The sequence below is a fragment of the Lissotriton helveticus genome, chromosome 6 (genome assembly GCF_964261635.1).
Source record: "Lissotriton helveticus chromosome 6, aLisHel1.1, whole genome shotgun sequence".
In the NCBI taxonomy this organism is placed as follows: Eukaryota; Metazoa; Chordata; class Amphibia; order Caudata; family Salamandridae; genus Lissotriton; species Lissotriton helveticus.
The window spans coordinates 1,512,650,480-1,512,722,568 of record NC_136067.1 but is presented as its reverse complement, the minus strand read 5'-3'; positions in this window follow the sequence as shown (position 1 = coordinate 1,512,722,568).

The following is a 72,089-nucleotide window of genomic DNA, read 5'->3' as shown; positions in this document are numbered from 1 at the left end:
CTAACCCATGCACTCAGTGAGACACATTTAATCACTCACTCATACATTCAGTCATGCACCTACTAAATCCTTCGTCGAGACACTTATACATCTACTCATTCTTCAATATGTAAAACATATTTAAACTTTACAAAAACACACAGTCACTGGATGATGTCATCAGTGATCTCATCAGTGATGTCATTTGAGATGTCATCAGTGATGTCATCAGTGATGTCACTGACCATGTCATGAATGATGTAATATGTGACATCATCAGCAGTGGATTGCGGGTGCGCGATATATAGTTAGTGCAACTAACTATATATGGAATTTCAATGGTTTTGTGTGATTAAAATAAGGTTTTTTAAATGCTAATTCCTAACTATATATTGTGTATAACCTATGGTTTTTTCAGTGAATATATATATATATATATACGAAACAAACAACCACCTCCCACAGAAGCTCTATGGAAGAAGGCACGGACTCGAGGTGGTTCCAGATTCAGCATCTTTTTATTTATTCAGGTCGCCCTCAATCCCAAGCACAAGGAGAGACTCGTTTCAGCCTTCAAGAGGCCTTTGTCAATCTATATATATATATATGAAACAGAATTGGCAGATTCTAAGATCAGATGGGATAATAGGCAAAGAACTAGCTTGCTATCTGAAAATCATGTATCGAAAGAACCGCTCACTGAGGGATCTCCTGGTGCACAGTCATTTTGATTCAGTCCCACATACACCAAGACTAGGGAATCTGACGGGATTTTATCCCTGTCAAAACTGTAAGGCGTGCAAAGCAAGCACCAAACAAATTAATTACCAAGTCCCTGGGAAATCTCTAATTAGAAAAATTACTACATTTCTAACATGTACAACCCCATTCTGTGTTTACTGTCTTGTCTGCCCATGCAAATTGCAATACATAGGCAGCACAATTCACCCAGTGAAGAGGAGAATTTTAGAGCATGCAAGGGCAATACAGCACAATGATGCAAACTACCCAGTAGCAAGGCATTTTGCAAAAGAACACAGAAGTGACTGGAAAGAGGTGGTGATAGAGAAATCCAGCTGCGCCGCCTGGAGTCAAGATACATTATTGACCTAAATACCAGAACTCCCTTTGGGTTGAACACAGAAGAAGAATTAGCCATACACTTAGGCAAGTGAGTCCCAATTTCCAATGATATCTCTGATAAATTGCAATTCTTGCAAAACCGAATCCACAAATTAAGAATATATATCTATTATATCTAATATGATTGCTTTGTAAAAATATTTTTATTAATTAACCATCTAGCAAATGATGTATGGTGAAAAATGCTTTAAAAAATGAATGACCATTTTCTTACAAATTGAATAATGCATATGGAAATAATTTTGTCTTGGAAGCAATGGTTCTTCTCCAAAATTTACAAAACAAAAGCAAAAATTGTTGATTATCATGAAATATTGGAATGATTAGGCTAAATCGCCAAATTGGAATATTAAGTTTGATTCAACGCCCATCCAGGGCTATATCTTTTTGTTTTATACGTTTAGTTATAAGTCACTTGGGGAAAGTGCATGTAAAATTACACACTCCAAGATGGCCGTATTGTATGCATTAAATGAAGTCCATCGTTGATGCTAATTACAGGAAATGACGAGATTAAGTCAACAAAACCTTTATTTAAACAAATTAATTTTTGTGTTGTTGGTAACAGCTGAAGGAAGGCGCAAAGCCGAAACGCGTCTTGTTGCTAATCCTTGAATAAATAAATTTGAATCATAAACCTTGCCCACGGAGTGCGGTCCGTTCCCTTTGTTATGAGGGGGAAAGTGAGCGGTGATATATATATACTCACACACCTACTGTGAAGCCCAGACAGACACTCACACCCACTGTGACACCCAGATAGACACTCTTACATCCACTCTGACATCCATACAGACACTCCCACACTCACTCACAGACACAGACAGTCTTACACCCACTGTGATGCCTATACAGATACGCTCACACCTACTCATAAACACACTCTCATACCCACTCATATCCACAGATACTTTCACACCCATTCTGATACCCATACAGATATTCTCAAACCCACTCTTACACACATACAGACACTCTCACTCCTACTCTGATGACCATACAAACACTCTCATACCCACTCTAACACCCATATAGACACCCTCACACCCACTGTGATAGCAAAACACACTGTCACACCCAATTACACACCTATAAAGACACTCTCACACCCACTGTGATACACAGACAGACACACACAGGCAGTCTGACATACACTCATGCATACAGATAGTCAGACTCCCACTCACATACTGATAGAGACAGTCAGACATCCCTTCACAGATCCACTCAATTTCTCACACCCACTCATAGATTCAGATGCACCCCTACACACTTATTCAAATACCCATGTATTCACTTGCACACCTAGGGCATCATTTGTAGCCATGGGAAATGGGACTGCCCGCAATACATGCGGCGGTCCCGCACATACAATTAGGATGCGCCCGCCACACTGGTGGGTGCATACCAAATTTTTAACATTGTGGCGGGCGCTACTGAAAGCACCGCCCGCCGCAATAACAAAAATGCAAGTTGTGCATTTGAATGAACAATGTGACAGGCACTGCGCGGTGCCTGCCACATTGTACATGCAAATGCAGGGGTGTACCATAGGTACTCCCCATGTGCACCCCCCACCCGCCAGAATACCTGGGGGCCCGCTACGGGCATGTAGTGGATGAACGCTTTTAGTTTGTGGATCGGCAATGGATCTGCATGAGATTTAAGAAATTGGATTCAAAATAAAACAAAACTGTCTTTAGTGTAAGGGTTGCCTTTGAAAAGAGTCTTTTTGTATATGATGTGTTGTTGATAACAACACATAATACAGGATGCAGTCTTTGAAGTTATTGAGGAACATTCTGTTGCCTTTCTCCGTCAATTATATATATATATATATACCCTCCATGCCAAAGCGTAAATTGTTGTAATAGATGGAGTCTATGTTGTAGTCTCTTAGGAATGCAGAAACCATTTTATTGGCAAGTTTCCTGGCTTTGTCTATTTGAGGACAGAATTAGTTTGACCACTTCCATTGATGTCTTTGTCACATGTTAGAGAACAACAAGGCTGTGTGAGCGAAAATTGCCATTATTTGACCAAAGGTGTCCTTCATTAGGTTCCCAAGTCTACCCCAATAAGTGTGTCTAGGCCATTGCCACACAGTGCACCTTCATGAGGTCTGGATGTTGGTAATCCGCAATGCTTTCTACCATAGGCAGCAATTGATGCCTATGCCAAGTGACCCTCTCTGTCCCGCCCATGTAACATTTTTTACATTTCTTTCTTTATTTTTTATTTTTTTAACAAAAAGTGAACATGGTAGTAAAAACGGTAAGGATGGGGAAATGCAAACAAGCAACTGGCTTCAGTCTTCAAAAAACATAATGTTGTTCGTGGAAGAAAAAATAAAAAACTAACAGTGATGCTTCTTCAATGTTTCCAAGAATGCACCCACAGAAGACATTTTTACAGCAACAAGCAGTTGGCATTTTGCATAATGAATAAGCATGTAACACAATTATTCACAGGCATCTGGTATTGTAAGGACAGCATCAGATGATGGTTTTCCCGAGGCTGATGTAGGAGTTGACTCTCCTGCTGTACCTGCTTTCTCCAGGTTCATCCAGTTGTAGACCCTTTCATTAATTGTTTTAAGTGCCTTCACATGGAACTTGTCCCATGTGAATACTTCTTTTCAGTGCCTCTGTATAGCTGCGTGCGGCAAATATTGCACTCACATATTGATGTTACCTTCTTTTCCCCAGAAGGTATTATAAAGGATTTCCACATGTCACTGTGTTCCTCATCGTGAACAGGTTGTGGATGCCCATATGGATGAACAATGTAGCTTCAGCCATTCTGTAAAAGCAGGGCACCACTTCTTCTCAATTCTCTCTCGAGACTTCACTGGAGAAGTAACTGCTGTGGTTTTCCATGTGCATGGGTGAGGTCCAAATTTATCTAATCAAAAGACAAGGTTTTGGTGTGTTTTTGTGTGAATTTGCAAATCTGGTCTGCAAATTAACAGATTTGCGAAACTAATAAAATGGGTAACTTTATTGAAAAACAGATATAAGGTGATTTATATATATTTACTTGTAAATATGTTCACACTGATGTCATTAATGACAATGTAGGGGTTTCCATGTTTTGAGTAATGTATCATATTTTCTGCAAATCCATGGAATCAGACTCACAGATGTCTTCTGATCATGTGATCGGGGTTAAAAATTATAGAGTAGTTGTCCATCTATGTTTACGGATCCACGGGGGTACAGAGGGACACAGAAAAGATAATAAAAAATATAATTTGTTTAGTTAACCTTCATATACTTTACATTAAGTACATATATAATTTTCATATTTTTAAAGGTATATAATATATATAAAAAAATATTTAGTATAGAATTAAAACAAATTAAAAATCTAAATAAATTATAACAACTTCATATTAAACTTAAACTCTACAAAATTAATTAAAAAATAAAAACATTAGAGAGACATAGTATTGTAGAAATAAAAATTGGAAAATCCTTTGAAATTCACTGAAAAAGCCAATGGTTACAGGGACGTTATGGTTAGGCTCAGATTTCACTTGTACACTAGAGGTAACATACTCCTGAGGCGGAAGCCGGTAGCACGCTCATTTTAAAAATTGTATAGGAAATAAAAGATTGTTTGTTTTTACCTTGCCACTTCCCCCTGAGCACTCTCCCCCTCTTACTCATTTCTTCATTACTCCCGCGCAGCCGATCTTAACGCTGCTGCGGTTTGGAGACCCTCTTTGCCGCCATTCGGCCGAAGTCCACAGGCCACGCCCACGGCCGTGAGGCCACGCCCCCTCAAACCTCTACATAAAGCACGCTAACGCAGGAGCCCGCACTAGAGGTAACATACTCCTGAGGCGGAAGCCGGGAGCACGCTCATTTTAAAAATTGTATCGGAAATAAAAGATGGTTTGTTTTTACCTTGCCACTTCCCCCTGAGCACTCTCCCCCTCTTACTCATTTCTTCATTACTCCCGCGCAGCCGATCTTAACGCTGCTGCGGTTTGGAGACCCTCTTTGCCGCCATTCGGCCGAAGTCCACAGGCCACGCCCACGGCCGTGAGGCCACGCCCCCTCAAACCTCTACATAAAGCACGCTAACGCAGGAGCCCGCACTAGAGGTAACATACTCCTGAGGCGGAAGCCGGGAGCACGCTCATTTTAAAAATTGTATCGGAAATAAAAGATGGTTTGTTTTTACCTTGCCACTTCCCCCTGAGCACTCTCCCCCTCTCACTCATTTCTTCATTATTCCCGCGCAGCCGATCTTAACGCTGCCGCTGGTTGGAGACCCTCTTTGCTGCCATTCGGCCGAAGCCCACAGGCCGCGCCCATGGCCATGAGGCCACGCCCCCTCGAACCTCTACATAAAACATGTGCCTCCACCGGATGCGCAGCGGACGCGCCGGCAGCGCACCGAAGGCGCGCCAAAGGCAAGCCCGTCTGCGCCCGTCCGCGGCCGACAGTGGCCAGGGGCCACCCACCTTGGTTCCCATCCTAGGACTCAATATAGCAATACTGCCCTCCTCAAACTTAAACCCCCCATGGAGGCTTATTGCCATCATCACTACCACCCCTTGGACCTTCCCATCTCCTGCCAACACTGTGACACTAGGCTCAACCTTGCCCGATTCAAACCGGAACAGCAAAGCTTCACCCTACTCCTTCTTAACTGCAGATCCCTGCCTAAGCATACCGCAGAAATCTTTCTATTAATTGACGAGCGGAATCCGGACGCCGTCTTACTAACCGAGACCTGGTTAACCCCAGAATGCGATCCAGACGTAATTCAAGCACTCCCCCTCGGTTACCAGATTGCACGCAGGGACCGCACTCGGGGAAAAGGAGGAGGTCTTGCAGTCATCCACAAGTCCCTATATCAGTGTCACTGCACGCCGGACCCCATCCTAGACTGTGAAAGCATGTATTTCTGCCTCAAATTCACCCCCAACGACAGCCTAACAGGGATACTCGTGTATCGCCCCCAGGCCCTCTGAACCACTTCCACTCTTCTCTACCTTCGCAAGGGGCCGAATCTGCCATGTCCTCTTCCAACTTTACGGTACTTGGCGATTTTAACATGCACTTTGACAACTGCACTGACAGCACCGTTACTGAGCTAGTCTCCAGCCTAGCCGCTAACCAACTAGAGCAACTAATCAGGTCCCCGACTCACAACAAAGGTCATCTGCTCGTCGTCTTTAGCAACTGTCCCAACCTCTCGGTTGGCACCATCACACACCTTCCCTGGACTGATCACTCCCTTATTCCTCCCACCCACAAAGTTACTCTCCCTACTCCTACGCCACGAAAAATGAGAAACTGGGCAAAACTCCCTCCAGAGCAGTGGGGGAACATACTAACTGCCACGAAACCCTCGCTCTCCCAGGACCCCCTACTCGACAGCGGGAAATTTAACAAATGGATCAAGGATTCTCTCGATTCTATTCTCCCCTGCAGGAAAACCATGTTAAAAAGATCACGAAAGACTGCCCCTTGGTACTCAGAAGAGCTTAGGGAACAAAAGCGTCAGTGCAGAAGGTTTGAAAGGAAATGGCGCTTGGAATATACCACCACTGATAAAATCAGATATAGGGAAGCCATAAGGGCGTACAAACTTGGAATTACTACAGCCCAATCCACCTACTACAAAGAAAAAATCATGTCCGCTAGATCCAAGCCCAAAGAAATTTATCAAATTGTCAAAACTCTTTCTAAAATCTCCCCCCCTGCAGCCCCAACCGATAACCCCACGGCTCGCTGCAACGACATGGCCGACTTTTTCTATAAAAAAATCAATAAAATATACTCTTCCTTCTTGACTTCCGCCCCCGAGCCCAGCATCAGTGAGCCCCAGCCTTCAACAGCCACAGAACTCCCCAGCCCAGTAACCATGAGCAACCTCCCGCCATTAGACCTAGAGTCACTTCAATCCCTCGTGCAACAGATAAAATCAGGCTCTTCCTCTGATCCTGCACCCTCTCGCACGATGACCATGGCTAGTCAAGTCATTCTCCCCACTCTCATGGAGCTATTGAATAGCTCCTTGCAAAGGGGAGTTGTACCTCCCTCCTGGAAACGTGCGATGGTGAAAGCACTTTTAAAAAAAAACAACCTCAATCCAAATGACCCTAACAACTACCGTCCCATTTCCTTGCTACCCTGGGCAAGCAAGATACTGGAGAAACATGTCAATCTCCACCTCACAAAATTCCTGCAGAGATTAGCCCTTTCTGCAGAATGATTCACCCGAAGATCAGTCTAAGGGTCTGGAAAAGTGAGAGACTGAGCTGACTGTCCACATGGTGGCACTGCGAGATTTTTACTGGGTGTCTGCACAAAGAGCTCCTATAAAGATTCTTGGTACAATCAAATACTAAAAATATCTTTATCGGCGTATGAGGACTAAAAAAAAAGAAAACCTTTTATTGAACTCCACCCAAACAGGTTTTCGCCCAAAACATGACACAGAAATGGCTCTTCTGGCCCTAATGGAAGAATGCAGGAGGATCTTGGATCGAGGGGGATCAGTGGAAGTGGTCCTCCTCGATCTTAGCGCCGCGTTTGACACAGCGTGTCATAAAACTCTGTTATAACGACTGTCCGATCTGGGAGTCTCCGGAGATGCTCTTGCCTGGCTAGGATCGTTCCTGAGCGGAAGAACCTTCCAGGTCTTCGACGGTGACTCCTGTTCCACCAGTAGACCACTGAGGTGTGGGGTACCGCAGGGCTCTTCCTTAAGCCCCACGCTGTTGAATGTGTACATGAGACCGCTGGCTGGGGTCGTCCGTAAATATGGCATCAAGATCATCTCGTATGCAGACAATACACAGCTCGTGGTCTCCCTGGCACAGAAGAACAGCGGGCACCCGCAAGTCAACCTGGCTGCCTGTATGGAAGAGGTTAGTAGATGGATGACGGCATCCTCTTTAAAACTGAATGGTGAAAAAACCGAGATCATGCTTCTCGGTCCTCCCTCCCCTACCACCATCGACCAGTTGTGGCCCTCCAGTTTAGGCCCACCTCCATCTCCGAAGGAGAACATCAAAAGCCTAGGAGTCTGGCTTGACAAATCTCTTACCCTCAATACCCAGGCAACAAAAACATCAGCAACCTGCTTCGGGCTTATCCGGATGCTAAGAAAAATACTACCAATCCTGCCCCTTGAGGCCAAACAGATCGTCATCCAGGGCCTCATCCAGTTCCGGCTTGACTTTAACAACGCCCTCTACCTGGGAGCCCCAGAATACGTATTGCAAAAGCTTCAGCGGACCCAGAACTTTGCAGCTCGTACCCTACTCCAGATTCCTCGCAGAGAATCAGCCAAAGCAGGGATTCGATCACTCCACTGGCTCCCTGTTAGGGAAAGAATAAAATTCAAGGCCCTCTGTATTTCCCATCAAGCCTTTCATAGAGCCGGCCCCGAGATCAACCACTCCCTTCTTACTCCCTATTGCCCCGGCAAACAACTGCGATCAACGAATGCATGCCTTGCCACAGTTCCCCGAGTCAAAAGGTCCAGGGCCGGAGGCAGGTCCTTCACGCTCAACGCCGCCAAACTCTGGAACTCCCTCCCCCCCTCACTAAGATCCAACCGGACCCTCGTGTCCTTCCGCAAAGAGCTAAAAACTTTCCTCTTTAAGAACTAATCTCCCCCTCCTCCCTCAGAGTACTACGCCCTCTTTCTCAGCGCTTGCACGCCCTCGGGCAACAGTTGCGCGTTTGATAAATCCCCTTTTCATTTCATTTCATTTCACAAAACCAGTGAAGTTCAGCCCTTATAGTTACCTGATCTAACTATAACTTATGCCTCCGCAAAGTACTGCTTATGACCTTACATATTACATTACTCATGACATGATGACATCTCAAATGACATCACTGATAACATCATCCAGTGATTGTGAGTCCACAGAACCACTCATACAACCACCCACATACCCACACAACTACTCACACACCCACACACATCACTTTAAAACATTCACACACCCATACAACCACTCACAAATCCACACAAGTACTCATACACAATGCCACACATTCATACAACCGCTCACACAGCCACTCACTCACACATCCATACAGCTAGTAACAGAGCTACTCAGGCACCCAAACAACCACTCACACACCAAATCACTCATCCACACAATCATTTGCATACCCATTCACACATCCATACACACAGTCACATGCTCACACACTCACCTTACAGTCGATCACACAGAAAATTAGAGTGTACTACAGCCACTTACAAACCCACTCCTTAACCCATACCCCCACTCAAACAGCCACTAACTCCCCCATACACACACTGACATACCCGGTCACTCACCGATAGAGCCATTCGCACTGCCACTCAGTCACTCATACAGCTACTCACACACCAACTCAACCACCCATAGAGGCACTCACATAGCCACTGAGTCACCGATTCAGCCTGTGACACAGACACTTACCCACCCATACAGCTACTCACACACCCATTCACCTGACTATGCAGGCATTCACACAGATATTCACCCACCCATACAGTCACTCACATACCAACTTAGTTACTCATACAGCGACTAACTCACCCATACAAACACTTACACACCCAGTCACCTGCCCACAGCGCCACTCTCAGTCACTCAGTCACCCATACAGCCACTCACACAGCCACCTACACACCCATACAGACACTTACAGAGTCAGTCAGTCACTCTTACAACCACTGGCACACCCAATCACTCATTTATTTAACAACTCAAACAGTCACTCACTCACCCATTGCAAGTACTCACACCCCCACTCATTCACCTAAATATCCACTCACACATCACTCACATATCCATATATCCACTCTCACAGCCACTCAGATGACATATATTAGAAATACTATCACTCGTACACTTACTGGATATGAGGTGAATGCAGTACGATTTCTGATGACATTTTAATGTTTAGTGAAGTGGCCTAGTGTTTTTGATGCTTTCTATCAGAATGCACCATTTACAAAAGCTGGTGCAAAAACCTGTAGAAATTAAACACCAGTTTGAAACTTTGCAAAAGATTCTAAAGTTCATGGAAAATAGAAAACACATTTTGTGATGTGAATTTAGAAAATGTTACAATTATATGAACGTTGAAAAAATAATTTAGTAGTAGGGTATTTTTAACATTAGCTATTTTCATGTAATAATGTTTGGTCAAGGTTCTATATATATTCTCAATTTGAACTGATTTAATTACATCATATTTGATGTTGATTTAGAGCTCATCTCATTTAAAAGTGTAACGCTAATTTAAAGGCTCTTTCGAAAATCCTTTTTCTGTAGTGCTGAGTGACCTTTCCCCTGACTTTATGCAATGCCCCATTAACAACTAGTGAAATGTTGCTTATTTGTTCTGTACATGTACCAGTCTTGACACTCCTGAACGTTTCTTCGATGTTCACTATGAAATATTCCTGTGGGAACAGGACTTTAGCTATTTGCTACAGATGCTTACTTTGTAACACCTTACACTGATGTTAGGTCTATGTGGACTTCCAAATCTCTTATTTCCTAAGACCAGCATGGGAAACCATCTCATTGTTGCAAGTGTCCTAGGTGACATTATGTGAATCTGAACATACAATGGTCTTCCAATAGAGATTTTATGTTACATCAATTGAAATTGCTGGAGACTTTATAACAGAAGCACCACCAAAAGAGGGGCACTGCCATTCTTTTTCTTTTCTCCATGTGAAAATATGCTATGCTGACTGTTTTTTGAGAACTTTCTTTTACTTTTGGGGACTGACTTACTGGTGCTACGGTCAGCAGCTGATGAACTGAAACCTTTGCCGAACCATTTCCATTTTTTCTTTTCCTTTATTTCTTTGTTCTCTGCTAATGAACTCTCCCTTGACGGACTTCTGCCTCAATAGTGGTGGGAACTTTATGATACTAATTCTGACAATAACCATCCAGTTCAGCCTGCCTAAATGTTTAGCACTTTTATAAAAGCTGTGGAATTCTTAACAGAAAAGCTTAAAAGAATACTTATTGGCATGTTTTTGGATCTTTAATACAATAACTAAATTAATCTAATACCTGTCTAAGTCTATTATTGGGTCTTGTTGTTCTTCCATTTAAACTGCACCGTTTACTGAAGACTTAGGGGTCCATTAGGATGGCGGACGGATAGCCACCACCATGCAGGCGGTGGCGATCCGTCTGCCATCCATGCCCGTCCGCCACCTTTCTTCCCCCGGCCATATTACGATGGCAGGGGGGACCGTGGCGGAGGGAAAGACCGTCCGCTGCTTTTCCGCCGCGGTCGGCTTACGACCGCGGGGGAAGAGGCCTGATATGGTGGCGAAGTCTATCAGACACTGCCAGCCATATTAGGATGGCCTGTGAGGAATGCCTTTAAGGCATTCGGTCTTTGCTTTGGGGGCCCGTTCCGGGCCCCCAGGTTGAAGGGGGGTGGGGGTGCACATGGGGGGTACCTATGGCACCCCCGGCATTTCAACGTACACCATGACAGGCACCGCGCGGTGCCTGTCATGTTGTGCAAAGAAATGTACAACGTGCATTTTTTGCATTGCGGCTGGCGGTGCTTTAATCACCGTCCGCCGCAATGTACAATGTAAAAAATGAAGGATGCACCCGCCACTGTGGCGGATCCATCATAATTGGGGGCACGGTTCCTCCGCCCTTGTGGTGGACGGTACCGGCCCCCGACAGGATGGAGGACGAACTTTGTCCGTCTGCCATCCTAATGGACCTCTTAATTTGCTGTAGAGGAAAAAAGCGAACTCTGTCAGAACATCAGGTGTTAGCTTCTTTAGTTTTGCGTTGCAGTTGCAGAGCTTTTGGTCTGTTTAATTCTAACTCGACTTAAGTTCTTGAGGAGGTTGGGTCTTCCCGTCGTCATTCTTTATTTCTACAGTATGGTTTTAAGAGTAGTCTAAATTTGGTCTTACATTTGTGAGGTGACTCTCAATTTATGATCCTCACTGGCCAGCTAATGAGGTGTTTGACCACCGTAATTTCTAACTTACCTATTGGCAGAGAAATATTCATCAGAGAATCGTTGCCTCTGTAGTAAATGGAAATGCTGCATTTTCCCTGAGCGCAAAAGACCCAGTACAGTTGGAGTAGTAAAGATGGTAAGCGTATAATAATAAAAGTTTACCTTGCTTCCGCTGCAACAAATCTTGGTAGCAGAGCTCTGGTTATGTCTAGTGAAGGGAGATGTTAGGTTGCCAAAAAAAGGCCTTAGTCCAAAGAGTCCACAATTTTTGTGTTGGCAAAAGAGAAGGACTGATGGAGTACAGATGGAGTATTGCTCTGGATAAAGACGAAGAGTAGCAGCAATGGAGTGTGAGTATTAATAGGGATGCACCCTGCTATTGCTTAAGATTGCGGTTTTTAAAATAGCTGTGTGTTCTCGAGCAGAGTGAAGTGGTTAGAGTCTACAAGGTGAAATCCCATGTATGATATTGGCACTTTTGTGCAAAGTTGAAGTTCTAAAAAGGTCCATTGTGGGCAAAGATCTCAAGATATTTACCTACGGTTGTCTCAGTGTAGCAGACACTGAGTAAGTTGGCTGCTGTTTTGTCATGAGATGTAGTCGAAAAGACCTTGGTAAGGGTGCTCTTATGACTGGTATGGTTGATTTCAGGAGACAATGCACAACCTGAAGTCTGGGTCTTTATGGGTAAAGATATTGGGCTACTTAAAGGTGTCAACCCAGTCCAAATTACAATTAAACGGAATGCAGAATTCCCAAGAAATCCACAATATATTTTGTCTCCTGACATTATTGCTGGAATTACTCTTGTGATTGACTCATTGATTGAGCAAGGAATTCTGTAGGAAATAAGAGGAAGGTCATATAGCTTTCCTATTGTGGGCTTGCAGAAGCTGAATGGCAAGTATTGCATTGTGCAGGATTTGCACCAGATTAATGCCAATGTTCTTCCATGTTGACCTGTGGTACCGAATCCAGCTGGTATTTTATTACAGATTCCATGTGAGGCCAAATGGTTTTCAGTCATTGACTTGTGCCATGCCTTCTTCTCATTGTATGAGGATATCCAGTTGTTATTTACTTTCCATTTTGGCAGTTGATGAAGAGTCCCAAAGGGGTATACAGAAAGCCCCTATATATTTAATCAGATACTTAAAAAGAATCTCAAATCTCTGAACATGCCAAATAATTCATTGTTAGCCCAGTACATTGTTGACTTATTGGTGACGTCTACTATGAAGGATACTTGCAAAATTGACACTATTGCTTTTTTGAACCACCTGGCAGAGAATGGCATAAAGTATCCATGACCAAGTTACAGTTTTGCAAAACTGAAGTCTTGTTCTTTGGACATTGAATTGAAAAAGGAGCAAGGAAAGTGTCATCCGAAAGAATCGTAGCGATTCTTAATGTGAATCCTCCAGCTACCCAAAAGAAAGTCCTCATGTTCTTTGAAATGGTGGGTTATTGAGGACAGAGGGTTCCACATGTTTCCTTAACAGCAAAACCTCTTCAGAGGTTCACACACAAAAACATGCCAGTTCCGGTACGCTGGGATGACAGTTGCATGACTGCCTTCACTGAGCTGCAAGAATGCCTTTGCAGGGCATCAGCTTTGAGAATGCCTGAATATAACTAGTGCTTTGTGTTTATTTTGCAGTAAGAGTAAAGGGTGTGCTTTTTCAGTGTTGACACAAATGCAAGGAAGCAACACTAGGTCTATTGGTTACTTTTTGATGACACTTGACCCAGTTGTGGCTGCCTTGTCTGGATGTTTTAAATCAGGTGCATCTTTATGTGTGAGTCTTGAGCAATGTGAAAGTATTGTAATGGGTCATCGGCTGACAGTATTTGTGCCCCATTCAGTGGAGATACTGTTGACTTGTATGCGAACATAGTATCTGACCAATAGTTATGTGAATAAATATGAGCAAATCGTGTTAGGTGCGGAGAACGTGAATCTTAAGAGATGTACAGTGTTGAACCTGGCTAATTTGATGCCATTGACTGAAACAAGAATGTGGTTGAGGAAGTTGAGAATGATTGTTTGGATGTGACTAAATTGTGTATGAAACTACGTCCTGATATTTGTGATGAGGTATTACCTGAATGTGTGCGTATGTTGTTTGTTGATGGTTCATGTTTGAGAGACAATGAAGGAAATCTGAAGGCTGCTTATGTGATGTGTGCAGCTGGAGGTGTTGGGGAAGTTTCATGGTTGCAAGGAGTGTTTTCTGCACACGTTGCAGAGCTTATAGCTCTGGCACAAGAATGTACCACTTCAGAGCAGCTCTGAGTTACAATTTAAACAGATATCAGTGTGGCTTTGGAGTCGGACATGACTTTGGGCAATTGCAATCACAACGTAGAATCATGGCATCCTCTGGTTGTCCCATTAGGAATGGAGAATGCGTGATGAGACATTTGCAGTTACTACAATTGCCTGCCCAAATTGCTGTTGTGAAATGTGTCTCTAATCAGCAAGGTAATGAGACTATGTAACAGCTGGCAACCGTTATTCTAAAGAAATGACAAGGTATTGTGCTTTGAATGCACATACATTTAAAGACGAAATACTAAAAGACACATCCAACGTCACAGGTTTGTAATTTGATGTTGTCAGCTTTAGATACCTAGGAGGAGGTGAGGAAACTGCAGGATGAGGCGACAGAAGCAGAACAGCAGGGTTGGGTGTGAGCAGGTTACACTAAGTGGGAAGATGATGTGTGGGTTTACATTGATGGCAGACCAGTGCTGCTCGATAGCTTATTCTCACAAAGGGTATGGCACTACCATGGTCCTGAGTATGTTGGGAAAGATGCAATGATGCACCTTTTCCAACAGGTGTGGTGCAATCTCAGATGTAGAGTAATTGCAGAGATGCTATGCCATTGTTGTGCAATATGTCAGCACCAAACCCAGGTTGTCATGAGTTACATTGGTAAATCTGCAGGACCTTTCAACTGGATGCAAATGGACTTCATAGAGTAGCCCCTTTTTAAATGACCAAGATATGTTTTTCTCATTATGTATATTTTTAAAATGATTTGAAGCTTATCCTACTCATATGAGTGACAGTTTAACTGTGGCAAAATTACTGATGAGGGTGTTGATTCTGAGCTTTGGATTTCCAACCTCTCTTGAGTCAGACTGCGGAACTCATTTAACCAATGAAGCCCTAAAAATGTTGTGTGCAGTATTACAGATTGAGCAGAAGCTCCATTGCGGTTACCGACCAGATGCTTCTGTGGGGGTGTTGCATATTAATGGCACATTGAAATCCGGATTGATGAAAGTGTGTACTTCTATATCTTTGAAATGGCCAGATGCACTGCATCTTGTGTTGGTGAGTTTAAGAAGTACTCCAAATAGGAGGACAGGATTGTCACCTCATGAGGTTATCATGAGGGTATCATGAGGACCCCACAATCAATAGGGGGTCTCATCAGGACCTATCAATAAGGAACACCTGTAAATGAAAAAGTAATAAACTGCGTAAGCTAAAAGGAGAAGGAGAGGAGCTTAAAAAGTTGTGGTGTAATTAACCCTGGGCTGTAAAATCCGCTCCGCTTGCAGAATTTGCTGAATTTTGGCAATTCCGCGTCCCGCAGAGAACACAGAATTACTGGAAATTCCCCGATCCGCGGCGTAGCTGAATTATTTCCTTGCTCGCGCTTTAAAAATGTGTTTTCGCACATGCGGTAGCGACTAAACAGGATCCCTGCGTTCGCCGATGAGTTTTCCTATCTGTTCGCGCGGGCCACGAGATTTTGGTAGCCGGCCGCATGATCCCACAAGAGTTTGTGATTGCGAACACGTCATTCACCGCACCACCAGACACCGCGAGAGTGTGCGATTGCAAAAACGTCATTTAGACACGCCATCGGACATCCGGCGAATCTTTGGTGAAGCTCGTGAATCCGAACACGCTAAATTTAACAATCTGGAGAAAAATATTATCTCGAGCAGCATAAATCCTACTCTAAAACGATGATTTGGATAAAAAACTCCTCAGATTCATATTTAGCTGTACTTGTTTGTGCAAGGAGTACTTTTTTTTTGGGAGATGAAGGAAGTGCCACAGATTTTCCAAGTTCCTGTACCTGTCCAGCAGGCTCCTCCCAGTGCTCTCCATCTCCTGTTCATTTTTCATTTGGATGTGGAGCTGGAAGGATCACTCTTTGTGTTTGCTCTCTGCTGCATCATATATCATTTGAGTTGAGGGCTTTTGGATTTGAGATTTGAAAGTAAGTTGGTGTTGTTGTTTGTTTGATTGGGGCATTGCAGTTGCTGCAACTACAATTTTGGTACTTTTCATAATTTTTATAAAATGTATTGTGGGTAGCCAGTAGGCCCAGAGCTAGTTATGGGTGCATAGTGAAACAACTGTTCCTTTAGTGTGTGTTAAATTTATTTTAGACATCATTTAGGGCATGGATGGCATTGGAATGAATTGCTAAATGTGCATTTTTTGGGTTATTTCAATTTTTGGGTGTGTGTTAAATAAATGCCTTAGTTGCGTGTGTGTGTGGTGTGTTGTGTACCTTCCTTGCACCCCTTGTTTAGTTCTGTGGATTTTCGTTGTTTGCATTTTATTGCATTAAAGCTGTGTTGTTTAGCATGCCTCCTTTGCCTGGCTATTATAGGCTTGTTTCAGTTCATTGTTTTCCAGGCCTCCTGCTTGTTGCTTGTGACTGTGAGTGTCCATGTGGCTGGTGCCATTTTGTGGTGGTAGTTATATAAGTGTGCTGCTTTTGCCATATAGGCCTGCATGTGTTTCCTTTGTTCCCTCTTGGCCTCGGCTTATTGTTGTTGTGGGCCTGGCCATGTGGTTGGTGGCCATTTGAAGCCATTCAGTGTGCTTTTGTCATAGGCCTGCATTGTCTGTCTTCGCTTTCTCATTATTGTTGTGGGCCTGGCCATGTGGTTGGTGGCCATTTTGAAGCCAGGCAGTGTGCTTTTGCCATAGGCTTGCATGTCTTTCCTATGTTCCTCTTGTCTTACTGCTTCCATTCATCCCCTCTGCCATCTACAGCTCCCTGATTGACGTGATAAGCTAATAAGTTAATGCCAAACAAACAGGTTTCACTTCCATTACATTTGTATTTTTGTTTTTGCTCTTCTTCTTGCTTATCCTTCTTGAGTGTACACAGTATACCATGAAAGCCCTTGTTGTCAAAGTCTCACAAATAGATACACTGGTATTTTTTTATAACTTAACCTGAGTTAATAAAATGTAATAATATATAACACTAAGTGTGACCACCACACACTGTTATATATTATATTTGTTTGTTTGTATTAGTAGTAATTAAACCACAACAACAAATACAACATTTTACTTATGTTCTTCTCCTTTGCTTTTAGGTGCACAAAAAGACAGAGGAGGAGGTGTCATCATCACCTGTTATACTGCCAGACAGATGTCCTGCTGCTCACAACGTCACGTGCCGTGTGGCCACAGTCATCTCTGCAAATTGTGCAACAGCGTCCTGCTGACATCTGAAGAAGATGGCCCCAAAGAAAGTTACCAGGTCCTCCAGTACCAAGAAAGTTGTCAGTGAGAAGAAGGAACAGAAGAAGAAAGTGGCACTTGCTAAGACTGGTGTGCCGCCCTCGTTGTTTTTTGGGAAGAAAGAACTTACGCCTGCTGCAGCGGTGTCCGGCTGGGCCAAGCTTGGAGCAGCACCTCCGCCTCAGTGGACCCACCCCACCAACCTAGGCCCAAGCCCATGAGTGTGGCAGAGGTACACAATGATGCAGAAAAGGTAGTGGTGGTTTCTACTGTCGCACTTCCAATACTAAGATTAGTCTTTTATTGAAACTAGTTATATTTATGCAGGTTGATTTCTGTATACTGACGGTGCCCCTCAAGGTCACATTGACATCCCACTACCACAGATGTCGGCTTCAGCTGAAATCTCAGAAGGGATCAGTTGTAAGAAACTTTCAAAAGATTTATTGCACCTCGGCACTCAAATGCTTATTTATCCTAAAAGAAAATTCTTCTGAGGGAGTTTGTTCCCTGTTCCCTGTCCTGACCTGTTTAAAGAGCCACGACTGTCAATTGCTCATATGGACAACATCAATATTTAGTTCATATGGACAACATCAATATTTAGCCATATAAAGAGAACATGTACATCATGAAGTTCCTTTGATGTTTTAATATCTTGTTTTACACAAATATTGTCTGTACATTGCTTTTTGATAGTACAAAATACAACAATTATTGTTAGAGCTTCTTCTGTACTTGAATCCCAAAGAAATTAAACGGGTAGCCGACACGTGTTTCGTTACTGGAATGTAACTTTCTGAAGGCTTATATTTCTCGTAGTTGGGGAGTGTCAAGCACATGTTAAAAAATGTTTTTCCCTGAAGAGCGAATAGGTTGTAGAACCTTAGTTAAAAGGATAGATTTCCTCCTGATCATGTAAATAGACTCGTTATACCCCCAAACATCAAAGAATATATTTCTTTCCTTGAAATTTCCTCGGCTGTGTGGAATATTATTTGTCCACAACCAGAAAGTGCATCGGGAAAAAGTCATTGGATGGATCTGTGAAGACGGCGGCATATACAGTAGGTACTTCCAATATTAGGATTCCAATCGGTCCTATGTATGAGTGTGGCAACAATGTGCTGAGTATAGTGTTTCAGTAGCAAGTCTTGAGCTGGAGTGATAGGAACTATGATAAGCCCTTGGCAAGACGCCGCGCGACACAAGAATACGGGCTGTTCGAAGAGGGTTTGATTGAACAGAGGTAGCTAGTCTACTAACGAGCAGTGATGTTGAAATTTAATTATCGCAAAGTAGTACCCAATCAACGCAGGTGGAAACTCAGCAGATAAGTGGGCAACAACACCCACAACAACAGCCGCAACAACAGCCGCAACAACAACCACCAGCTCAGTCTGAGAGTGATGCACGCCACAAGACAAGGCTAGTGAAAAGGAAGGTTCCAGAAAGTCTTAGAGTTATGGAGGTAGATGTAGAAGAGGGGGATGATGATGACGAGCCTGTCATCACGAACATCACTCCCGGCGCAGAAAAGATGGAGACCCACATTATTACCCTATCCAAAATTGCTTTGAGGCATGTAGCACGGATACCACCAAGACAGGTAACACCACCTCCAGCTTCCATATTTGTATTTCCTAAGGCCCGCCAGGGACCTACATCAAGATCAACCACCACCTCAGGTAGCGGTACTGTAAGTGCACAGAGTCAAATTCCAGGCCCACCCTCAAGTTCATCTGGCATTGAAAGTGGCACCTCCAGTAGCACCAGAAAGTACACCTCCCCAGTTTGGGACTTCTTTTTGGTTAGCAGTACGGAGGAGAACATTACTATATGCTCAAATTGTCGAGACGCTGTTAGGCGGGGTAAGCTTGGTACAAACTATCGTACCGGAGGCTAAACAAGTTATCTCAAAAAACACCACATGATCCAGTGGGAGGCTCACCTGCTTCACTTGCAAAAAAGTAAAACTGCACCCATTGCTGTTCGTGGGGATGAAGAAGTAGAAGAAGATATGGTCACGGTGGAAGGTGAACAAGAGGAAGATATGTATAGCCCTGTCCCCAGCAGTGTAGTGGTACCGCTAACTTCCTCAGCAACATCTCAGTGGCACCGTAATAAGAAGAGTCATACTCAAAGTCAGACTGAGACACAAAGGCAACCAAGTAATGCAATGAAAAAATGTGTTGTTGTTGAGCCTAACTGGGTAGAAGACAGCTGCACCACAAAGGAAAATCATCCAGCCTACCATTGAAAGCATGCTTAGGTCGGAAGGGCAGTACGAACGCAACCACCCAACGGCACGTTTGTACAATGCAAAGCTGGCTAAAATGTTAACACTAGACCTTCTCCCTTTTTCTTTTGTGGAAGGGGTGGGGTTGGTTTCCTTCACTTTGTGTCAGATATCTGCTCTAAATGGAAGGTTCCCAGCCAGTCCTATTTCACCAGAGTTGCTGTTTCAGAACTACATCCCGATGTTCTGGAATTGCTTGGACAAGCTTTGCAGCAGAGTGCTGTTCACAATATCCACCTGACAACAGACATGTGGATCAGTTGCCAAGCCACTGATTGATGGATTAAACCCAGATCAGTTGACTGGGGGCGAGTATTTGATTTGTTCAAACGCCCTGTCCATCATACCTTTTGGTACTGCTTTGTTGCCCTAAGTTGGCAGGGTAAGCCCAGACGTGGGCCACTTGCTTCGTTTGCCACTGGATTCAAGATAGCCTGGCTGATAAGGGTTATGAAACCAAAACTGGTCCCAGGATGCTTGTTTCCAGTCCAGGGAAGACATGGCTTGGCAGCTCGGGCTGGACTGTTTCCATGAGTCACAGGGTCAGACTGATTTGCATATGGCCATGTCTGAACTGGGGTGGTAGAGTGAGCCTAAAGAATGATGATGGATTAATCCCATATCAGTTGACTGGGGGTGATTGTTTGATTTGCTCAAATAACCCGTCCATCATCCCCTTTGGTATCGCTTTGTTCGCCCTAAGTTGGCAGGGCATGCCCAGACGTGGGTCCCTTGCTCACTTTGCCACTGGATTCAAGATAGCCTGGCTGATGAGGGTTATGAACCCGAAGCTGGTCCCAGGATACTTTTTTCCAGTCCAGGGAAGACATGGCTTGGCAGTTCGGGCTGGACTGTTCCCATGAGGCACAGGGTCAGACTGATTTGCATATGGTCATGTCTGAACTGGGGTGGTGGAATGAGCTAAAGAATGATGATGGATTAAACCCAGATCCGTTGACTGGGGGTGAGTGTTTGATTTTCTCAAACGCCCCGTCCATCATCCCCTTTGGTATCGCTTTAGTCACCCTAAGTTGGCAGGGTATGCCCAGACATGAGTCCCTTGCTCACTTTGCCACTGGATTCTAGCTAGCCTGGCTGATGAGGGTTATGAACCCGAAACCAGTCCCAGGATGCTTGTTTCTGGTTCAGGAAAGACATGGCTTGGCAGTTCGGGTTGGACTGTTCCCGCGAGGCACAGGGTCAGACTGATTTGCATATGGCCATGTCTGAACTGGGAGTGAGTGTTTGATTTGCTCAAACTCCCTGTCCATCATCCCCTTTGGTATCGCTTTGATTACATGTGCATCACTGCACACTAGATCTCTTTTGTGGGGGTTAGAGAAAAGATATCTGAAACAGGTACTGTTGACACTGCTGAGATTTGTAATGCTACTCGGAAACATGCAACTGTAGCCATGTTCACCATGGAGAAATCTCATATGCTGCAAACATTTTGAAAGAGTTTAACAGCAAGGTCTTTGAATGGCTGTACCCAACACTGGTTTTGTTGAAACAGATAATGGCAGTAATGTAATTAAGGCCATCCAACACTGGTTTTGTTGAAACAGATAATGGCAGTAATGTAATTAAGGCCATGGGGGATGGTGTATATTTGAGGGTCCTGTGTTTGGCGCACTGTATTAACAATATTGTTCAAGACTTTCTGAGAAAAAGAAGTCATAGTCAACAACTTACTGACCACCTTCCGAAGAATATGCACACATTTCAGCCATTCTTTGAAAGCCTGGAAGCAGCTGAGGATCATTCGACGTGAATATAGAATGCCAGTCAAAGCACTCATCCAGGAGCTGGCAACACATTGGATCTCAACTTATTACATGCTTGGCCGTCTGTTTGAGCAGTACAGATCAATCAATGAATATGCCATGCAAAGAGGGGATGTTACTCTGAAAGGCATGACCCTTCAGATGGACCAATGGTGCCTAGTTAAATGCCTGACAGAGATGCTTCTTCCTTTCGAGGTCTTCACACGTGAAGTCAGCAATGAGAACTGTACTATAGGCCAAGCTATCCCATTGTTGCACATGCTACAGCAACAGCTGAAGGAGGTGTCTGAAGTATACATAGGTGTGGATGAAAAAAATGAAGCATATGAGTTGGTGGAGGCTTATCCCGTTGTTCAGCTGAAAATTCAAGGGTGTAAATTAAGATTGTGTGGAACAGAAACATTACATTTGTGCCACAATTCTGGAGCTAAGCAAAGTGTAGCACCCCTGAACATTGAGCGGATGGTCCAGGCCTATCTGGATGACCCAACAATGGTGTATATTGATCAAAACCCATCACAGTATTGGTATGGGAAAAGGGGCCAATGGCCAGTGCTCTGCAGGCTGGTGATAAACTATATAGCTTGCCCTGTTGCGAATGTCTGTTCTGAACGTGTTTTCAGTGCTGCTGGTGCCATTGTAACAGTGAAAAGGATCAGTCTCTTGCCCAAAAACGTGGAGAGGTTAACCATGATCAAAATGAATCAGCACGTTATACCACTGAATTAGACATGAATCAACGCAGGAAGATGAGGACAGCAACTTAGGTGACAGAAGTAGTGTGTTAGATGATTACCTACTTCTGGTTGAACACCCAGAGGTTGAAGATGATCTATATTTCCTTGACACCTAGGCTTGTACTTTTTACTTTCTCCCTTCCTTATTTAATTTTATTATTTGTGTGTGTTTGAAACTTCGAATCACAACAAATCCATCACCACTGTCTTCTAGTCTTTTTATTGCCATATTGGAGGTGCAGCTGTCTGTATAAGTCCACTACTCTGAGTCCTGCTCCTCCATCCTCCTGACTTGTCCTAAATCCATTTCCCTCAAGCCAGAAGATGATGACCATTGGATGTTGGAGAACAATATTACAAGCAAGAAAATGTTGTCTTGTTGAGTCCCTCCAAAAGCGGTGGAACATGATGACTACTATAGCTATCCTCCTTTCCGAGCCGAGAGAGGCTGCCCCTTAACTTAAGATAAGAAGGAAGTGGAACAGGTATTGCATGATGGCATGCATAGGATGCTGACTCTGAGAGTGATTGGTGTTTGTGTTGTTGTTGTTTGTTGTGCATGAAGTGAATTCATTGTGTACTATTATTATTTAATCTACACACTAAAAGTAACTCAAGTCAATGTTTCCCTTCTTGTTGTTTAGTAACAAAATTGTACTTATACTGCAGGTCGATCCATTGCACTGCACACTGAGTTGGACAACACCATGATGATGAGCACAGTGACATAATATTTTCGCAGTCACTCAGTAGAATCGGAGCTGATTGATGGAATAACTCAGGGTGTTTCGTGAGTGGCAGAAAAGGTAAAGAAGTCAACAACAACCACCGCAGACCTAATTGTCTGTGTAGTGGTGGAGTCGAGTCCGTTTAGTGGTATGACTGGCAGTGGTTCATTGATTTAGTCACTTAATTTGGAAAATGCAATGTTGCTGTATATGTGCTGCTTTGTCTGTCTCTGTCAAAATGTAAGCTAAATGGAGGTTGGGTCATGGGCGCCGGGGGCCTGCTCTGTCCTGTTGTTGTTGTAGGTTAATGCTGGAAACAGAGTAGACATGATGTATCCAATCCATGGCGCCTCAGAAAGTGTTCTTGTTGCACTCCATCGTAATTTATGCATTTGTTTCTCTTAGATTTTTCAATATCCCTTTTGTTTTTCCATCTACAATTACAGGCCAGCCCTCACCCTGTGATATACTGGGAAAAACAACTCACACTTACCTTACCAATCTGCATCCGCCAGGCAGGCAGTGGCGGCACCCAAGATTGATGAACGGAGCGTCCATGGAATAGAGGACCAAGAGGAATGCCGAGATGCGCCTCCCCAATTTGACCAGTATAACATACAGTAAAAGTACTTATCATTAACCATCAACTTATCATCGTCATGCATGCATTTTCTTTTTGTCTTTTAACAGATTTATGGATTTGGTCGTCTGCCAAGATTGTGTTTTGTTGTTTGTCCATGCGTAGTGTTTTTCTTTTGTCAAACCTTTCCCCGAACCCCCCTTCCAAACCATACATCAAACCCTAACCCTCTTCCCCCGGGCTGTGTGATTTATTTTGAGGTGTGACTAAACTAATTGCACACCAATAATTGATCACACGCTTGCTGGGGCGAATGTGGTGAAAGCAACACTAATTCAATTTCAAGGCATGACTAGGATTTTCGTCGGTTTGCCCACCCATGCTCAGTATATTTATATTGCAAGTCATTTTTTTCAAAGGAACTAAATCCATCATAATTAATTTCCTGAATCAATTGGATTCATCAACATCTCCATACACAGCACTAAAGGTTACGCTTGTGTCGAGTGACTAGACATAACTACATGTTGTAACTTGCTATACTAGGCTATCCCCGCCACCATTATGTTTTATTTCCTTCGTTCTACTACTCTTCCCAGAGAAAATTTATATTTTCAACGAGCACTCAAAATCAACAATTTTATATCAGTTTCGTAGTAACGATTTTATTCTTGTGATTTTCCAATTATCTTCTTCATTGGAAACAATCCTTAATTTTCAGTATGATCTTCAGTTAACACAATCCATGCAGCCAACACGTGTTTCGTCTGGTCATATAAGACCTATGACTTCCTCAGGGCTGCAACCCAAACAGAATATAACAATACCAATATAATAATAATTTATCAGTTATAGTAACAAATTGCAACTGAATAGTTAAGGGTTAGGTGGGAGAAATCCCAAAGTTATGTGCGTATTCAAAGGATAAATATAAGGTTTTCTTCAGGCTCACCACCAAGAAAAAAGCTAAGAATACCCTAGTGACGATTAGTAAGTTATCAGTATAGATTATCGCTCATCTAGATCATTATTATTTAATTTTAATATTAGAAAGTATTAGCTGATAGTGGGTTAGTATAGGTAAAGAGTGACCATGTTGCAGGGTTTCATACCTATATTCCTCCAATGTATAGTAGTAAATGATCCAAAATATATCACATAGGACCTATAAAGATAATGTATTTGTCATTCTTAACTCCAGTATTAACATGTAACTAACAACAAGATATTGGTGTCCCTAGAGTACACAGCATTATCTTACCTATTTATTGGAGATAAGTAGCTCTCCCATATACAGCGTACAGTGATATAAATCTATCCTGTCCCGTCACCTGTAGGGACGAAATTCCATATGTAACTATAAATATAAATACAAGAAGTTAACTATAGTATACTGATCTGTTACATAGATAGTAAGTAGACATTTGAAATTAACATATAACACGAGTCAATACGTATTTGGACTCTATCGACTTTACCAATTCAAGATGGCGACGGTAGGTAATAATAAATTTATTTAGATGAGTGCATGATATCGACGAATACATGATATCTATTTACTGGCGTATTCAGTTGCAATTTGTTACTATAACTGATAAATTATTAATATATTGGTATTGTTATATTCTGTTTGGGTTGCAGCCCTGAGGAAGTCATAGGTCTTATATGACCAGACGAAACACGTGTTGGCTGCATGGATTGTGTTAACTGAAGATCATACTGAAAATTAAGGATTGTTTCCAATGAAAAAGATAATTGGAATATCACAAGAATAAAATCATTACTACGAAACTGATATAAAATTGTTGATTTTGAGTGCTCGTTAAAAATATTAATTTTGTCTGAGCTACTTGATAGCATCTATTTAGTCGTGGTAACCGACTATATTTCAACTGAGCACCACGTATACTGTACAAATATTGACATTCCTTTATCTGCAGTGCGCTCTTATCTTAACAGTTACCGTAATCATTACTCTTCCCAGAGTCTCTCTCAGGCGACTGACTGTCTCATTTTATTTTTTTGTAAATGCTACTGACAGTGTCTACTGCTACCACCACAACCATGGCATCTCCATTATCTTGGGAAACTAAACCATCATCGTCATGCAGCCATCGCTGTGCCTAACTTAAACATCAATCACAGGTAATAAAAGAAGTTTGGAGGAGGTATAATAATGGACTAGGAGGAGAGACTGACAGTACAAGTCACTCAGTGAAGGGTACCGCATTTATCTGTTTGTGTGTTACAAAATCGGCAGATTATTTAAATCAAACACTGGCTGCTGCCCTGCAGCAGCAAAGAAGGAAACCATGTGACGTAAAACAGTAACCCCCCCACAAAACATTAGCAACGTATGCTATGTTTAAGTATAAATATAATTTAATACCCTAACAAAAATAAACTATGTAAAAAATCCCACAAAACCCGACCCACCCCTCTCCCTATTCCCAACCAATGTCCAAAACGAGAAAGTCCAACAGTAACCAATGTCCGAACTGTCCATAAAGCTCAAACCCCAATTCCCATTCACCAAAATAAGGATTAAAAAAGGAGGACCCCGGAGGAGGAGCTACGCTACGAATCAAGATGGCCGCGTAAGCTCCCGGCTCCGCTGACCTCCGCCAGCAGCTCGATTATCCTGTCTTCAATCCTGACCTTACACCTGATTTCCTTGTTTATGAAGGTCTACTGCTTCTAAAGGTGCAATCCCGAGATTTCTACCTCATCGGCTGACGAAGATACGCCGTGTTTCCATTCTCGGCCTAACAACGTGTGGAAGCCGGGGCTTCGATTTCTAGACTATCCGGGTCAGAGTTGAACAACATCGGCCGTGAGACCTGGACTGAGCCCTGTCTCCCGAAGAGTGCCTGAATTGTTGACTTTTTGTGACGATCCTTTGAACGATCTACACCGAGGACACACCAGCGTGCCACGCCGGCTGCTGTGGTGGGGGTCCGGTGCCCGGAGACCTTGCTGCCCTCCCGGGGTCGACGGGCTGCGGCCCTCTCTGACGGCGAAGGTGTGTTCTGTAAGATGAGGAGCGCCCATTACTTGATATCAGATTTGCGTGGCCTGCGACTCTGGAGCAGCCGGCCTCCGGGGTTCCAGTCCGGCTCTGTCGCCTTTTGAGAGGGGATAGAGCGGACGGAAGGCGCGCCATCGCTGCAGGCCGTTGTGGCCGCCATTGGGGCGCTCCATTCGCACACAGTCGCTGTGTTCCGGACACTGATGGTGAAAGTGGACGGTATCCTGGAACCTGAGGACGACACCTCGATTGGTTTCCAGCTAGAGATGGTACCAGCGGTGCATTGCACATCAGAGGTCGAGGTCCCCGTGCATAACCCGGAGTTCATGAACCTTGACGGTCCCCTATTACCGACAAGCCAGCCCGTGCTTCTCGCTAGCGTCTCTTGCCTGATCCTGCTGCCGCCTAACGCATCTATAGACGGTCTTCCATGTGGCTACGAGTTCCTTGGTGATGGTTTAGGATACTCGCTGTTTTTGGACACCTTTCCTCGTTCGAGCCGTGAACTTTTATCCTGTATTCGATCCTCCGGTGCTGACAAGAACTTTTGTGGACGCTTTGCCTTTTCCTTCACAATGGCGGCTCGAGTGGCAAAGACTCTTATGTCGGACCGTACTGGCCAGGGCTGAACTTTATCGCTGGGTTCCGATAAAATAGCTTTTAGCGATGCCGGGGTTGTGCCTATATTGTGACGAGAATTGGGTGGTTGTTGTTTATCCTCCCCTGACTGGTTTGTATAATTGCTAAATATTGATTTTACCATGTCTCGGGGTGGTCGCTGTTGGCGGGGGGTACGGGAGACCGGGAGTGTGTTTGCTTTCTCCTCCTCCGCTTTCTCTTTTCCCTTCCTTTAGGGTAGTTCTTGGGCGACAGGCACGCTGCTAGTGGGGTTAGGCCGTAGCCATTGCAGGGGTGCAGGGTGGGGGGTTAGGGGTGGGGTTTTTTATTTTGCCTTCTTTTGTTCTATGGCTCCTTTTGTCTTTTCTTTTTCCTTCTACGAGAGATGGGCTGTTTATTTTTCAAAAATCCTTTATTGTCCGGGTGTCTTCGCTGGTTTAATTATCCTGTACCATTGTGGACGAGGTCACGCGGGTGGGATTGCTTTGATTGCTTAATAGATTGCTTATTTCCTATTTCCGTTATGTGTACCCGTGATGGGCCTTTTACTTCTTACAGTGATTATTGTTTGTATATTTCCCCCGCATGGCCCTGTTCTGTATTTTACTGCGAAACACCTGATATCTGTATTGCCTGCTCTTGTTTTACTGTTAAAATAAAAAATATATAAAAAAAAAAAAAGGAGGACCCCAACAGAGTCTCTTATCGGCGGGCTCTTCAGATTTCCCTCTCCAGGACCTTGAACTTCGTCTTCAGCTCCTCTACCTGCTCTTCTAGAAGGGCATTTGCGAGGAGCATGTGGTGCACATATGCCCTGCAGTTGCATCCACGGGGGGCAGCAGTACTGGATGTTGAAGTGTGGCGGCGGGCGGCTGCCTGACAGCGGCGCAGTACCACTGGAGGAGCCTAGCTGGGCCCCGGAGTATTGGAGGAGGCTGCAGCTACTGCCGCCTCCTGCTCTGCCAGAACCACCAGCCGCCGGCATTCTTTGCAGAGGGCCTCTAGCTTCCGGAGCTGGGCCATGTCTGCCAACTCCTTCCTGGGTAGTTTTGCTTTGGAAGGAGGAGCTATATCAATAAGGAAAAAAAGACTGTAACGAATACTCTTAGAAAAACAGTACCACAAACTTAATTCAACACATAATTGCACAGTAGCACTAGCAAGCACAGTACATAACATTTGTGGTATAAATCTATCCTTCCACTTCCTCGGCCTCTAACATTTGTGGGAATTTCAGGCATTATAGTAGCACTATGGACTCGAGTACACAGTATACCAGTCTTCTTCTTCTCTCTTGTTTAGCAAAATTAGGTAACCTTGTTCTAGCCGGCATACCATCTCAGTCAGCTTGCGCCCAAGATAAACATACTCGAGTCATGATGCTGACTCAGATTAGTTTTATTTACTACCGTGTACAGGTGGGGAAGCTCGTATTTGTCTATTTCGGGTGGCACTAGCCATACTTTTTTTGTTACATCAAGGGCAACTACTCAATTTCACTTTCACCCTGCCCTGAGTGAGTACTACAAAAAGGCAGATGATATCTGATCCAAGGATCATTGCTTATATATGGAACAACATGAGGTACTTTGTTTTGATTGATTGTGTAACCACTAACCAGCCGATAGGCTACCCATGGCAGGCTGGCTGACACAGTCGAAAATAAATTAACATAGGTAGGGAGAGGTCCTCGGAGCCAGAGGAAGGCACTGGATAACTACATACATACACAATATATATATGCTGTGCTTGCAAACTACTGTGAGTCAAGGGAGTATTCTGAAAATACAACTTATATTCTCCTCGACTTTGGTACTCTGGTGCAGTTTCTTTTACATTCTCTTCAAACTAAGGCTCTTCATCCAGTGACACTCTCCACCTATGCTATCTATGATGAATACCATCCAGGCATCCATCCATTCAAAGTAAACATCTATCATTTATCTTAATCTCTCAACAAACCTTAGTTTATTTCACCAACAACAAACATTTATTCTTTGTTTTAAACCACTACCCATGCATCCTTCCTTGCTTGCCTTGGCTTTGAGTTTGACCCAGACACCACTCCACTGAGGATTCTTGCTATCCATCCATAGAGTTTTACCCACCCAGGCAGGCATCTTTTCTTTCAACTTCCACCTATCCTTCAACCACCCATGCATCTAATTCCTATCAGCCACCTATACATGCTTCTCACGTATCCTCTGCCAGTCATATTACATCTCGCCCATCCTTCTTCCTTCCACCCTTCTTTCCCTTTTCGTTCAAAGTATCCATCAAGGTCATCTGATCTGACTTTTAGTCTTCTCCATAAAACTTTCACAGGTGAGTTGAAGTCCGATAGAAGAGGCCATTGGTTACTCAATTCCCGCCACTAATGCTATTGCTAATGCTAAGTAAAGGGTGTCTTCTTCAATCCTTGTTCACTACAACTTCATACTTACTAAGTCTCAACAGTACAGTGAGTATACAGCCTTGCAGCAATTGTAATGTCAATAAGTAAGGGATATAATAACTTACCATCGCCCGCTACTGCTGCTGGCTCACCCCCTATAGCTCCTTTAGCTCCTGCAGGTGCCGCATCTCCTGCGTCCTCTGAAATGGCCGTGTCGCCATCGCAGCCGGCCCCGGCACTGGTGGTCAGTAGTACGCCTATAAAAACATTACACATTTTTTATATGCCATATACACCTCCCCCTATTTATTCTTTTTCTTCACTTGCAAGATTGAAAAAAAATGAATACATACATATACAACATAAATCACTAGTACAAATCAGTTACTAGAGTAGAGTAGACACTAGTAGTGTTATATGGTCCTTAGGATCATTCTAGTCTTTGCTAAGTTAGCCTGAGCCATGCAACCATTTTAGCTTTGTTTCTTTTGAGCACGTTACCTCGCAGCGTGTAAGATGCCTTTGCGCCCACATGAGGTCATACTGCTACTGTCTGAGCGCTGCGTACAAGGTCGAAAAACAAGCCACTTTATTATGGTCAGTTCTGGTTAGTCTGTATTGCTTAGCCATAACATGTTACACTTTTAGACATGAGTGAGAAATGCTTGCATTATACTAACACGCACTATTTTTCTCATAACAGGCGCAAGATTCACTTCTACGAACCAGATCTTTGCAGAGCTTAAGATGTAACCAATACTTCTAGGTTCAAAGGTGTGGCCGGGGTCCCCTGGAGTTGGCTCAGAAATCTTTTATCTTCTATGGACTTATAATTGTAACAATGTTTATTATTTTAATCTTAAGTTGAAAATAAACCTTTTGAACTTACATCAACTCTGTGGTATTTGGTGTGAACTTACACGAGTGAGTGAGCGAAAGGGTGTGCATTGCTGTCACGACTCTGAGAGGTCAGGAGTGTTATGTTCTGGGTTGTCTAATCATTGGGTATCTTCGGGGGGTTCGGGGAGCTAATGAGACACTATAGCTAGTCAGTCAGGGGATTGTGGGTTCTGACTGAGGTGTGAGGAAGATCCAACCTCCCATCACCAACGTCCTATCTTGTGCATAGTTCTGTATGTGCGAAATCCCTACAACAGTAGTAGAATGTAATATCCTTATCCTATCAAAAATAGTAAAATATCTGGTTGGGCATTTTGTTGCTGGGAATTGTTGAAAAGCCTCAAGATTAAGAAGACTAGAAGAGGGCAACCCAAAGGACTGGACTCAGTGGCTAGCGCTATTGGTGAATCTGAGTTTTATTTAAAACCTTTTAAATAAAGAGTGGCCACCTGGGCAAGCTTAGCTACAGACAGACTAATAGTAGTAGTACAGAGAGGCAGTTAGAGGCAGGGATAACAAGAATTTAGAAACAGATAGTCTGGATCAAAGAAGAATTAGGAAACCAAAATAATAGTTCGGAAAAAATAAGGTGCAGTAAAAGTTAGGGAAATATAATTAATAATATTAACCACTAGAGGACTTACTGGGGGCAGCAGCACCGCCCTCAGTAGAGGAGTGGTCCTGGCCCTGGGAGGCATCTTGTTCTTGTTGTCCCACCGACTCTGACCCCGTCTTCTTGCCCCTGAGTGCTGATCATGTAAGATATAATAAAGAAAGAGACAAACATTAATGATTGGTGTGAAACAAATAAAATATTTAAAAAAACGCTCAAAAAACATTTTAGGAAACAACAAATGCAATAAAATTGACCTATCTAATCTGATCGACTATTAGTATTGCGGGATTCATGGACTGTCTACTTATTATTTATCAATCAATCAATCAAGGTATTTGTATAGCGCGCTACTCACCCGGAGGGTCTCAAGGCGCTTGGGGGGGGGTCCGCTACTGCTCGAACAGCCAGGTCTTGAGCTGCTTCCTGAAGGAGAGGTGGTCTTGGGTCAGACGTAGGTGGATGGGGAGGCAGTTCCAAGTCTTGGCTGCCAGGTAGGAGAAGGATCTTCCTCCCGCGGTGGCTCTTCGAATGCGTGGAACTGCGGCGAGGGCGTGGTTGGTCGATCGTAGCTGGCGGGTGGGAGTGTAGAAGGTCAGGCGGTTGTTGAGGTACCTGGGGCCCAGGTCGTGGAGGGCCGTGTGTGCATGGGTGAGGAGTCGGAACGTAATTCTCTTGCTGACGGGGAGCCAGTGCAGGTCTCTCAGGTGTCCGGAGATGTAGCTGTGTCGGGGGATGTCCAGGATGAGTCGTGCGGAGGCGTTCTGGATGCGTTGGAGTCTTTTCTGTAGTTTGGCTGTGGTTCCGGTGTAGAGAGTGTTTCCGTAGTCCAGTCGGCTGGTGACTAGTGCCTGGGTGACCGTCTTCCTGGTTTCGGTGGGGATCCATCGGAAGATCTTTCGGAGCATGCGTAGGATGTTGAAACATAATGATGAGACGGCGTTGACTTGTCTGGTCATCGAGAGGGAGGAGTCCAGGATGAAGCCCAGGTTGCGTGCGTGGTCCGTAGGTTTGGGTGCGCTGCCCAGGGCATGGGGCCACCAGGATTCGTCCCAGGCAGAGGGTGATGATCCAAGGATGAGGACTTCCGTCTTGTCTGAGTTCAGTTTCAGGTGGCTGTTCATCATCCATTCGGCTACGTCTTTCATCCTTTCGTGTAGGTTGGTTCTGGCGGTGGCTGGGTCGTTGGTGAGGGTGAGGGAGAGGATCAGCTGGGTGTCGTCGGCATAGGAGATGATGTTGTGGTTGTGTTGGCATGCGATGGCTGCGAGGGGGCTCATGTAGACATTGAAGAGGGTGGGGCTGAGTGATGATCCTTGTGGTACGCCGCAGATGACTTCGGTGGCCTCGGATCTGAACGGGGGAGGCGTACTCTCTGGGTTCTTCCGGAGAGGAACGAGATGATCCACTCCAGTGCCTTCTCTTGGATTCCGATGTTGCTGAGGCGCTGCACTAGGGTGCGGTGGCAGACAGTATCGAACGCTGTGGAGAGGTCCAGGAGGATAAGGACCGCTGTTTCCCCGTTGTCGAGCAGGGCTCGGATGTCGTCAGTGGCTGCGATGAGGGCAGTCTCGGTGCTCTGGTTGGCTCGGAAGCCGGACTGCGAGTGGTCGAGGGATCCGTTCGTCTCGAGGAAGGCGGCAAGCTGTCTGTTGATGGTCTTCTCGATGACTTTGGCAGGAAAAGGGAGGAGCGAGATGGGGCGGTAGTTCTTGAGGTCGGTGGGGTCTGCTGATGGTTTCTTCAGGAGGGCGCTGAGTTCGGCATGCTTCCCGCTCTCCGGGAAGGTGGCGGTGTTGAAGGAGCAGTTGATGATGTCCCGGAGTTGGGGTGCGATGGCGGAGTCGGCCTTGTTGAAGACGTGGTGGGGGCATGGGTCGGTTGGTGATCCGGAGTGGATGGTGTTCATCGTGTGGATGGTGTCTTTGGTGCTGACCGGGGTCCAGGCGCGGAGGGTGGTGGTGGGGGGCGTTGGTTTGGTGGTTGGGTGCGTGGTCTGTGCGCCAAAGCTGTTATGTATGTCGTCGATCTTGCTGTGGAAGAACGAGGCGAGTGAGTCGCAGAGGTCTTGTGAGGGAGTGATGTCGTTGTTTCCGGAGCTGGGGTTGGAGAGCTCTTTGACGATGCTGAAGAGTTCCTTGTTGTTGTGTGCGTTGTTGTCTAGTCGTTCCTTGAATGCTGTCTTCTTGGTGGTGTGGATCAGCTGGTGGTGTTTGCGGGAGGCGTGCTTGAGGGCGATCATGTTGTCTGTAGTCTGGTTTTTTCACCAGGCTTTCTCGAGGGTACGCCAGTTCTTCTTGGAGTTCTTGAGGTCGTCGTTGAACTAGGAGGCTTTCTTGCTACCGGGCCTGCTGGGATGGGTTTTCAGAGGTGCGAGGTCATCAGCGCAGTTGGTGATCCACTGTGTGAGGTTGTTGGCTGCTTGGTTGGGGTCCTTTGAGCTGGCGGGAGGGTTCTGGCTCAGTGATGTGGTGAGCTGGTCGGTGGTAATCTTGTTCCAGCTCCTGCGTGGAACCTGTTGCGGGTGGTGGTGAGTCGTGGTCCTTCTGAAGCTGAAGTGGACGCATCTGTGGTCTGTCCAGTGGAGTCCGGTGGAGTGGCTGAAGGAGATGTACTTGCTGGAGGAGAAGACTGGGACAAGCGTGTGTCCGGCGTAGTGGGTGGGGGTGTTCACCAGTTGCTTGAGTCTGAGGTTGGCGAGGTTGTCCAGCAGGGTGGTGGTGTTGTTGTCGTGGTTGTTCTCCAGGTGGAAGTTGAGGTCTCCTAGGAGGATGTAGTCAGAGGAGGGGAGGGCGTGCGGGCTAATGAAGTTCGCAATGTCTTTGCTGAATTGGGTGCGTGGTCCCGGGGGTCTGTAGATGAGGGTGCCTCTGAGGGTGGGCTTGGGGTCGGTGTGTATCTGGAAGTGAAGATGTTCGGCGGCTGTGAGGGTGTCGTCGGAGTTGGTCGTGATGCGGATGGTGTTCTTGTGGACGATGGCGATGCCTCCTCCTGTCTGGTAGACACGGTCCCTCCGGGTGATCTTGTATCCGTCCGGCATGGCGATGGCGATGTTGGATGATGAGGAGGCGTTCATCCATGTTTCCGTGAGGAAGGCGACGTCTGGAGATGTGGTGTCGAGCAGGTTCCAGAGTTCCACGGTGTGTCTGTGGACGGAGCGGGTGTTGAGCAGGATGCACTTCAGTTGGTTGCTGCTGGTGCTCGGCTTGGCGGGTGCGGTACAGGTCCGGATGTAGGAGAACTTGCAGGATTGGCAGGCGAAGGGTCCGTGGGTGCGTCTTGGGGTGGCTCGGTAGCAACCGGGGGTCCGGCCGGTGTTGAGTGCGTTGAGGGTGGCGGCGTTGTAAGTCCTGCGGGTGGGCTGATGTCTGCAGGGGCCAGGGGGTGTGGCGCTGGGCGCGGTCCAGGCACGGACGGGTGCAGACGGGCTTGCCTTTGGCGCGCCTTCGGTGCACAATCGGCGCGCCCGCTGCGCGCACGCGCGGACTCTGCCATAAACGGAGAGTGGGGGGGGCGGGAGGAGGGAGGAGCAGCTGGGAGGTGGGAGCGGTGTGGCGAATGGGAGACGGTCGAGGGAAAACAGAAGGAGAGGGGGTGGGGCCACAGGGGAGCAGCGGCAGGGAGCAGTTTGGACCAGCGGGGCCAGAAGCGCTAGGGCAGAGGGCAAAATCAGGGGGCAGAGCACAAATGCGACAACAGGGCAGCAGTACAGAACACAGCGGGGAAAAAAGGCGGAAAATCACAGCGGGGGAAACTGCGAGGACACAATCAGGGCAATAGTACAATCAGGGCAACAGTACAATCAGGGCAACAGTACAATCAGGGCAACAGTACAAACCACAGCGGGGACACAATCAGAGCAACAGTACAACCACGGCGGGGAAGAGAGGCGGCAAATGCGAGCGGCGGCAGCAGCAGGGGACCGGGTGACTGTCTGGAGGAGCCACGCGGCGGGTTGAGCGACCGGCGCTGACGAGGTCAGGCTAGGTCATTTATGAACACTAATCCAGTGTTCCATTCTGATTACAGAATACTAACTAAGCCTAAGTACCACCTGACCTAGCCCACCTATTCCAGACGAATAATTGTTTACTAAGTCTGCATTTCCATTTATTTTAGCCCTAAAAAATGCATAGATGGAGGACACATGCATATATTTTTGCACAGACCAAATTGTTGGTTGGTTGCTGCTGATGTTCTGCTAGTGATAAGCCTATTACCACTCACTAAACAAACTACAAAAGATTCTACTGAGGACTTGGATATGCAGCACTCAGCACCACGTGACGTGACAGAGGTTGCGTCACGCAGACCACTAAAAAATTACCTACTTATAAGTAACTAAACCTATCAATCCACCACTATCTCTTCTTAGTGGCAGGAGGACAAAGGCAGGACAAGAGTCTCTTTAGCATTACCAAAATTAAGTTCTCTAAAGTAAACTCTGACATAATCAGGCCAAGCGAGCGCAAAGTTGCAAACAAGTAAGATCAGTAGCGCCGAGCAGCACCTGTGTCATAAGTAACAATGAAAGAAGATTTTTTAATTTAATTTACCTGCAATATAAGCAGCAGCAGTCTTGCTGTTCGGAAAAAAAGTATATTCGCAATATATAACATAGAGCAGAAGAACACAAAGTACTAATATTAAATAGCTACTCACCAAGCCCCGGGACCTCCACTCCTAGCGGGTCCAGCAGGTCCTGCATCCAGTCCAGGATATCGGACCACCAGTGCGTCAGCTGGGAATCGGTGCGCCGGACACCAGAGCAGCGAAACACTGCCCGGCGCACCTTTCCCCACCACTGGCGACGCTCCCGGAGCCCATACCCGGGCCTGCTGCTAGGGTTAAGGGGAGGTGGCACTGCACAAAAAACAAGTGTGGCCACCTCCACCTCGCAAAAGATGTCCCGAGCCTGCACCCCTTGTGGGCGCCGCCTTCCGCATGGAAGGCAGTCGCGGCTGCGGCTATGGGCAGCCTTGCCCTTCCCCTTGTTGCCCTTGCTCGCTCCCTTGGGCATGGTTCTGGGACTCGGGGCGGTAAAGCAAAAGGAGGAATTAGAAAAGTAAGGAAAAGAAATGAAAAAAGCAAGTTATAGAAAAAGAGTGAAAAAATCGTAGAAAAAGTAAAAAAAAAGCAAAAAAACTCAAAATATAGACGCAGGTAAATAGATATAGATAATAAATAAAGAATATTTTTTTAAAAATTGTAAAAACAAAGGAATGCAAAGATTGAGGGAGGACAGAAAAGCAGGCCCAGAACCATAGGGCTAGAGTGAAAAGCAAGAAGGCCACACCTGTTGCGACCGAATGGGCAAGTTTGCGCGATATCCCCCCCCCGAGCACGCAAAAAGCATCGCGAGCACATAATACGTGTTCCTGAACATGAAATATTCATCGCGAACAGGCGGGAGTACGAAAGTACGCTACCCAGAACAGAAAATAGCATTGTGAACGGGCGTGGACAAGTGAAAAACAAGATGGCCGCGCCCATTGCCGACCACATGGTCAAGTCCACAAGATATTTCCCCGCGAGCACGTAAAGAGTGTCCCCGAACAGGAAAAATGCATCGTGAACAGACGCAACAAGCATTTCCGCATGCTCGCGGAATTCCGCGTCGCTCGCGGAAATTTTTTGCTTTTTTGCAGAACTTTGCCTAACGCGACTACGCAAATTCCTCCCACCATTAGGTGTAATGGCTGAGGGATGTACCTGAAGAATCAACAATAAACTGTCAAGGTGAGGTGGTGTACACCAATCCAAAATGGTTACTCTATGCAGTGCAAAAGGAGCGGAGGTACGCACATGGGGCTCAGCCGGGCACTATTGAGAAGCAGGAGAAAAATTGTGTTTTAAACTCCAAAATAGTATAAACGTATAGTAAAAAGGCACACACGTTATTCTATTTTCACTCACTCCTGTGAAGGGAGTTTGAGAGTTCTAAAGACTTGTTTGTGGATAAAAACATCTGGAAGGCATAATGATAGTTCACACACAGTGGTCTGTGGTGAAAATGACCATCTGTGGGGAAAGAAAAAACCAGAATGAAGATGATTACAATGTGCAACTGGGGGAAAAAAACAGTGTTGTAGCGTTTCCCGCCAGGGGAAAATGGTATGTTGCACTTACCCGAGTCTTCGGGGTGAAAGGGAGTTTTATTCCGGATATTTGGCCACTTACGATAAAAGCATGCTGAGGCAGATGCTGATGTGAATAGGGGAGACCCGACGTGGTCAGCCTCCCGCAGTGAAATAATCAAGTACAGCGCATGACTTCCAAGGTATTTAAGAGTAAAGCCACATCTGAGAAACTTACGATGAGTCATCGAGGCAGACATTACTGTGGACCGCGAGGAATGAACAAGCCTCACCTTGCAACAGTGAGACAGAAGGATCAGGTTAGGCAAGCTGTTGGGAACCAGCGAGCTACTGGGACGGCCTGCATTTGGCCTGAAGGGGATCCGAGAGAATAAGCTGTAAGTACTGAAGGGTCACAACCAATAGAGTTGACTAATAGAGGAGCACATCCTAACAAATGGTCTACTGCAGCAAGGAAGTGAATTGTGCTTGGGGACCCTTGCCCCAGAAGAGGTGACATTTTGAGAAGAGAGTTATCCGCACTAACAATACACATCCACCTGAACCTCCTTGAAACAAACTTTGTTGTGGATTTGAGTTTTAAACTGGATGTACCAATCAATGGACTGACACAGTTTTTCCTGAATTTACTCATTAACAAAGCTGATATGCGAGTTTCCCATATCTGAGAAGATTTCTAGCTTTGCCATAATTTGCCAGTGCCAAGACGTTGCTAAATTTGCTCAAACCACTGCTGCTATTTGTGATTTTCTTTAGATAAATGGTCTGAATCTTGAATGGCCATGTGATCTGACAATAGGATTTCCTACAAATACAAATGTATATATACACTGTGATTGTTTCTATTTTTGTTTTGATATTAATTATAATGCTTATTATTTTACTCTTCCACATTATGTTCCTGTGAAAGACTCTAAACCTACTATTTCTTCCGTAAAGCTCAAGAGAAATTATTCAAATTCTATTGGGTATGAATGACAACTCTTTACACAGAAATGCTTTCGGAATAGATTTTAGCTCAAATGTTTGTACTATTTTGCTTGGCAAATATGTAAATACTATGGGTGTTGGTGATTGCTCCATTTGTATGCAAATACCTCCATCATGTTGACAAAGCCATCCGTCAAACTTACAATGCATTTCCTGGAACTGCTGTGATGGTGGTTCCTGAAAATGCAAGAGATGTCCATAGGGGCAGCAGACATCTATAATAGTGGCAGTCGGAGTACCCTTGCCATGGTGGAAGGAAGGTACTCTGCCATGGTGGTGGTAATTACTCTGTCCGTCAATAATTCAATCAGCCACTTAGTCTTCTTTATGGAAATCAGGATCGTTCAGCAGGGCTAGGAAGTAGGGTGTATCTGAGTAAGGCTCCACAACATCAGATAGGCATTGGATGAGGTCCAAGTGCAGTTGTTTGTTTTGACTAAAAGAGCTCCAAGATGGATACATTCATATTTCGCTCCCAGGGGTGTTCTCTCACTTGCCATATAGTTTTAGAGCCTTTGCCTGATCAAGATTTTTACATTTGGTCTCTTTATCAGAGCTCACAATCTTCCAGCTGGCAAGGCTGTGGGATGTATCCAAGGAGGGTTTGAAGGGGCCGGATACCTTCTAATTATGGGTTCCTACTGCTGGAGAAACTCAGAGCAGGGAAACCTTTTTTTGTAACCTAGCAATAACACACGTCTAGTGGGTCGGTTTGGAAGGTTCTTTCAGGTCCTAGAAGGTCTCTAATCCCAAAAGTGACTAAATACTACGTTTTTCAGGGATGTCAGGAGAAGCATGCTTTGACGCAGCCAGGGCCCTGGGACCTTGGAAACAGCAGAGGTGACTGGCAGGGTCAAGCTAGGTAAAATGACTCATGCAACTTGTGGTGGCTGTGTTGCTCGTACATGAGGTCAGCCAACTGACCATTGAAGTCCACTTCTTGGAGCTGGGTGCACATGGGAGCAGGTTCAGTCCTTCAGGTCTTGTCACAGGTCTTACACAGGAGGAGCAGACCTTAGACTGTTCTCAAACAGATCCAGAGTGTTCTGAGGAGAGTACTGGGAACTCAACATTTATGTCTGACACTGGCTTGTGAGTGAGAATGTTTATTGGCTCCTATCTAACCAATAGGAAAATGGGTACCGGGGTACCCCAGCCCACTTCTGCACTAATTACTGTGTGCCCTACTTCATACAATTCTATAGCACCTCTCTCTGCCTAAATCCAAGATGGTGAAACTCTTCTTCCCTTGTGCAGATCCTGTGTGCCCCTTCAATGGTGCAGCCAGAGAAATTAACAACCCCCTCCTCTGTGGGTGGTCACTTCAAAACAGCTCTGGGGCAGCTCCCTCCCCACTGGAATGGAGCCTGCATGACTGGGGAACAAAGAAGGGTCTTGAGCAGGTGGCATATGGTATCTACCTGTGACAGGGGAGGCCCCATCGAAGTCGAAATCATGTTCCTGAGCCCTGCCCAAATCGTCGACTTGTCAGAAAAACAGAAACACCTCCCCACACCCAGGCCTAAATATTACAAAAAGCAGAAGAATGAAAGTTCTATGGGGCATATTATCAAGGGGGTTTATCTCCGCTTTTTTGGCTTTAAAAGCCAAGAAAGCGGAGATAAAATTATCTCCTTATTACCTAGCTGTCGCTAACACCAGTTAGCGACAGCTAGTAGGAGATAGCGACCATCTTGGGCCCCACTTTGCATGTCAGTGATATTTATCACTAATGACATGCAAAGTGGGCGTGCCAAGATGTTAGCGACTGGAAACAGTCGCTAACATCGCTATCTCCTATTACCAACTTTTGGAGATATTCGCGCTAAGCGCGAATATCTCCAAAAGCTAACACCTGCCCCTGAGCAGTTCTTAGCCATGTTATCCAATGGGAGGTGGATAACATGGCTAAGAGCATTAGCTCGGTAATGCATGAATATCGCTGACTTTTCAGCGATATTCATGCATTGCGGCCGTTTTTCATCGCATTTGCGATAAACCTTGGTAATACCAAGGTTTATCTGCGGTAAAAATAGCCGCAGCTTAGCGGTAAAATTTTCTCTCTAACCAAGCAATAGCGATAATTATCGCTATTGCTTGGTAATATGCCCCTATGTGTTTCCTTAATGGATATAACTGCATTACATGCAATAGTACACCAGAGTGTTTCTCTATTGAACAGTCAGCCTTGCTACAGTGAAAATAGCTTTTGAGTGCTTGTCACTGTAATGACATGTTAACTTCAACTTTCTACATGTCCTAACTAAATTACGTGCACCCTGCCTTTTGGACTACAAGGCCTACATATGGGTGATATTATTATTTAAAAGGGAAGTTTTCTCCTGTGAATAATGGGTTATTTTGATAGGTTGGGTTGCAATTTTAAATTGTGGCTGCCAAGTTAGAGTGGCAGGCCTGGAGTCATGTTTACATTGTCACTCTAGTTAGTGACACAATTGATGCTGCAGTCCACAAGTAACATTTAATTTACTTTACCTTTACTGGGGACTTAAAAGCAAGTTAAATATGCTAATTAGGAGTATAATCAACTTTGATATGTTTCAGAGGTCTGAGCACATGCACAGGGGCATGATTAGGAGAGTCCTAGCATGCAGTGTTAAAAAACCAGCAGCATCAGTCCACACAAAATGGGGCTGACCATATAAAAAGAGGCACTTTCTCAGATATACATCGTCACACAAAGCTATGTTGCACTATTGTACGCGATTTTTGTGATCCGACTTTGGGTGAAATCCTTGGGGTGTTTGTGCTGTTCCCACACCATTATGCATAGATTTTCATGCTATGGGATGCAGTGTTGAACAGTGGCACACTCATATTGAATTTCATAGCAAAAATCTTAATGTGTGAAACCCGACTGATACTGATTTTGTGAGGCTTTGGGTATCATAGCACCCAGTTGCATCTCAAAACTTCCTGTGCTAAAGTTTAGTAAATCTTGGCCTTGGTATACTATTTGAGTGTCAAAACTGAAAAGGTTAGGTTAGCCCCATGTGCAAGACCAAATGTATTTCGATAATTTGTGCAGGTTAACCTGATGTTATAGCCCAGTAGTATAAACACTGCAGGACTGAATGTTTGATCTTATGAGTGTCTTTTAGAATCTCAGTTAATATTATGTTGGTTGATTCAACATGGTCTTAGAGGCATAATTGCTGGGTCCAGAGTTAGAATAATATATCTGCTCTGCTTCTGCAATGGCAGGTCTAGGAAAAAGCCAAAGTTCTCTATAATGATCACTGCTGGACTTCGTCCTCTCTGTAGGGTAACCCCAAACTTTTTTGCCTTCAAACTTCCTATTTTTGCTAAATTATTTGTTCTTGGCCTTAGGACTCTGTACTCTCTACTACTGCAACCAGTGCTAAAGTGCTTTTGCTTACTCCATAAAACATGGTAAAATTGACTTACACCTGATTAGCATATTTAATTTAATTATAAGTCCCTTTTAAAGTGATATACCATATACCCAGGGCCTGTAAATTAAATGCTATTAGTGGGCCTGCAGCACTTATTGTTTCATCCACTTAAGTAGCCCCTTAAAACATGTCCCAAGTCTTCCAATGCATCCTGAATGCAGTTTTAAATTGCCAATCGACTTGGCAAAATAACTCCCTTGCCAACCCTAAAACTCCCATTTTATTACATATGTCACTCCTAAAGTACGCCCTAGAGATCCCATAGCGCAGGGTACATTGTGCTTAAAAGTTTGGACACATACTTTTAACTTTCACTTGTCCTGATAGTGAGATAGTGAAAAACTCACAAATTTGTTTTTCACTACGCGTAGGGCTATCTCTGCAATAAAGTAACATTGAATTACCTTATTATTACATTTAATAAATACAAAAAAAATGATTTGGAGCATGTAAGGATGTCATGTTTGGTGTCTCCCCTAACTATTTAATGCCTGCAGTCTTTCCTGGGTCACATGACTGAGGGTAGTTGACAGCTGGACTTTGTTTATTCCCCAAAGACAGCCACATGACAGAGGGAGTAGATGTGCCTAGATGAGCCATCACTGGCATGATGGGGCACAACTCCACTTGCAAATCAATAGGCTGTGCCCTGCCTTCACACAAAGGACTTGCACTTTATTTTTCAGGTAGCCAGGCAGGGTCAAAGGCAGGGGTGGCAGGAAACATCAAGCATTTCAAAGGGAATTCTCTAGAAACTTGTTCCAATTTCAGAGAGAGCACCAGGTATAAATATAGGACCCTCAGACCCACTCTTTAGTTCACGTTCTAGACCTGCTAAAGGACTCTCATGTCTGCTGCTGTGTACTTTAGAAACCTACTTTACTACATTTTTGAACAAGGAAGGACTTTTCTGCAGCCTGATGCCTGCTTTGAAACATCAGAGGACTGCCCTGCTGGTTAAGCCCTATTCCACTCCTTGAACTGAGGACAATCAGAGTGGCTCCAAGAGCTAATTGGCTGGCCTCCTGATCAGACCTTTAGGGACAGAAAAGGTTCCAACCATCTTGAACCCATACCTGGACCCAGCCTAGGTAAGTACTAACCCTCCAATTGGTGCCTCCTCATTCCTAGACCCATGTGAGCGGTGCTAAAGATAGCCAAAATCCCAAACTCGGGCCTTAAAGATTTTTTGGTTAAAAACTGACCTTAGATCCGAGAGGAGACCGAGACCAACTTGCTTGTCTAGCCAACCAAGGGGCATCCCTGGTTGGCCTGACTTAGCTGCAGCTCCCGCTACATTCTTCTCTGTAGTAACATGTCCTGTTCAGAGGTCTTTCGCAGAAGGGGTATCCTACCTTGTGGAGCTCTCGTTGGCTACAGCCTCCAAACCTTGTCCCACTTGAGATTTTTGACTTCTATAAAGGAGCTTAAGGCCGAACATAGAATCTTTACTCCGACTTCGCCCTGCTGCTCCCAAACAATGACACCTCCTCCTCTGACACCACCTGCAGCCTTGCCCCACTGAATTTCTACCTTCTCAAGAGACTTTTTGCAGAAATGTATTCTAAATACGAACGTAAGCGCCGAACAGGCCCATTCCACTTTTTGTATCTGTCTTGTGCTCCAACGGAGTCGACCATGTGCTAGATGTAGGTAATTGAAATTTACCGACTCTAAAATACCGAATTTTACCGATTTGGTATTTTAGAATCGGTAAATGCAATGTAGGTAAAAATTCTGTATTTTTTACCGATTCGGTAAAATTTGGAATCTGCCATTCGGAATTTACCGAATCAGTAATTACCGAATCGGTATTTACCAAATCGGTATTTCTCATTCATTCCTATGGGCCTTTTGGCCCATAGGAATGAATGGGAAATACCGATTCGGTAAATACCGATTCAGTAAATTCCGATTCGGTAAATACCGAATCAGAAAGCAAATAAAAGTGAAACTGAATCAGGCAGCCAATCAGGTGCTACCACCCTCCCCATTCCTACCAGGAAGTGGCTAAACAGGCAGCTGCAAGTATTTAGAAGCTTCTGGAGTGGCAGTTGGAGCTGAGCTGAGTCCCTGAGCCACAGAAAAAGTTTTGCGCTTTTAAACTGTGAAAATGGCAAGTAGCAGTGAAAAGGAACAGCCAGAGAGGAAGAGGAAACTACAATTTAGCACCATGGAGCTGCAGGTCCTTGTGGAGGAGGTGGTCAGAGCCTGACCAAGAAAAGAATTGCTGAGCTCCACAAACAGGCAAACAAAACTGGAGGAGGGAAGAACCGTGCACCCCCCCCTGACTGACCTGGAGGAGCTGGTGGGGTCCACCATTGAACCAGAGAGCGTCTGTGGACTGGGAGATGCAGACAGCTCAGCCAGAGCTGCCACCAGAAAAGGTAAGACGCATGCACAGCAATCACCCCCACCCCATCAGCCTTCCCTTTTCCCTTTGTGGCAAATTTAACCCCAGACCAGTAGAGGTAGCACTATACAGGAGCAATGGATCATGGGACATGTAGTCAGTAAATGAAAGACCATGTCATACAGCACAGCAAGCAACAAGTTAGGCAAATCATTTCAGACATAACCTCTCTTCTGCCTTTGATCTGGTCAACAGATCAAAGCTATGGTCAAAATTGCTGGAAATGGGTTTGGATAGGACAATAGTCAATTTATTGGCTGACCTGCACTCGGGCCTTACAGCAAAAATTAGAGTTACCTCGGGTGGAAGGTGTACTGATGTCTTCGCCTCAGAAAAAGGGGTCAGACAGGGGTGCATTTTGGCACCCCTATTGTTCCCACTATATGTGAATGCCTTGGAACCTGCTCTTAGGGACGTGACTCCCGATATTCCGCGTGCAGGGGAACAGGGGATCCCTGTTCTCCTTTACGCGGATGATGCGGTTCTTCTTGCGCGTACCGGGATGGGTCTCCAACGCCTTCTGGACGCCTTTGAAACCTTTATGGGTTCATTAGATCTGAAAATAAATGCAAAGAAATCCCAAATTATGCTTATGGGCAGCGTGGCAAGAAAAAATTGTCACAAAACTTTTCTCTGCAGACAGGAGAAGCTTGCTCGAGTAACCTCCTTCCCCTATTTAGGGATTACATTTGATGAAAAGGGAAACTGGGGACCCCAGGTAAAGAATAGAGTAACTTCATTAGCAAGAACATCTGCAGCTCTTCAGGGGTTCTCTAGGAAACTTGGGGCCAGGCCAATTGCAGCCATAATGAAAATCTATAAGGCTAAATGCATCTCAGTAGCATCCTATGGTAGTTCAATTTGGGGATATAGGGGACTGGATCCCCTACAGATCATGGAAAATAAATTTTTTAGATCTGTCCTTGGTGTCCCACAATCGACCCCGTCCTACACTGTTCATATGGAATTAGGGGAAGGCTACATCACAGATTTGATAAAAACAGCACCTTTAGTAGCATGGCTGAGGTTGTGGCTTAACAAAGAAATCCCTTTAAACCATATCATCCTGAGAGATTGTCTGTGTTTGGACAAAGTTAACAACATTAAGTGGTTGACATACATCAAGGAAAATTTTTCCAGGTTGGGGAGGCCAGAGCTATATTCTGTGATAGAATCTATAACACCCAAAGACATTGCACTCACAAAGCGTGCAATGAGAGAGCTTTTATCTTTGGAGAGAGAAGAGTGTGAGCTGAAAAAACCTAGTGTTAGGGCCAGTCTAATATTATCTATACCTGACGGCCCAGAAAATTACTTGAATAAGGTGACTTACCCTTACCACAGGTTTATTTTAACTCGTTTCCGTTTTAATTTGATACATCTTAATCTTGGTTTTTATCCCGTATGGAGTACCCCAGAAAAGGCCTTACCATGCTCTTGCGATCATTTCTCCGAACAAAATACTATGCACCTAGTGATGTTTTGTAGTCGTTACATTGATGCTAGGAGAAAGTTCCTTGTGCCTATTCTTAAGGAGGCTGGATTTATTCAAGTTAAACCTGCTCTTATTTATTTACAGCTTTTACAGACTCCCAAGATTATGTTTTATGTGGCTAGTTTTCTGGTGAGTGCTATTAGGAGCAGGAACATTAGATTAAAAAAAAGCGGCTACTCCTTCAAGTAGTATAGACTGTGTATTTTAAAAGGCACATTGTAATTATAACAGTACTTGTAATACGGACTTATCTGGTCCCAGTTATGTCTGTCATTCTGGGGTTTTTTAGCATCCTTTTAGTATTTTAGCATTTTGTACTTTTTACCTTATATCGATATGAATTGTAATATGCTGCATGATCTTTATTTTTTATCGTATTTTAACTGTTTTTAAATTATGTACTGTTTGTATATGTATTTTAAATAATCTGTATTTTGTCATTGTCTTTATATGATATTAAGTTATCGCAATAAAGTATTTTGACTGACTGACCCAGGACTACCATTATTAAATGGATGACATTTGTGCTTTTGAATACCTGCGTTGAATACCTGCGTAGTGCCAAATATTAAACTACGTTGGATGCATACTCCACCTGTCTGTGTCTCTTTACTTACTTAAAAGTAGTTGCGTGTGATCTCTGCCCGTCTGTGTCTGCCATCTGTTGGTGTCGCAACTCCTGCTGTGTTGGGTTCAGGCAGTGCATGTTCATCATCATGGTCCTCATAGTCGCTCAATTCTACCTCGGTGCCCTTCTCAGTGGCAAGGTTGTGCAATCATCTTACAGCAGGTGATTGGTGTATACTGGCGTGCCCCTCCACTTTTGTGTAGGCAGCGGAACCTGCTTTTTAACAGCCCAAAGGTGTGCTCCACAATGTTCCTAGTAGATTTGAGTGCCTTTTTGTATCACCTCTGGCTGGGGGTTGAAGGGTTGAGGTAGGGTGTCAGTATGAAAGAGCGGACGGCATATGCACTATCCCCTATTTGAAAATGAGAAAGACATTACTCACACGCACACATACACATACATCTGCAATATCTATCGAGGGAGTGTCACACAGTGTTTAACCTAGCAGGTATCCTTCGCCAAATTCCCCCGCTGTCAGGCGTGTGTAGATCCCACTGTTCTAAAAGATGTAGGAGTCGTGGGTATTTCCTGGGAAATTGACCACTATGTCCGATATATTGTAGTTTGCATCACAGATTACCTGTACATTGATTGTGTGGGTTGACTTCCTGTTTCTGTAAATGTACTCTGTGGCAGCAGGTGGGCATATTGGGATGTGGGTGCCATCAATACAGCCGATGACGTGTGGGAAATGTGCAATTCGATAAAATTCAGTCTTGGTCTTGAGCAGTTCCTGGTGAGTTTCAGGGAAGCTGATGTAATGATGCATTCTCTGCATCATGGCCTCTAGGAGCTTCCTGAAGAAACGGAACAGGCAGCTCTAGGACACCCCACCTATCGCAGCAATCACACTCTGGTAGCTCCCAGAGGCAAGCAGGTGTAGGCTACACAGCACCTGCACATGGGGCGGGATGGCGTGCGCCCTTTGGGTTGGGTGCTCCAAAAGTTGGATGAGGTCCCTGATCAAGTCCAGGATGGTGTGGGGGTGTAGCCTGTACCTTTGCAGATCTCTGCCTCAGTTAGTTGAAATAGCGTGATCCTCTGCCTGTACACTTGCACCTCCCTTCTCCAGACCCTCTCTCCTGCTGCCTGTAGCCGTAGCCACCTCGCTATTACGTAGAATGCTGCCATTCTGGTCACACTGTTGCATTTTGGGCCCTTTTTTGTAGCCTGCACCTGGTTACCACCTGCTTTCAATCCATGGTAAATACCGACTCTTAAATACTGAATTTCATGCAAATTCGGTATTTTAGAGGTTACCTACATCTCAAAAGTCATTTATTTCCATTTCTTATTTACCGAATCGGTAAATTTACCGATTCGGTAAATTTACCGATTCAGTAAATATACTGAATCAGTAGTTTTTTGGGCCCCTACATCTCAATATCCAAATACCTGTCGGTAACGGCCGAAATTCGGTATTTTCGGCAGATACCGACCGGTATTTGGCTACCTACATCTGGCCCCATATTTCTGAATTGGACCCGATCTTGTTTGACTAGATGTCAGCAGTTGGCGCTTTGATCTTTTAGGAGCGAGGTGTTACATTACAATTAAAAAATTCCTAACTCCGGTTCTACTGATTACATTTTTGACATTTTGGTGTCAAATAATTTATTAAAATTTACACTATTTTTCTTAATTGGTGTGGGATTTTTCTTGTGTTTTCACTATTTTGCTGATTGTGTGCTGCATATATACTTTACACATTGCCTCTAACTTTACCCTGACTGCTTTGTTACAAGCTAACAGAAGGTTAAGCGCAGGTTAATGTTGTGACTTTAGTTGTTCACCCCGCAAGGGTTGGTGGCTGTTGCTTGAGCTAGGTGAACACCCCAGTCAACCAACAAACTCAATTTCTCATGATAGAAATAATAGTCAGCAATAATAGTCAACAACTATAATGGTCAGATTTAGTAGAAGTCAGCCTATGTAGTGGTTAGACTCAGTAATGGTTAGCCTCAGTATGTGTTAGTTGAATTAATGGTTGTTAAATGACAATTGTACCTGTGCAATCAGCAAATGGAGGGTATCAAAAGACAGGGGTAATGCCATTTTGTATGTCCAGTTTAGGTGCAGCATCTATTTATAAGGGCAGGAACAATTAGCTTGGAAGTAGGCAGAGCAAAATGTGGCTGGGACAAAGCCGTTGGTGGTGGGCTTCCTTTGCCACAATGAAGCAATAGATGACCTACCTAATTTTGAAATCCTTTCACCTTGAGCACTGGGGGAAAAAAAAGGCTTTTCACATCCTAACTGTTGAGGAAATTAATGCTTTGAATTTTACTTGAAACTGATGTTACCTATTGCAAATACTTTAATAAAAAATGCTTTAATAAAAGATTCTAATGCACTTTCTAAATATTAGTTAATAAAACATTCTTTAAAAAAACAAGCTGGCCTTGTTATTTCGTGAGTTTAGGTTACTAATAGCAGATCTTTTCACCACAGTGGCTTAATTAATAGTAGGGTTTGATAAAGAGTGATGAAATTGTTTTAATGCAGTTGTATATAAATGTATATATTTGTGAATAGGTTAATTAGGTCACATGATTCAGTCGGTCAAAATATGTCATGTTAGTTTATGGGCCTTATGAATTGTAGTGTAGTTCCTATTATCCCAATAGGCTCTGCGCATTGGAATAATACCTCCAATAGTATAGACCTAGACCAGACGTTAACTAGGTCTTCTACTGTCGATATTAGACTTAAAGTTTTGGGTTTGCCAGCTAGCTCAGAGTTCACTAGAAACTTTCTCGAATAGACAAGGAGGAGTTGAACCTCCCTGGATAGACAAGAAGGGATTTAGTTTCTGACAACCATAGAACATGACAACTTTGCTCTCCCCTAATCAAGAGTGTATCTCTAGAGTCGTGTGAAAACAAAAGACAACTTATTTTACTCAGTCAGTACGTGCATTCTTAGTTTCACCAGATTGTAGAGAAAAGGAAGAGACGGGCGTGTTCAATAAAAGATGTTATTTATTGATCAGTCTCTTTTCTCGTACAAGAGAAATGGATCGATATTATTGCAATACTTATGGTTAAGTAAAGTGCATACAATAAAAGCAGAATTATAAAATAATACTGTAAAAACATTGATATGGTTTCTAAGCCATACGTTATTTAAAATGGACAGAATAGATACATACATATAAACATTTGACTAATCGTACTCAACTGGTGCTTCTAACTACGCCTACCCCAGTGTACCTGACCTAAGCCTAATACGTGGGCGGGGATAGAAAGTAGCAGTTTAAGTTAAGTTTGTTTTGCCAAGTGACTGACTCAAGAATTCTCTGCAAGGGGTTATTCAGCTCCGTACCTGAGGTCTAGGATGGTTGAGGGATAGTATCTCTCGTCTGAGGTCTCGATATTCCAAGCTGCCTGCGAGGGCTGCTCGGAAGCGCCGGAGCTGGATTTCTCGGCAGGAGAAAGCAGCGTCTCGTTCTCAGCGCGTCAGGAAGGCGGGGCAGCTAGTGGGCTTCGCTCTCTGCTGGGCTTCGGCAAGTCTCGCTGCTCCGATCTCGTCACCACCGCGTGTGTTTGCTTAAGGCAATGTCGGTAATATTTATACCTGTAAGGTGCCGAGATTGACGTAAGGATGGACATAGATACGTCAATAAGGATGTCATACGAGCTGGTCGTTAGCACATTCTTTTACTGAAGTTCTCGGTGAAATCAAAACAATGGCCGCAGGGTTTTTCCCAGGTTGTCATAGGTTTGATTTGTTTTGAGGACACCGTATGCCTTATCAGGGGCTGGAGGAATATTGCTTTGCCTAATTAGATGGCAAGCGTTATGACCTAATCAGATAACGCGCTCCTGTGCCGTGGTCTGGCGTAATCAGATAACGGTTTCTGCATCATGGGATGGCTGCTAGTTAACTCGTTAACCAGAATAGGGTCAGGAAAAAGGGGGATCGATACAGAACCTATAGGAATACATCACACCCACTCCACGCTAACTATGGCCATATTTACGAATCTAGGCATAGTAAAACATACTGTAGAGTATCGTGTATACCTTACCACCCCAAAATACATATAATGCATTTCGAAATTATGTAATGTACGGGAAAAATAAAATAGCCATATGTACTATATGCACTTAAGCAGTAGACTAATGCTAAATTAATCACGCATGTATACATTATTAGTAATCGAATATGAGAATTACACATGAAATGGCTCTTAATACAGAAGAAAAGTTCGAGACCACTTCATCACAGTTCAAGAGAAAAAAAAATATTTATGAACATACCAGCGGGCAGCTAATGTCTATGAAGTTTCTAAAAACAGAAATTAGTTCTCTAAGAATAGTTCTTACTTTAAGCAGAAGAAAAGTGTCCCGTAAAATTTAAAACATTTTGGGGCTGCTAAAAAAATTGCTGTCCGTGGACTGGAGGAAAAGTTGATCTTGCTACTTTATTATTAAGGTTGAAGGCCAAATTCAAGGTGTCGGGAACGCCGTGTGCTAGCTTGTTCAAGAGTCATTATTTCTGCTCTGGTGAGAACATCATATCATTGAGACTGCTGAAAAAGCTGTCAACAGCTTCCTGTGAGAGTTCCACTAATTCGGAAAAGGATGTAACCATGCATTCATGTGCATGATTGTCTCCATTGACGTTTTGAGTAGTATTGCTGACAGAAGGTTGTACCTGATCGATGCTGCTTTCATCTTGATCTTCACTACCCCTTAATCGTAGTGGTGAAGTTTCCACGAATGCCGTCATCAGGATTGGCAGCCGTTGAGGGCAGCACAATGCATGAGCCTTTAGCGGACCCAACAGTGTTTCTGCATCCATTGGCGCATCCGATTGTAGCGTCAGACAGGTGTCCAACACGCATTCTTCTCCGCACAGCATGCGCCTTAATACAGGTAAAACAAATCTTTGCCATATCGGTCGAAATGAAAGAAACCAAGTCATGTTCAGGTCTCTAAGCCGGGTTAGTCCCAGGATTTTTGATATCCGGTCCCGGTATCCAATGGCTCGGATTGTTTCTTCCCTCATCGCAGGTGTTTTGTCTGTGACATGGTTTGCCATAACGAAATATAAGGACTAAGAATAGGATTCCTGCAATTAGTCCCAAAATGAGGGGAACTCCTCCAAAAATCAAATGGACGAAGTCTGGAAAAATACCCAGTATGGCTTTGAATGGTGTTAATGCCATCGAAAATACTGTCTTAAATATATTTGAGACTCCACTGGTATCAGAAATATTTAAGATTTCATTCAGGATTTCTGCAAAATGTATGGGGGAATTAGTTGATAACAATGAGTGAATCTCTGCAGTCGTCCTTGCGACTAGGAGATCATACGTTTCTTTTGATGACGTGAGCCTGGTCGGCGTCTGAAGAAGCACTGTTTTCATTCTGCTTAAAGTATCAACTCGAATAGAAGTAATTTTCAAGTTAGGCCATGCCCTTGCCTCCCTGTCTGGAAAGGAGCTGGGGAACAATAAGCGTCCACAGCACATGACCTTCGCAGTCATACTAACGAGATAAGGAACCCCGGGCAGTAGACTACAACATCTGCGATCCACAATTAGAATGTAACTCCCGTTATAGAGTCTTTTAAAGAATGGTTCTATCTCTGTTGCAGGTGCGCCTAGCTGGTGACATTAAAGGTTATTTGAGTTCCCTTCACAGGCTCCATGCAAACTAATTCCATTACACAGAAGTGTACCGCTTAGTGACATTGCACAATTATTGCCACTAAGAAACACTTTCTGTCCTTTATTACTGACACATGCATGTGAATAGGGCAAGTTCCATGTTGACTTAATGTACCCTTTTCCCAATTTTTCGTACATGCCAGCCTGTATATATTTTTGGCAGTATTGAAACCTGAATGTAGATATCGGAATATTAATTATCCCATGTATTATCCATTCAATGACAGGTCGTTCTGACATTGTCAATGGTAATCTCTCGAGTTTCTCAATGCTCAGGATTGTATAATCAGCACCCTTCTGTGCCATACTGATCTGTTTATCAGTAAGGTTAAAGATATTGAATAGTGACGTTGTGTTGATTAAACGCCAAGGCACATAGCCTGAACGCAGGTTTTGTAACGTCCAGCCAAGCTGTACAATAGAACGCAATTGAGACTGACCGTGTTGTAACAACAGTAAGTCTTGAGATATTATGTCGATTGCTGATGACACAATGCTGTCCAATGAAAAGATTCTGGAGGACAGATTAACCCATTGTCCCATACAGAAAGCGATTTTTCCAAATTAATACGGTCAATTTCCCGTATACTTTCTGCTGTCTCAATTTGAGTTATCTTCCAGGCCTCGTTGTAAGCTGCATATATGGAGGCTGCTATGAAGCGTTTTTGATGCTGTTTGCGCGGTCCCATAATGAAATCACGCAAGTCAGCACCATCAGTAAGTAAAGTTAGGTGTTGCTTAATTTCTGTCAGTGTGGAAGTTTTTAGCCATTGAAGGCAGAGTTTGCCCACACTGTAGGTGGTGATTATCCCTGGGTGTTGTCTTTGGGAATATCTAGGGTCTGGCCTGGTCAATGTGAACCCCTGTGTTTTGTTCAGGAATCTGTCTTGACAGTTATTAGTATCTGTGGGCCAGATCAACCATTGTTTCCAATCAGGATTTGTTCTGTTTTGGTTTAATACATAGTCTACGTCTATCTCTTCATCTGCAGAGTTATTGCTGTTCATTGTTGGTTTTGGAATAGACGGTTTATTTAAGTCTTTGACTTTGGCTAATCCAAGACAGGTAGTTTGTTGAATACTTTCATTCAAGAATATAATTTGTTCTGGGATCATGCAGGCTCTAAACAATGATTCTATACCTTGTACTTGCCATTCTTTTGTACCCCAAACACTTTTTACTTCAACATTTTTGTCCCAATAATCAAAACCAAATGTATTCATTTGTTCAAAAAATGAGTCCGAATATATCAATTTCGTGTTTGTAAGCATGGTTTTTGTTCCTGTCTTATTTGACAAATTGAAATAAAATGTTTCAGCATTACTTGTGTTGAACCCTGAAAAGTATGAATATTTGTCATAAAAGGTTCTTGAGCTTCCTTTTGGAGGGGTTGCACAATGTTCCCATTGATTATAATTTAAAACATTTCTAGGTTGTGCTGATTTATGTAAAAAATGGTTACCATAGTGGTTGTAGCAGTACATACTATCATAATTAGATGAACCCTGCAAATAATCATGTTTGGTAAATTTAGCAGACATCACTAGATCAGACATCATGTTATTAATACTTTCAAAGTCCCAATCATCAGCAAATGAGTTTGGTTTTACAATGTCACTCAACGAGATCTTGATTTGGTGTGGATATTTGAGGATCTCAACCGGACCATAAATTTCATAGTCAGTATTGTCCCATGCTACCCCACCCGGTATAGGATTGGCTGTGAAATTGACTGAAGAAAGTTCTCTTTTCTTGACGTGTGAAGACGTGTGTGGCTTGAGGATCAAGTTGATTTTCTGGCTTGCTGTGTCCATTTTAGCATATTTTCCCTCAATGAAGCGTCCCAAACATAGTATCATGATGAGCCAAAGTATCAGGATAAATACACCAAAGGACACCCAAAATTCAATCCACGGAGAAATCAGATAGGTTTCTTTCAGCTGTTTCAAAAGTTCCTTAGCTTTATCTTTAAAAGTTTTTGTTGATGGCTGTGTCTTTGATTCACTTAGATCTTCAGAAGAATCATCAAAGTTGATGAAGTAGCCGGATGCCGTTCTGTCTATTGTTCCAATTGCTTCAGGATTACTGTTTCTTGCAGCTTCAGCATATTCATTTGTTACTTCATTGTAGGTTGGTGTGTCTCTACTAAATGTTTTTATTTGGGTTTTCAGAGGTGTGAGTTACATTGCATTGTTGCATAGTCCTTGTTGTTGTTCTGTAGGCGTTTCGAATGTGATTAGCCTTTTAGTTAGCACCTCTGTACTTGTAGCAAACCTTGGTGTTCTACTACTTATCGGGAGTCCACTTGGCCTACTGTTTGTTATCGGCCACATGATTGTGGTTTTACCAGGTCGATGGATACAACTCGGTTCTACTTTTTACCAACAAGTGGCAGTAATACAACTGATCTTGTCCCGTTGATGGACAAGACAGGAACTGCTTTTCTGTAAGAAGGCCCAAATTCCTTCTTTACCGCGATCTTTTCTCTGACTAGATCCCCGATTTTTGGAATCCAGACAGGTCTTGCTGGGACAGGTGGTGGTTCTTCAGTGGTTGTTGGCTGCTGTTTCAACTTTATGTTGCTCAGGTCTTTTCTTGTTTCGTTTAAGTACTGTAAAATAGCCAAACGATCTTTGATATCAAAGCTTTTTTCTTTCACCACTGAAGTCTGACTGTCAAGATCTAAGACTAGCATCCTAGTCCCAAACAGTAATTCGTACAGACTGAATCCCCTCAGAGAATTTCTTGGCAAGTTGTTTAGACTACGTTGGACACTTATTAGATGTTTGACCCACCCAGCTCCCGAACCTAATACCTTTGCTGTTATAGATTGCTTTATGCCTTGGTTTTTTCTTTACACCATCCCGTATCCCTCAGGAAGGAAGTGAGAAGAATCCCGCTTCGCTATGCTCATTTGGCCGTGCTTTCCCACAAGCTTGAGGGCTAAAGTGAAAACATTGGTCAAACGTAGCATGCTCCTAGCGTATATGCCATTTAGACTCGCAAATCTTTGTATAACAGTCCCGACCTCAGCCGAGTGCTGGGGTCTACATTTATAAGTGGAAACTAGTCTTTATTTGTTAATGGGACGCATTATTTACACTTGTTTCACTGATTATTGTTTAACCCTTATTGAGTGAAACGCCATGGTATTACCCCGTTCCTCTCGCCGCTGCGATCTCTGTTGCAGCCCGGGCATTTTTTTACAAAAATGTGATGATGCAGGCTCATGCCTGGCCACCAGTACACTGATTGTAGTTCTTCCAGAGAATCTTTTAGTTTGAGGTGTCTGAGACCCTCGCCCATATGTGCGTCTGCTATTAACAAAGTTCTCCTGTCCTTGTTTGGAATTACTCTATCCCCCACTCCAGGGATTCGAGCAAAAGGAACGGAGTTCGCATCGATTATGTATGTATATTTGAGTGGATAACTGATCGGTAACGCTGAGCAGTCGCCTTTTGATGACGTTTTCACCGCCAGCATTGTTTCACCGTCAATGTATTTTACTGCACGCTTTTTTCTAGCTACGGAAGCCGATTCAGTTGCTACCGCTGTGGCTTTCTCAGCCAATGAATTCCCTGCAACGTGAACGCCATCACGCTGATGACTCAGTGAGTGTATCACGTGAGTCTTTGGTAGTTCTTTTTTTAACAGAACTATTTGTTCCCAAAGCAGTTTTTGCACCTGTGTCATCTTTGTAACCATTTTGCATCCATTTCTGTAAATCGCTGTTATATGATTTGACGCAGTAATACGAATCGGACACTATGAGTGTCGGGAATTCGCGATCTGCATTATCTAGCGCCATTTTCAATGCTATTATTTCAGTCTGTTGTTCTGAATTAGTTTCTACTGAGTGTGTTTTTGTTAATAGAGGTCTTGGTATACCTCGGCGCCACACTTCTTTTGTAATCTCACATGTGGGGTTGTATGCTTGTTCTCCCCAAACGGATGGTTGAGCATGTCCGTCTGTATAGATTACACAAGCGTACTGTCGTAATGGCAGAATGTCGATTGGCAGAGGGAATATTCCTTCATATTCTAGATATTTTAGTTCCTCTAGTTCTGGATCAAAGTAGTATTTTACTTTGTCCATTGTAATGGAATTCACCCATTGTATCCATTCCGGATTCAATGCTGTTGTTGGTAAATTACACGGGGTTGTTAATGCCTCAAAGGCTGATTCCGCTGTTCTGACTGTGATGTGTCTACCGTCAGCTTTATCTTTTTCTCTAGCTATTGCGGTCTGAACTGCATGAACAATGTTTTCTTTAATGCTGAATTTCTTTTCAGCTTCTGTGTACAAGTGCGATTTGAATCCAATTGGTACCTTTTCTCCCTCGTTAGAGGTCAGGTATGTGAATCCGCATCTTCCTGGGATGACTCGAATCACAAGGTTGCGTGTGTTATCACGTGTTTCTAATTTTGTATTAATTAACATATCTGTTTGTAAGGATCTCAGAATTTCTGTGTGTATTTGAGTCCAATTGGTTTTTTTTTTAAATCTGGTTTTATTAGATCATAAAGGGGTTTGACCCTTTCTGCGTAATTTGCAATGTATGTTCTTCCGAAATTCAGGAAACCTAGAATTGACTGTAGGTTTTTTAGTGTTCTAGGTGCTTGGAGTACGGCACATTTCTCTAGGAAATTGTCAGCCAGGCTTTTGCCTTCACTTGATAATTCATATCCTAAGAATAGGACTGTTAGATGGGCAATTCTAGATTTTTTAAAGTTGAATTTGTAACCCTCTGCTGCGAACCCAAGTATTATGGTGTTCACTCTCTTCAAGTGAGTATCCAAGTCATCATCTGTTAGGTATATGTCATCGACATAAGATAATGCTTCGTCATCATATGTTTGTAGTAACTCTGTTACCCTCGCTGAGAATACTCCTGGGCTGTTCTTGTACCCCTGGGGTAACCGACAGAATTCTTTTTGAGCGCCATTTATTGAGAACGCTGATAAGTATCTGCTCTCTGGTGCTATATTTTGACAAAAGAATCCATTAGAGATGTCTAAAGTTGTTTTGTATTTTTTGCGCACTATGTTATTCATTAGTGCAGCACTATGCGAGTTTTGTACTGCAAAAGTTTTGCAACATGAGTTAAGGTGTCTGTAATCCAAAACTAGACGATATGAATTGTCTAGTTTGGAGACAGGAAACAAAGGGTTGTTCATTTGTGAGGTGCAAGTTTCAATCACCCCCTGGTATTCTAGTTGATCTAGAATTTCTTTTACCTGTTTTTTAGCTTCTTGCTTGATTGGATACTGCCTTTGTGCAGTAGGTTGTGATTTTAACTGGATTTTGTGTGGAGGAGATTCCTCATCCCATCCCACATGATTTTTATATAAAGCAGGAGCTTGAGCTACTGCCCACTTTCTTGCAAGTGTATATTTTTTATGAATTGGAATATGATTTGAGAAGGCAGGCATAAATATTTCTTCGCCATGTGGGCACTCCCTGACAAACTCTGGTGGCCAATCTTTTTCAGCTAGAAGGATGTCATAGCCCTTGGAGAGATTATCCCAAAAAAGGCCCCTTATTTTTCTAGTCTTATCCCCTTCTATACGTAAAGTTATTTCATATATTTTGTGAGGTTTGCTAACTCTGGTGTCTGCAGTTTCCACCTGAATGTATTCATTCGTGTCCACTGTCTCCAGATGATTCATAAGGACTTTGCGTGCTATGCTCACTTCTGCTGCGCTGTCTAGCATTGTCTGAGCCCACTCTCCGTTTTTCAGCTGTGTCCTCAGTATTCTCGGCATTGTTGAATACTTTAATACTGGCTACCTTCTTTTTTGGAAACTGTAATTTTTTATTTGGATGAGCAGGTTCCTTTTCTTTGGACTTGACGTGCCCTTCCCTGGGTTCCGATCGTCCTCTTCTTTCCGATTTCTGCGAGGAAGTCTGAAAAGATTGAGAGGGACGTGTATCAAAATCTTGATATCTATCCGGTTTCTTTATGTTATCCCTATTTCTAAGGTTGTATTTTTTCACAGAGGGCTCCCTTTGGGGAGACTTGGGTCCTTGGTCCGGAGATCTTTCTCTCCGCCGAGGAGACCTTCCTCTGGACTGGAATCTCTTTTCTTTTGGATTGGATTGTTTGTTTCCATCCCAGGTCTTCTTTTGACTGTTTAGATTATTTTTAATAAATATTTTTTCAGGACTTTCAATTAGTTGGGGCTTTACTGGTATTCCACTCAAACTATCTCTACCTAGTTCTTCATAGGATTTTTCTATAATTCTGGCAATTTCAGCTGGTTGGTCTGCTATATCTGTCTCTTTTAACCTCTGGCGGATCGCCACATTCGCTGCTTCTCCTTTTATGTTGGCTAGTAATATTGCCGAGACCTGCTTGAAGTCTTTTAGTAATTTCATACCAAGAGTTAAAGCGGGTTCTGGACCGTATTCGTCTTGAATTTGTTTTAGCACATCTGGTATTACCGACATGGATGGTACACCATGTGTTTTTGTGTAAATGGAAGCAAAGACTGTACCCCAAGTGTCACAGTCCTCCACGTGTGGTGCGATTCCCATTGGAAGACAGATAGTCAGAATCCTGTGTTTATCCACAGGGGTGGTGTCTGGAAACACCGCCTCTATTTGGGTGATTTTTTGTGCTAACCAGAATGGTATTTGTTCCCGTTTAGCTGGTACTTTACCTAGGCAGGACTGTATGTTCTGTGGTGTAATTTTATTTGTGTTCCCCTGATGTGGGGTCAGCTGTGGAATTTTAACTACAGGTTGGATGGTTGAAGTCCGCATTACATATTGGACTAGTTGTCTATATATTTTAATTAATTGTTTTAGTTGTACTAAAACATCTGCTGCAGACATCCTTTCGATGTCTGGATGTGGTGTGTATCCGGCTAGGACCGGCCACGTTGCTCCTGGTCTACCTAGTGGACCGAGCCTGGTGATGTGATTATTATGTTTTAGGGCGCCATTAAACAAGAGCAGGTGCTCTTGGAATTTGAGTGGTACTTCCACTTCCTCGAAAAGAGTGTAGGTATCCGGTGGTTCCTCTATTTTATAATAGTGGAACTCCTTTGTTACAGCATTTGCTGCTGGAAAGTGTATCCATGAATAGAATACCTCTGTCTGCCGATATTCGTGTGCCTCAATTACGAATATGACTGTACCACCTCTTGGTGTCAGTCCATTGTCTATAAGTTTTAACGTTATAGATCTTCTTATGTTGACCGGGATGAGTTTTATATCCGGGTCTGCTCCTTGCATAGTATTATCAGCTTCTATTATTTCAGCTGCTAATCTAGCTCTCTCTCTTTCATCATCACTTTCTGGCATTTTACTGTCAGGAAGGTTATTCTGTTTGTTTGCAGATCAGGTTTCTTACGGAAACAAAGATTAGATGCACAATATTTTGGAACAGTGTATCCTTCAACGTTGATTGAACCAAGAACCATACATAGGAGTTCCCTCCTGCGAGGTTTGGCGGATTTTACCTCTCACCCACTCCAGACGTCTTTGGAGTATTATGGGAAAAAGGGGTCTGAGTGAAAAAGCACGACTGAGTTACTCTAAAGTCTTGCGTTAGTTTTATCGCCTATCCAAACACGTTGGGCGCCATGTAGTGTAGTTCCTATTATCCCAATAGGCTCTGCGCATTGGAATAATACCTCCAATAGTATAGACCTAGACCAAACGTTAACTAGGTCTTCTACTGTCGATATTAGACTTAAAGTTTTGGGTTTGCCAGCTAGCTCAGAGTTCACTAGAAACTTTCTCGAATAGACAAGGAGGAGTTGAACCTCCCTGGATAGACAAGAAGGGATTTATTTTCTGACAACCATAGAACATGACAACTTTGCTCTCCCCTAATCAAGAGTGTATCTCTAGAGTCGTGGGAAAACAAAAGACAACTTATTTTACTCAGTCAGTACGTGCATTCTTAGTTTCACCAGATTGTAGAGAAAAGGAAGAGACGGGCGTGTTCAATAAAAGATGTTATTTATTGATCAGTCTCTTTTCTCGTACAAGAGAAATGGATCGATATTATTGCAATACTTATGGTTAAGTAAAGTGCATACAATAAAAGCAGAATTATAAAATAATACTGTAAAAACATTGATATGGTTTCTAAGCCATACGTTATTTAAAATGGACAGAATAGATACATACATATAAACATTTGACTAATCGTACTCAACTGGTGCTTCTAACTACGCCTACCCCCGTGTACCTGACCTAAGCCTAATACGTGGGCGGGGATAGAAAGTAGCAGTTTAAGTTAAGTTTGTTTTGCCAAGTGACTGACTCAAGAATTCTCTGCAAGGGGTTATTCAGCTCGTACCTGAGGTCTAGGATGGTTGAGGGATAGTATCTCTCGTCTGAGGTCTCGATATTCCAAGCTGCCTGCGAGGGCTGCTCGGAAGCGCCGGAGCTGGATTTCTCGGCAGGAGAAAGCAGCGTCTCGTTCTCAGCGCGTCAGGAAGGCGGGGCAGCTAGTGGGCTTCGCTCTCTGCTGGGCTTCGGCAAGTCTCGCTGCTCCAATCTCGTCACCACCGCGTGTGTTTGCTTAAGGCAATGTCGGTAATATTTATACCTGTAAGGTGCCGAGATTGACGTAAGGATGGACATAGATACGTCAATAAGGATGTCATACGAGCTGGTCGTTAGCACATTCTTTTACTGAAGTTCTCGGTGAAATCAAAACAATGGCCGCAGGGTTTTTCCCAGGTTGTCATAGGTTTGATTTGTTTTGAGGACTCCGTATGCCTTATCAGGGGCTGGAGGAATATTGCTTTGCCTAATTAGATGGCAAGCGTTATGACCTAATCAGATAACGCGCTCCTGTGCCGTGGTCTGGCGTAATGTTATGTTAAGGGGGTGCTTGTAAAGCGCACTGTCACCGTGGGTATCATGGCGCTGATAAGGTGCTAAGAAGAAGCAGAGGTAGTTTAGCTAGTTTGTGGAAAGAGCCAAGTTTTTAGTGATTTGCGAAATTGGATGAGAGTGCCAGAGATCCTAACTGGGAGGGGGAGAGAATTCCAGAATTTGGGGCCGAGGAAGGCGAATCTTCGACCACCAGATCTACAGAGTTTGAAGGAGGGGACCACCAAGAGATGTAAATGAAGTGATCTGAGATTGCGTGAAGGACAGTAGGGTCGAATGAGGGATATCAGGAAAGCGGGGCAAGAGCCAGAGAGAGACTTAAAGATAAGGCAACCAAGCTTGAAGGCAGCCCTGAGGCTGACAGGGAGCCAGTGCAGTTTGATGAGGAGGGGTTTGGCAGATTGCCACTTCGGTATCCCGAGGGCCAGTCTCGCCGCCTGGTTTTGAATGATTTGCAACCTGTAGATGGAACATTTGGGCAGACCATGGTAGATGGAATTCGAAAAATCCAGGCGGGACAGAACGAGGGCCATGATGACTTGCAGCAGGGCATCGGGGGTGAGGAGGTAGGCCACCTTCCTAATCCTGCGTAGTTGGAACATGCAGGAGGAGACCACCGTCCCCACCTGCGGCCCGAGAGAGAGCCCAGCGTCAATAGTGACCCCGAGACTTTTCACCGAGGCCACCGGGGTGGGAGGGGAGCCAAGCTCAGCCGGCCAGAAATGTGGGCCCCAGTGGACGGCGCTCTTGCCCGGCAGGAGGAGCTCCGTCTTTCCTGGGTTCAGTTTAAGCTGGTTCTGGCACATCCACTGAAAGATGTGGGACATGACTGCCTGGAAGGTGGGAATAGCAGAGGGAGAGTTTAGAGAGAAAATGAGTTGTAGGTCGTCCGCGTAATTAAAAACGGTGACGTCCCACTGCCTCAGAGAGAAAAGAAGAGGGCGAAGGTAAAGATTAAAGAGAAGGGGAGATAGAGAGGAGCCCTGGGGGACCCCGCAAGGCAGATGTTCCCTGGGGGCCCTGAATGTACCTAGGCTGAGTGTCTGGGATCTCCCAGTAAGAAAGGATTTAACCCATGCCAGCGCCAGGCCCTGGATGCCGGCCTGTTCGACACGGTGGAGAAGGATGTTATGGTCCACCGTGTCGAAGACGGCCGACAGGTCTAATAATACCAAGGCCTGGGAGGTACCCTTGTCGGCACCGTCTCTCAAGGTATCCAAAACGGCCAGGATCACAGTCTCCGTGGAATGACCAGGACGGAAACCGGCCTGGTTGGCTTCGAGGAAGTTGGAACACTCGATAAACCTCGAGAGACAGGCAGTGACATGGGCTTCTAAGATTTTAGAAAGAAAAGGTAGAAGAGAGATAGGACGATAGTTCGCCGGGACGGCCGGATCTGCTCCAGGCTTCTTCAACAGAGGCACTAGAACGGCCTCCTTGAAGGAGCTGGGTACCGTCCCGGAGAGGAGAGAAGAGTTAAGCAAAGGAAGGATGCAGTCGGGTAGGGAATGGCAGATGTCCCGTAGTATAGAAGGTGGACAGTGGTCGTCAGGAGAACCAGACTTAATGCGAACGGCCAGGCTGGCTAGGGATGTGGGATCTAAGGGGGGGAGCTGAGTAATAGAAAGAGCATTATGAGGGGGAGTAGCAGAGTCAGCGCCCAGTGAGGTGACCGGGATGGCGTCCTTAATCAAAACAATTTTCTGTAGGAAGAAGGTGCTGAGTGCATTACAGGATTCCTGAGTAGGGGCCTGGGACAGAAGCGTTCTGGAGTCGGATGTAAATTCGTCCAGAACTCTGAAAATCTCCTTCGACTTGCAGGGGGCTAGTAAGATTCTCTCTGAGACGTAGGCTTTTTTAGCTGCAGAGATGGCAGATTTATACTTATTGCGGGCTGCCACATAAGTATCTCTGCTTAACAAGCAGTAATCTCTTCTCCATCTGCGTTCAGATTGGCGGAGTTCCAGCTGCAGGGCTTTGAGATAGGGAGTGAACCATTTATGTGAATTACTGTGACGGGATCGAGGGAACTTGGTTAGGGGGGCGAAGATGTCGCTAGCTGACACGAGCCAGTTGCAAACTTGGCCATCTAGCTCGTCAATGTCAGGATTATTGAGGGTAGGGGGGCGTGTGTTAGACAGGTGGGATAGCAATTTGGAGGGATCAACAGCCTTCCACTTACGAGCCATGCCACCCTCCCGCGGTGAAGTCCTAATCTGACCAGCCACCGAGATGGTGGTGTCGATAAGGAAGTGGTCAGACCACACACAAGGCATGGTGAGCGGGTGGGAGGGCTTCACCCCATGGACCCAGATATGGTCCAGTATGTGACCACCACTGTGAGTGGGAGAAGTCACCAGTTGGCTGAAGTTCAGGCTCGAAAGACCTTCGAACAGATCGGAGGCATGAGGACCGGCGTCCTTATCCTGAAACCAGTAGTTAAAATCCCCGACAATAGCTATACGTGGGGAAGAAATGGCTAGGCTGGCAAGCTGTTCGATGAAAGATGCAGGGAAAGAGGGCATGGGCTGGGGGGGGGCGGTAGAGTACCATAAAGGTGACTGCGCCTACCTTGGTCCCAAGGCTGAAAACTAGATTGTCCACATCAGGGAGAGTCATAGAGGAGGAAGCGATAACCTGGATGTCCTTACGAATTACCGCTGCGACCCCCCCTCCAGGGCGGCCCCCTTGGCGGTTGGTGTTAAGCAGGTAGTAGTCAGGAGGTAGCGCTGCCAATATGTCCGGAAGGGAGTCGTCCGTGAGCCAGGTCTCAGAGAGTAGGAGAACATCAGGCCTTTCAGTCAGGAGTAGGTGGAAAATGTCAGTTTGATGCCTGACTAAAGAACGAGTGTTTAAGTAAAGTAAACGGATCTGTGACTCAGGGGTAATAGGGGAAGTAGGAAGGGTGAGCGGGCCGAGGTAGGGGGGTAGGTCACCAGTGATTCCTAGTGAGGTGATCCGTGTCCAAGTGTCTAACGGTAGGGGACAAGCGGCGGCACGAAGGTGCATGAGGGCGGGAGAAGAATAGGAGATAACAGTAGCAACATCCCTGGCCCCTGGGCCCGTCCGGCCTCGGACGGGCGCAGACGGGCTTGACTCTGGTGCGACTCCGGCGCGCCGCCTGCGCGCCCGCTGCGCTCGTCCGCTGCGCGGCCGCATAGGGGACGTTTAAATAGGCGCGTGACGCAGGAGGTGGGAGGAGCCAACAGGGCGGGAGGAGTGGATTAAAAGAGTAAATAATGGCGTCAAACGCTAGCGGTCAGCGTGACAAAGGCTGCTCTTCAGTCAGCAGAGGATGAGGAATTTAAAATCAAGGTAAAGCGCCCAGCGCGCGCGAGCCCTCTGCCACAGGGCTGCTCGTCTGTTCACCTCGAGAAGAAAGGGGGCGTGGCCTAAATAGGCGCGTGATGCAGGAGGTGGGAGGAGCCAACAGGGCGGGAGGAGTGGATTAAAAGAGTAAATAATGGCGTCAAACGCTAGCGGTCAGCGTGACAAAGGCTGCTCTTCAGTCAGCAGAGGATGAGGAATTTAAAATCAAGGTAAAGCGCCCAGCGCGTGCGAGCCCTCTGCCACAGGGCTGCTCGTCTGTTCACCTCGAGAAGAAAGGGGGCGTGGCCTAAATAGGCGCGTGACGCAGGAGGTGGGAGGAGCCAACAGGGCGGGAGGAGTGGATTAAAAGAGTAAATAATGGCGTCAAACGCTAGCGGTCAGCGTGACAAAGGCTGCTCTTCAGTCAGCAGAGGATGAGGAATTTAAAATCAAGGTAAAGCGCCCAGCGCGCGCGAGCCCTCTGCCACAGGGCTGCTCGTCTGTTCACCTCGAGAAGAAAGGGGGCGTGGCCTAAATAGGCGCATGACGCAGGAGGTGGGAGGAGCCAACAGGGCGGGAGGAGTGGATTAAAAGAGTAAATAATGGCGTCAAATGCTAGCGGTCAGCGTGACAAAGGCTGCTCTTCAGTCAGCAGAGGATGAGGAATTTAAAATCAAGGTAAAGCGCCCAGCGCGCGCGAGCCCTCTGCCACAGGGCTGCTCGTCTGTTCACCTCGAGAAGAAAGGGGGCGTGGCCTAAATAGGCGCGTGACGCAGGAGGTGGGAGGAGCCAACAGGGCGGGAGGAGTGGATTAAAAGAGTAAATAATGGCGTCAAACGCTAGCGGTCAGCGTGACAAAGGCTGCTCTTCAGTCAGCAGAGGATGAGGAATTTAAAATCAAGGTACAGCGCCCAGCGCGCGCGAGCCCTCTGCCACAGGGCTGCTCGTCTGTTCACCTCGAGAAGAAAGGGGGCGTGGCCTAAATAGGCGCGTGACGCAGGAGGTGGGAGGAGCCAACAGGGCGGGAGGAGTGGATTAAAAGAGTAAATAATGGCGTCAAACGCTAGCGGTCAGCGCGACAAAGGCTGCTCTTCAGTCAGCAGAGGATGAGGAATTTAAAATCAAGGTAAAGCGCCCAGCGCGCGCGAGCCCTCTGCCACAGGGCTGCTCGTCTGTTCACCTCGAGAAGAAAGGGGGCGTGGCCTAAATAGGCGCGTGACGCAGGAGGTGGGAGGAGCCAACAGGGCGGGAGGAGTGGATTAAAAGAGTAAATAATGGCGTCAAACGCTAGCGGTCAGCGTGACAAAGGCTGCTCTTCAGTCAGCAGAGGATGAGGAATTTAAAATCAAGGTAAAGCGCCCAGCGCGCGCGAGCCCTCTGCCACAGGGCTGCTCGTCTGTTCACCTCGAGAAGAAAGGGGGCGTGACCTAAATAGGCGCGTGACGCAGGAGGTGGGAGGAGCCAACAGGGCGGGAGGAGTGGATTAAAAGAGTAAATAATGGCGTCAAACGCTAGCGGTCAGCGTGACAAAGGCTGCTCTTCAGTCAGCAGAGGATGAGGAATTTAAAATCAAGGTAAAGCGCCCAGCGCGCGCGAGCCCTCTGCCACAGGGCTGCTCGACTGTTCACCTCGAGAAGAAAGGGGGCGTGGCCTAAATAGGCGCGTGACGCAGGAGGTGGGAGGAGCCAACAGGGCGGGAGGAGTGGATTAAAAGAGTAAATAATGGCGTCAAACGCTAGCGGTCAGCGTGACAAAGGCTGCTCTTCAGTCAGCAGAGGATGAGGAATTTAAAATCAAGGTAAAGCGCCCAGCGCGCGCGAGCCCTCTGCCACAGGGCTGCTAATCAGATAACGGTTTCTGCATCATGGGATGGCTGCTAGTTAACTCGTTAACCAGAATAGGGTCAGGAAAAAGGGGGATCGATACAGAACCTATAGGAATACATCACAGAATAATTTGTGGTAGATGGTAGGTATTGTGGAGTTGGGTAGCGTTGTTTATGGCATATTTCCTATAGGCCGCTGGATCAATTTCCTGGTAGCAGAGATATGGTTGCTATGGTAACCAATATGCTATATGGTAGTTACATAGGATCAATGTCTAACATATGTTGAGTTCGTTCACTTGTGTTACGTGTAGTCGAAAGGTTTTTTCCTGCAGTGTGAAAAATCCTAGTTGTACCGGTACAGAGTGGTGTGACAAGAGTGAAGTTACACAGTGCATATGATCTGTTTCAGAATAGTGGTATTATCTTATATCACAAGTGTTGTGGTCGTACAACACGTGTTAGGGATTTAGGTGTGCTAGATTGAATACATGTATAGTAAGGATTATCTATAAAATTTTAGCTTTGAGTATAGGGACAGAGAGCCCGTTTTAAAACTCACTGTGAAAAGAGTAATAGAATATATTCGAGCTTGTGTGTAGGGTAGGATAACGTCGTTTATTTTACTGGTGGTTCTGAATTTCTATGGCTGGTTAAAGTCCTGCTAGGATTTTGTGTAGAATAGGGTAAATTTCCTTTTGAAAGTGCGTAAATGATTTTGTAATTCCGTTCGAATCTAACTTTGAATTGTTACTTTATGTACATTCAGAGGGAAATGAGTTCGTTATTACCTGTTGGAAGGGTAGAGTAAAAGTTTACTTTATCGACGAATGTATATTCTGTGAGAATAGCGTCGTCTATTCCACGCATAGAATTCTTGCATGCCTGTAAAAACTGTCACTTTATTTTAGAGAAACAGACAAATGGTTTGTTCTTTTTGTCATTATTAATTGAGTTTCATTGGAAAAAGTGTTTTTAAAATGGCACTGTGAAAAGTTTTTGTGAAGGAGGGGTGAGCGCTGAGAGTGAGACGCGAGAAACCGCAGCGGCTGTGTACGTCACACGGTCCGCGCTGTGATTGGGTAACATACGTCACAGCTAATATTCTGATTGGCTCACGTGACTTTGACGAGCTAGATGCTGATTGGCTTTTGTGAAAAGCTCCGTTCTTACTGGTTGAGCAAGGTGGTGACGTAGCTCGAACCTCATTGGTCTGTTGGTGTGTTTCGCGCACAGATTGGCTAGTTTAGCGGAACATACAGGAAATATTTACGAACATTTCAATTAAGCGAATTTGATTTAAAAATGAGTTATTTTTACGAAAAAGTAGAGAAAAAGCTTACGATGTTTCAAAGATTTAAAATTTTTATTTTACCCGATAAGAAAATTGAAACGCGAGGTGGAAAATTACTTCATAAATACAAAACACCTGCAGCGTATATGGAAGGTGAATATGGTTATCACACCTGCCTATGGTTTGATGTTTGGAAATATTATACCAAAGATGACGGAGTTTTAGCTTGGCCAGAAGATGGTTCATTTAACATGAGGATTTTGAGAAACTTAAGAGAAAAAATGACAGCTCTTGTTCCAAAACCTAGACCAACACAATTTGAAGCTTTAGTTGAATGGGAAGATGAGATGTTTCAACTTCAGAAGGAAGCAAATGGATTAATAAGACCTCCTAAAACATCGATTTACAAATGAGAAACACATGAGGATAGAATGCGTGTGTGGTGACAGGCAGACATGTGTGAGTGTCTTTATGTAATAAGACAAATGGTTTCTGGAACGCCAGGTGAAAAGAATACTCAAAAGAAAAATAATACTGTTGTAGAAAGTGAAACAGAAGATGCAGTCTTAGAAGAAATTTATATGACAAATAAAAAACAGACCCCAATAAAACCAGCTTGTTCATGGTCCACTCCGATGGTTTCTCCAGGGATCACACCGAGTGCACCTCCATTAAATAAAGAATCATCTAAATTGTATCCAAATAATTCTGAATCTTTTGAAACCCCTGAAAGGTTTGAGACAAGAACTAATTCTAGTGTCTATAATGAGAATAGAAATTTTTCTGAAACCCCAATGAGAAAGGAAACTCCTAGAAATTCAATGGGAACTGGGAGAGATGAGGAAGTTGCAAATACCTCAGACTATTTACAATCAAAAGAGGAATTAATTCGACAGTTATCTAAGGGCATGGAAGCGGTGACAGTTCCAGTAACGATTGGTCCTGTCCAGCCTGTTTTTGATAAAGGAGAAATAAAACAACCAGGTTTGACAATTCCATTAAATTGCGAAATTCAGAAAGTAGCTGAAAATTTTTATTCGGAATTAACTGAAATACATAGAGAGAAAACAAAAATGCCTGATTTAACTTTTAATGAAGGTTCATTAAATAAAACACCAATGGGTGCAGAGTCAGATACTGAATCATCAGAAAAAACAGAGTCCACTTCTAAACTTGATGTGGCAAAACTAAAAGCAGATTTAGAGGAGATAATAATTGGCACAATTGGTCCTGACAGTTTGAAATATTATCGAGATGATGAACTTCTGTTCATCAGCAAAAGCATTCAGTGGAAAACTAAAAACAAATATGATCAGTTGGAGGAATTAGCTGCAGAGTTGGATTTTGATTTAAGTAAACAAAAAAATTTTGGAAAACATTACAGATTAGATTTTACTGAGAAAGACATTGGGAATTTCAATACAATGGGAAGAATCATGCATATAAAAGAGCTGATTGTGTACATCAAAAGGTTAGGTGATCTAAGTAAATGGAGAGTGAAGTGGACCAAAAAGAAGGAAGACGGAAGGTTAGAAAAACTATCTAGACAGCTTCCAATGAGGGAAATTGCTGGTATTTGATATTTTTGATATTTATGGGCATTTGTAAAGCGCAAGCGTTCGCTCCCAGGGGAGCATCATGGCGCTGGGCGAGCTGCGGAGGACTAGCTGGAAAAGTGGAATGAATGGAAGAGAGAACTAAATGGCAGCCAGGACAGAGGAGTCTGATAATTTATAGACCCATGTCTTGAGAAGTTTTCTGAAATCGTTCTCATTGTCTGTGGCTCTAAGGTAGGCGGGTAGGGTGTTCCAGGCTTTAGCTGCCAGAACATTGAAGGATTTTCCGCCTCTGGTCTTATATTTAAATCTGGGAATTTGAACCAGGTTAGTCCCAGAGGATCTTAAGCAACGCGAAGGGTTATAGCGCTTAAAACGATTTACAAAGTAACTGGGTCCTGTGTTTTGCAAGGTTTTATGGACTGTGAGAAGCAGTTTAAAAAGAATTCTTTTATGCAGTGGCATCCAGTGAAGTGAATTCAGGGCTGCAGACGCAGATGACCTTCTGGGGAGTTGTAAAACCAGTCGGGCTGCAGCATGTTGTAAGCTCCGCAACTTTCACCATAAGGCCGTTGCAGTAGTCAAGTCGGGAAAGTAGAAGGGCTACCGCGACTGACTTTCTAGCTGCAATTGGGATGAAATCAAAACATTTCCTCAGAGATTTTATTAAACCGAAACATCGACCAGCAGTGATCTTTACATGGTCGTCAAAAGTAAGGGAAGAATCGAATTGTACGCCCAGATTTCTAGCTGATGTAACTGCACTAGGAGGGGCCTCGGATCCTGTGGGCCACCAATCTTTCGGGCAAAAAGAAAGATTCTTACCTATTGGGATAATCTCTGTCTTTGCGCTATTGCATCTAAGATGATTGGTATTTAGCCACTCAAAGACATCAGAGAGGCAGTTTTTAAACCGGAGATCTGCGTCAGTACGCTGTTTGTCAATAGTGACGACCAATTGAGTGTCGTCGGCGTAGGACGTAACCAGGATCCCATGTGATTCTATCACAGCTAAGAGGGGTGCCATGTAGATATTAAAAAATAAAGGGCTTAATATGGACCCCTGGGGCACTCCAGATGTAATTGGCTTTTCGCAGGATAGGTGTGGTCCTAGTGTCACAGTCTGAGACCTATTTGATAGAAATGATGAAATCCAGGCCAGGGCTGAGTCTGTTACGCCAATCTCTCGCATTCGATTAATTAGGATGACATGCGAGATAGTGTCGAATGCTGCTGTGAGATCCAACAGGATGAGGACAGCTTGCTTGCCCTCATCCTGTAGGAATTTGATGGAATCAGCAAGTTTGATCAAAGCTGTTTCGGTGGAGTGACCGGAGCGGAAACCCGATTGCTGAGGGTGCAAGATGTTATGGGCTTCTGTGAAGGTTTTAAGCTCCTCATGCACTAGGTGCTCGTGACTTTGCCCAGAATAGGAAGTAAGGAGATGGGACGCATGTTAGTCAAGTCTGTGGATGATTTGTTCTGTTTTTTCAACAGGGGTTTGACAGTGGCCTTCTTCCATTCGGCATGTACAGTTCCGGATTCAAGGGATTCATTAATGATTCCATTAATGTAGGGGTTGACTGTGTCAATCAGATGGTGAAGAATGATTGGGGGACAGGAATCAGTGGGTGCTCCTGATTTACAGGCCCGGATAGCCTTGCTTGTCTGTTGCAAGGATACTGGTTTGAAACTGGAGAGAGGGGGGTAGTTAACTGTTACCTCTACGATGGTTGTCGAGGGTGGGGGAAAGTCTTTCTGGATGTTGATAATTTTGTCAATGAAGTAATCAGCTATTTGATTGCAAAGACTCTCTGAGGGAGGTACATCGGTGGTGAGAGCTTTCGGATGAGTGAAGGACTTGACTATGGTGAAGATGGTTTTTTGATTTTGGTGCGCTTCCATTATGAGATTAGTAAAGTATTCTTTTTTTGCTGCTTTAATGTCAGAGAGATATACTTTCCTCTGTTGGACATAGCGTGTTTTGGAGGTCGTATCATATGCTTGTCTCCAATGTCTTTCTAGTCTCCGGCAAAGGAGGTGGCTGTCTGCAAGGGTCTGGGTGAACCAAGGGGCATTAGGTTTTTTCTTCTTGGGGCCCTTCCCTTGATTGTTTTTGGGTTCAGAGTTGACCGCGACTATTTGGTGCATCCAGATGTGGAAGTTGCAGGAGTCAACTTCGACATCTCCAGTTAACATGGGGGGTGAGGGCAGTGGTTTTGACTCAAGCTTTATTCGTTCAGCCACTTTCTTCCAGTTAACTGTGAAGGTGGCTTGTGTATGTCTAGGACTAGATGGGGGAGGAATGGGTGTCGTGATATCAAAGGGGATGAAAAAGTGGTCGGTCCAAATTTGGGGCAATGGAGGGGAAGTGGAAAGGGTAGGAAGATTAGAACAGATGCCATCAATGGTATGTCCAGCCCTGTGAGTGGCCGTGTTGATATGTTGGGAGAGTCCAAAGATGTTCAAGGACTGTAGGAGGGAGATAGTGTGGGGATCAGTAGATGATTCCATATGTAAGTTCATATCGCCGAGGAGCGTGAAATTAGGGTATTGTAGCATGAGTGCTCCGAGGGCCTCATCTAAGGAGTTGAGAAATGAAGAAGGGTTGCCCGGAGGACGATAAAGAAGCCCAACCGAGAGGGAAAACGAGGCAGTGATTTTAATTGAGAAACCCAAACTTTCAGCGTCCTTAAGGTGGTATAAGTCAAATGTGTGGCAGGGAAATGTATCCTTGATGATTAGTGCTATCCCACCACCTCGACCTGAGGGTCTATCTCTCCTGAAAATGGTGAAACCAGGGGGGAGGGCAGTAGCAAGATCAGGGTTGGAGGATTCATTGAGCCAGCTTTCAGTGATGTACAAAGCATCAAGCTCTTGGCTTAATATTAAATCATGCACGTCTTGGCAATGGCAGGCTAGAGACCTGGCATTCACCAGACCTCCCTTAAAGAGGGTGGGGCGGGTCTTTGGAGGATCGTGCAAGTCGACGACGTCATTTGTAGGTATATGGGGAGTCCATTCACAGCAAGGACATAACAGGGGGCTGGAAAGGGGGTCAATATGGGGACAATCGCGACTGTGGGGGGCAGGTGGAGGGCGTAGGGACAGTAAATAATTGTTATCATACCTGATGGCGGGTTTCAGCCCGACAGCGTGCCCTGCGCCCAGCGCGATCCGGGCGCGGACGGGCG